Genomic DNA, 71,482 nt, shown 5'->3' on the forward strand with positions numbered 1-71,482 from the left:
GGCTAGTCTTGGCTCTCGATGGATACCGACGCGTAAGTTGGAAACGCAAAAGTGCATTTTTTCTTAAAGGGCAGCTGCAGCACTTTTTGGAGAATTTTGCGATATTCAAGGATTCAAATCTATATAGGCTGTAGGTAAAGCATGCCAAGTGTTTTTGCACTAGCATTTAAAATAGTGACTTAATCGAGGATTGAATTTTGCGCTTCTCCTCAATGCACTAAAGTAATGCAGAGAAACTCAGCGTGACGTCACGGAAGGTATGATTTCAAATTACCGCTGTCGTCAGCCACACCCTGCCCTGACTCGTTAGACGTTGCCAAACAACTCTCGGCAGGGTTCGCCTTCAGTGGTGTTGGTTCTTTCCTTAAAAGCAGGCGTTTGCGCGTTGGAAATGTACCAATACCTTCGCTGACGTCATCATGCGCCCCCCACTTGGCGTTGTGCGCTGCAGAGAAGCTTGAAGGGCGTCCGGATTTTAATCGGCGATTACTTCACTATTTCAAGTGCTAGCCCAAAAAGACTTCGCAGGCTTTACCTGCAAGTTTCACACATTTGACCCTCTTAATCTCGTTGATTTCTAAAACCTATGCAGTTTCCCTTTAAAGTGATTCAAAAATGGCCTTATATTATTAAACAACACAACTCAACGGCCCACTGCAAGGTTTTTGCATTTCTCTGATACTATACGCCGGTTATTACCATTAGTATTAAATCAGCGTGATCCTGTCGAGGCGATAAGGAAAAAAAAATTAGCGATTTTTCTTTCCATATTCTTGCTGAGCGATGCAGCGCTAACCCGTAACATTTAGGCCAATTTTACAGGTCTAAATTAACAGCTGGTGCTTTTGCGCTCCTTGAATTCTGCAAGTACTTTGGCCCTGTGACCTCCAGGTCATTTCTGCTAACCAAATGCCAAGAAAAGCAGATTGATTTATGTAGCAAAATCTGGTGGTGTTCATAAAGCTAATTTCCAAAAACCACTGTTAGTTCGTGGGTGACACACAGTGCCGCTGCGTAATATGTGGAGAGGAGGGACGAGGCATAGCCTGCACAGTGTCACTTAGTTTATTAGATGTAACTGTCCAGTGCCAAACGAAACAAACAGCAAAAATGGGAGTCCTCGCATGCTCTACCTGGTGGTAAGGCAACAAACTGTCGAGAAAACAAGCCATCTCATGGTGGTTGTTTTCACACAGCACATTTGAAGAAAATGCAAGAGATACCCTTAGTTTTCAGCCATAGTTTCAGAGGCTGCACGCAACCCTCACTTACTCAGGGTAAAATGAAGAGTTACACATAGGCACACATACCCTACAAGGCTGTAAGCATGGTGCAGGCACTGCAAGGTGTAATACTGACTTCAAGGAGGTCAAAGAAACAGCTGGGACTCCATGGCAGACTTAGAGATAAAATCTCATAGTTGAGGTGCAGTTCATACAGTATGCTGTCCTGAAATGCTTCCATTGACAACTTCACTGAAAGGTGTACCTCCACCAGCTATCTACATATGTTTGGTCGTACCCATGCTTCTAATTTTTTCTTATGTTCACCTCTAACACCCAGTTTCCAATATATCATTCATCCCTCATTATGCAACCATGCCAATGAACCATTAACTTGTGTCGATTCACACCTGCATTTGCCACCATAACCATGGACCTTATTATTATCTCAATTTATCATAGTCACTCCACAGATCTAAGATTCTATCTTTATCAAATTGGTGCATCAAGTAGCCCTCTGTGCCCAACATGTGGTGTGTGCGAGGATCCTCAACACTTGATCTGTTGCTGCCAAGTCTTCAATCCCCATCACAAGGTACTGTTAAGTGCTTTAGGGCTCCGTCAGGACAGCCCGGTGCACCTGGAGCATCACCTTGGACCCTGGAGTGGTGCGGCTTCAGCTGCGAAAGGGATAAAAGCATTCTTAGTTTTTCTTAGGGACATGGGTTCAGTAGACACCCTTTGACAATCATGTATTAGTGAGTGCATGAGTATTGAGTATGCTTGATGTCATCTTTCTTTTTTCCCCTTTTTTCTCTTTTTCACCCTCTTCTTTCATCCTCATCTGGAGTAGCATGCTAGGCTAATAACCAGGCAGACCTCTCCTGTATTCATTAAAGTCTCTCTCTCTCTAACTATTTCCACCTGACATAATATGATCAATACATCATATTCACAGTATATCACGAAACTACAGTTGCACATTGCACCACCCTTGTTCTTTTGAGGAGCTGGACAAATTATGAGCAGGTACTATCGCGCTCAATATGAGTTGCAACGCGTGGTCATCGACCGGGGCTCGTTACGTGGTGTGCCTCCTCCAAACAGACGCTCGGAATTCAGGGAGAAACTGCTGTTCCAGGAAACAACAGCACCCCCGCTCAGGAAAAAGTTTCTCCCAGAATTCCGAGCAACTGTTTAGAGGAGGCACACCACGGAACGAGCCCCAGTCAATGACTGCATGTTGCAACTCATATTGAGCGCGATAGTACAGTGAAATAGCAATTCATTTTGAAAAAAACATTTGTAGCCAAATAGGAAAAACTAAAAATATTGAAATTTTCAACCCTTGTCATACAACAAAGTAACTGCAAACACAAAGCATAGTATAAAAATGTGCGTTTACATGAAGGAGCACCAACATAAAGTTGGCAATTCATGCCACATAAAAAATTTCACTTCCATAAACACAAGCTCTAAAATTTGTACACTGTCCTCACAAGGCACACATTTCGGTTTACCTCCAACTATAACTATCTTAAAGCATGTCAAGAAATTTAAAGTTTGAATAAGCTGACAAAGGCCCGGAACATTTGCTTGATTTATTTATGTAACACCCGCAGCATTTTGCACGTTTTGAAAACAAGCAAACACAGAAGTACTGCGGCTGTCAATTTCGGCACATCACACGTGACAGGGAACAAATCATAGCATGAAAATGTGCACATGCATGAAGGAGCAGCAATACAAAGTTGATAATTTACACAAAGTGAGAGGTCCCATTTCCATACACACAGGTTCTAAACATTTCAGTTTACTACCATAAATAACTTTTTAAAGGATGTCGAACCATTGAAGTTTTACTAAGTTTACACAAGTCAGGAACATCTTAACGCACCCAACAATTTTGTGTTTTTTTTAAGCAACTAAGAAAAGGAATACTGCAGTTTGTCCATTTTGGAGACACCTTTTCTGAATGCTATGCCTTAGTAAAACATAATGGTCACCAGAGTGAGTAGGTGTTGCTTCCCTTGGAGCCGTCCAGTTGAAAGACAGAGTTGAGGGGTTAAAGTCTGTGTGATGAGAGTCTACAAGAGCAATCTGCACAGCCTTCAATGAAACATGAAATAGCAACAAAACACGGTGGGAGTCATCAAACGGGCAGTCCCAAGTGGCTTAGCAGTGGCTTTCTAAGCTTTCTGTTTGCCATTTTGTCAGTCATTGCCACTCAAACATTGCGAAGGACAAAAAATTGCGGCCACTAGCACATGCAACCCTGCATGCTGTAGGTCGGTCTTTGCTGTTTATGTAAAGAATCTGTATATATTTTGTCGTGAGCACACCTCCTGCCGTTTGGATGCTATTTCTCCCTGAACTTTTTGCACGTGTTTCTCACATGTATAGTGCCGCAGACTTTACTGTTTGCATGTTTCAGGGGTACAATTTTACCGCTCCAGCATGTCATTCGCACACCTCTATTGGTTTCTTTGACCGTGCTCCGTGAAACACACGATGTTGCACTTCTCACCGCATGCTTCGTGGCAAGCGTGCACTAATTCGAGAACTCGTGCTTAATGGTGCAAAACGGCTTGCAAGTGCAGTTCTGCGTGCTGCAATAATAATAATAATATATACTGTATTTACTCGCGTAATGATCGCACCCCAGAATTTTGTCGGCAAAATTCAATTCTTTTATTCCCTGCGTAATAATCACGCCCCGAACTTGCCGCTGCAATTTGTCGACGATGTCGAGTCTAGCTGACGATTGTACTAGCCATCTGTCTGAGAGATGGCACATGCAGATGACCATCTTGCTCTGTCAGTGTTACAGCGGCAGCTGCCTGTTGGTTGACCTGCGGTCACACGGGCAGTCTAAATGTGGTTATGTTTAATCGCGGATGCCAAACTTAACTGTGGTTACCTCGAATCATGGTTCGCCATTGTCACAAGGCTCGCCACCGTTCTGGGTTGCGCTGCAATGAACGAAGTAACGCGGTGATCCATCTAAACTTTCTTGTTCTCTTTAAATAATAATCCCTGGGATATCGGAACGTCAAAAACGAATCATCCTTGAGGATCATTGGCCTGTACCGAGTTGCTGGTAGGAGTAATAACTGCAATACAAGCTAGTTTTACGTTCGCAGCCGTGTAGCAGCTGCTGCCGTTGCAGCGCGAGTGACCCGATCTGCTTGCACGCCAGCTCCACTGCTAAGGCGTCACAGAAATCGATTGTATACATTTCTTTTAATTTGGAACAATTAGGTTGTCAGTAAGGCAGCACCATAAGTAGAATATTCATTATAGCATTGGTCAATTCAAAAGTGCCGTCTACTGTGGCTTCAATACGACACAAGTTAGGCCTAGCGACGACTAGGGAGCACAGAGCGCCGTCGTCCGCTGCTCGAGGGCGGCACCATCATGGTAAGCACGCGGAATCCAGTGCTCCAAGCATTGCGAACGTGTCACCTAAGTACATCAACAATGTGGCAGGGACTGGACATTTTTCGGCGTAACGGCGGTCAAATGCGTAGCTTGAGTGCCGTGGGACATTGCTGTTGTACGCTGTCGCTGCGCCATCGGATGAGATCGAAGGCTGCATAAAAGCACTGTCGCGCAGCACTATACACACTGCCTAATTTGATGCGCTGCTCTTGAAACATGATTTAGTGAGAAGAAAGTATGTTCTTGAAGTGGGCCAGCTCGTGCGCTTTTCACACTCTACCTTCTCGGTTAACGACGTAAACTGAGATCGCCGAGCTTGGTTCGCGATAACCGCGTTTGGCGGCGTAACCGTGGGTAGCAGGCCCGTGTGACAAGGATTGCCTGCGTGCAACTTGTTTGCGTTTTCGGTGCTCAAAAATTTTTTGTAAAAAATTTACCCCGTGTAATGATCACACCGCTAAAATTGCATCATTTTTTTTAAAAGTGTGATCATTATGCGAGTAAATATGGTATATAACATTTATCATAGTTGTGACTGTGACTACTATCGCACAATGGACACGGCATTGGAGGCAGTGTGCTGCCATGAAATGCCACAAGTAGCAGCCGTATCCCGGAGAGTTCACAGTGCATCACAAGCAGCAACATGTTTGTGCAATGGTGCCTTAACATCTATGTACTCCAACTTGCATACTTTGCACTGCTGGAAGACAGGCCGACCGTTGTCACCGCACCAGAGATCCACAGGTAACTAGATGTTGCATGTTCAATCATATATGCTAGAGGCACTTGCTTAATTGCCATACTTCACTCCTGTATGAGCTTCAATGGTGACATTTATGTCTCGTCTCTGGCAATAAACTCCACATTTGTCATTGATCTTCAAACCTAGTTGAACCGCCATTCGCTTGCACCAATACCAGTTTGAATGCAGCCAGCATAATATGAACTAAGTTTTCAAGATTGAGCACAGTGGTTGGAATTTTGGCAATTCTGACAGCAAAGCTCAAAACAGTGAAAATATAGCTTCCAACACAATATCACTACATACTCTCTTACTGTTGATATATCTAGCCTGGCACCTCAGTTCAGGCACTTGCCACTTACATTGAACAACTAATGGAAAAATCAATTCAAGGTTGTGTGACCCTGTAACAGTGTTTTTTGTGTTTTGCACATCACCATCATGACGCAGTGACTATTTCAACATTATGTACAGCGCGAAAAACTAAGACAGGGGAAGAAACACGCAAACAAACAAGCGCTGACTATCAACTGAAAATTTTATTAGGAAACTCGTGGTTACATAGGCTTCAACCCTGCACGCGCAGGCGCACAAAGCCTGAAACAACAAAACAACAAAAACAGCAAACCAAACCACACGTGTGTATTAGCCTCATTGCACTGCCGCAGTACTATCAATATAATCCAGTTCTACCTGGTGTAACGCCACCGAAGGTTTTGCAACGCATGGAATGCGCGATGTGGCGATCAGATTATATTGATAGTACTGCGGCAGTGCAATGAGGCTAATACACACGTGTGGTTTGGTTTGCTGTTTTTGTTGTTTTGTTGTTTCAGGCTTTGTGCGCCTGCGCGTGCAGGGTTGAAGCCTATGTAACCACGAGTTTCCTAATAAAATTTTCAGTTGATAGTCAGCGCTTGTTTGTTTGCGTGTTTCTTCCCCTGTCTTAGTTTTTCGCGCTGTACATAATGTTGAACCTTCACCAACTCGCCCAGTTTTCTGTTCTACTTAAGTGACTATTTTTTGCAGTTGTTACAGGTACATAGCCTACCGACAGTTTGTAAGATGGATTTCGCATCGCCTTTGGAAAAGGAATCGTAGAGATCTTCCAAGCTGTGTCGTGGCAAACATCAGAAATGCTTTCCCTGCACAGCGATACTGTGGGTTTCACTACCCAGAATAAATCAGTGTTTCATATTAGCAAAACATGCTAAACTGTGCCCACTGAAGGTAACAAGGTGTATAGTCATTCATTTCACATTAAAAAGCAAGGCAGAACATGAACTACATGTTAAAAAAAGTATACATTAGTCTGAACTATAACAAGCGATATTTCAAACAAATGTGTACTTTGTATAGATAAACACATATAGATACTTTGGGCTGGCCTAGCTCTACATATAACATACGCATGAAATGCTACCTTCAACAATACAACTGCCTGAAAATCACACCGCATAACAGGGTTTGTACCTGTGTTAAAATATCAGATTGCTCTGTAATCACTATGAATGAAACAGCTATACCTGCATTAGCTCCCATGCATAAACAGTGACCCTTGCCGGGCCAGTTTCTACCAAGCATATGCTGGTACAGTGACAGACATCACTATACAATGGACTTCCTCAGTTGTATGCACTTTTTGCAAAATCCTGGGAAGTTTGGTTTGGTTTATTGGGGTTTAACGTCTCAAAGCGACTCAGGCCATGAGGAACGCCGCAGTGAAGGGCTGTACTGTGCAGTGACATCGCACAGTTCACGAGCCTCTATAATTCCCCCTCCATCGAAATTCAACCAGATGCCTTCAGTATGTAAAATACTCATAAAAAGCAGGAAGCACCTGACTAGCCATCTGTTGCAAGCCCTTGACACAACCAAAAATTCGCACCACAAAGAGCTCATAAGTGTGCTGCAGTGCAGGTGCTGGGAGCTCTACCACCAAATAAAGTTTAAGGTTGGGAGTAATTGCTGACTGACACCTACCTGAGCACAGCATTACAGCAACAAAGCGGATTGGAATAACAGCGTTCCCAATTCAAATTGATCCACTCGGCCTCGCCCTGCCACCTGCTAGCCGTCCCAATTACACCACCTGGTAGGAGGAGGACAGGAAAGGCAAGGAGGTTAACCAGGCAATGCCCAGTTTGCTACCCTGCACATGGGGATGAGGATAAAGGAAGAGGAAGGGAAGAGCAGAACACTTGTGTCCGTGCAGCCATCAGTTCAACAAAGCACAGATCATCTAAAGTCTTTTGCTCAAGCCTGTCTATTTAGGTATTAAAAGAGTGCCTTAATGTTTTTTTTTCTCTAAGGATGAACTAGACCAAGGACAGTTGAAGCACTCTGGCAGTAAGCTATTCATGTGTAAAGGGCATGACCTTGAATGCTCTGGAGAGTACGCAGAAGCCTGTGTATTTAGGTATGAGAAGAGCGCCTTGATGTTTTTTTTTCTCTAAGGATGAACTAGACAAAGGACTGTTGAAAAACTCAGTGTGAAGGGCTTGTGAAGGGCATGACCTTGACTGCTCTGGAGAGTACGCAAAAGCCTGTCTATTTAGGTGTTAGAAGAGTGCCTTGATGTTTTTTTTTTCTCTAAGGATGAACTAGACCAAGGACAGTTGAAGCACTCTGGCAGTAAGCTATTCATGTGCAAAGGGCATGACCTTGAATGCTCTGGGGAGTACGCAAAAGCCTGTGTATTTAGGTATTAGAAGAGTGCCTTGATGTTTTTTTTTCTCTAAGGATGAACTAGACCAAGGTCAGTTGAAGCACTCTGGCAGTAAGCTATTCATGTGCAAAGGGCATGACCTTGAATGCTCTGGAGAGTACGCAAAAGCCTGTGTATTTAGGTATGAGAAGAGCGCCTTGATGTTTTTTTTTCTCTAAGGATGAACTAGACAAAGGACTGTTGAAAAACTCAGTGTGAAGGGCTTGTGAAGGGCATGACCTTGACTGCTCTGGAGAGTACGCAAAAGCCTGTCTATTTAGGTATTAGAAGAGTGCCTTGATGTTTTTTTTTCTCTAAGGATGAACTAGACCAAGGACAGTTGAAGCACTCTGGCAGTAAGCTATTCATGTGCAAAGGGCATGACCTTGAATGCTCTGGAGAGTACGCAAAAGCCTGTGTATTTAGGTATGAGAAGAGCGCCTTGATGTTTTTTTTTCTCTAAGGATGAACTAGACAAAGGACTGTTGAAAAACTCAGTGTGAAGGGCTTGTGAAGGGCATGACCTTGACTGCTCTGGAGAGTACGCAAAAGCCTGTCTATTTAGGTATTAGAAGAGTGCCTTGATGTTTTTTTTTCTCTAAGGATGAACTAGACCAAGGACAGTTGAAGCACTCTGGCAGTAAGCTATTCATGTGCAAAGGGCATGACCTTGAATGCTCTGAAGAGTACGCAAAAGCCTGTGTATTTAGGTATCAGAAGAGCGCCTTGATGTTGTTTTTTTCTCTAAGCATGAACTGGATAAAGGACTGTTTAAGCACTCAGACAGTGACCTATTCATGTGCGAAGGGCATGACCTTGAATGCTCTAGACGGTACACGTTTGTCTTGCATACGTTTGAAATAGCAGGCACATATACTACAAGAATCCCAAAAAAAAGCACTCTGTATATCTCCAGCACTAGCCTGGTCAACGACCACCATGATTTTCCGCCCATAAATTTTAGTCAATGACAGTGAAAAGCTTCTTTTTCATGAAGGTACAATGGTGCAAACGTTTACATGCGACGGGGAACAGTCTCCTTGGAAGACAATTTTGATGCAACGTGAACTGCCCAGACGATGAATCCCAAGAAATACGATGCCTTCTTTCGCTGCCTTCACGACTACAGGCAAACTTGCGTCCGTAATGCTATGTTGACACAACAAATGACGCCATAAGACTCCTTACTAAGCGGGATGAATGTCTGCACAGCGATGCACTCATGCTCAGTGGTAGTGGTGAGTGACTCCAGCACAGCCGTATCGTAGATGTCTAGTGCTACAGTGCAGTAGTGATTTCGTCAGGCACAAAGGCCTCCAGCTGCACAGAGACAGCTTGGCTATTAAGCTGCCTCATGTTATCCATTGGGTGCACATGGGCAATGAGGATTGTGTGCCTCATTGTTTGGTTTCAAGTCTTTACCACGGACACACTGCCACCCCTTAGTTTGTAGAATGGCTGTCACAGTACAGCGGAGGTTAGGGCTCAATTATTGAACCAGGACATAATTTTATTCAACTGGAAAGCTTCCCAAGAAAGCTTTATAGCTTTCCTATACAGCTGTATGGCTACGCTCTGTAGGATGTCAATAAGCAACTACTTTCTAAGCAAAATTCTCCTCCACCTTGGTGCAGTCCCCTAAATATCACTGTACTAAGAGCGTAGTACTAGAAGTGTTTCACATAGCACAGGCAAGTTAAAACCTTCAGAACCCATTGCTATGTCCTTATTAGCTTAGCTTGTGCCATTCATGGTAAGGCGGTGCAGCTCAGAATATACTGGTCACAACACAGTCAGTATAATATTGAGTACATTTACTTAATCCTATGCAGGATTGTGTGGCATCACTAAAATAAATCCTAACACTGAAAGGATTGAAGGGAAAAGCACCTGATTGTCTCACCACTTCACTACTCATCAGCACCACAGCACAATAATTGCAAGACATCCTCAGGCAGATAGCATAAATAAGTGGCTGACACTAAGCAACTGTAGCATCACATTACAAAAACTCCATGAAATGACCAGCCAACAATGCAGCAACACACAACAGAACAACCTGCATACACCGCTGCCATGTAAACTGCCCTCCCAAAGCAAGTCAAAAGGCAGCATGCACATTTTGAAAGGAAAAGCAAACAAATTCTACCTTGAGGAATGCTACACTAAGGTTTTGTACAAGCAATACAGCCCAACAACTTGAATTCACTTCACACACAGCAAACACGTGCGAGTAATGAAGACTTGAGGGCTGGAAGAGTTGCAGTGGGCTCATTTTTTGAAGGGCAAGGATAGATGACAGTAGAAAGAAGATACTTGTGCTAAGCAAATAAAGGTAATTTGGAAGAAGCAACAAATTACAGCTAAATTAAACTAAGCAGACAGAGGAAGAAAATCAAAAAGGACTGGTTATGGTTGGTAGCATTTAAGAATGATCACGCACAAACTGTTTGTGTGTATCATGGAGCTTTGACTGTGAATGGAACTTCCAAACAAATGCGGGAAAGCCAGGGAGTAGAATCACTAGGAGCTCCAGCGTCTCGCTGTCACGTGAAAAATTTCAGATTTGAGCTTTATATGAGGAATTCTGAGCACGCAGCCATATTTCCTTTCTGTAGGTGTTGCACACCTCAGTGGGCACAGCAGATCGATAGGAATGCTGTTAATTTAGTCTGAACTCTCTTGAAACAATGCCCTGGTAAATAAAAACTTGCACGTAGCCAGATATCTACTCAAGCAAGCTAGCTCATCAAGTGTGGTAGGTCTGGTGGCAACCCATTCATAGTGTTTCATGGTAAGAGGTGAGTTATGAAAAGAATATTCACATAACTTTCCAATAACTACTTTCAAATAATGCTAAGCGACTATTCTGGGGCTTCCTCTTGCAGCAGTACCAGGTCTTCCAGCAATAAAAGTGAGCAGCAGGTCAGTGCCAAACTTTTTCATGGTTGTAACACACTGCAGGCCCACTACAACAGGTGCACGATTATACACTGGGGCATCATCAGAGAGAGATCAATCACTGGCCAGTAATCAGCTGAGAGCAGTTGGGGCCATTATGACAATATGTCAGGTCGAACATGCAACCCATTTTACCCAGTGCCGCATGGGTGTTGTTTAGAGTTTCTGCCACCTGTGCAAGGAGAAATATTTGCCAGACATGAAGGGCACTATGTCAGTGATAATATTTGAAAGAACATTTCGATTTTTTTAAGCTGTTCCTAACTCTCATCAATTTCTCCACTGTTGCCCTATCGATTCCACTCTCATAATGCAAACTGACCATTACACATTCATAGAAGCAACCTTCCAGAACGTAAACAATTCTTTTTTGTTGGAGTTCTTGATCCGTATGCACCCTAAAGGCACAAAGAGGGCATTTAGGGGTAAACTGACCAAATAAATAAAAAGATCTTAGTGTAAGCCGGCCTTGTATGAAGAGGTGAAACAAGTTGGGCTTCGCTAACCCTTTGCAAACAATGTAGCCTACAGTCCCACACCTGGTTTTAGTTGTCCTTTTTTTCACATTCTGTTGCTCTTTTGGCCCTCTGCTTTACTTAATTTCTTTCCACGATTCATTGCTTTTTTAAAAACGTCTCCACCTGAAACTGCTTGTGTCAGAAAAAATAACCTTTGTGACTTCCAGAGGCTTTACTAAGCAAGGGTATGAACAGAGACAAAAGGATGACAAAGAGGTCGGGAATTTTGACTGGACAGCACAATCTGCACAAAGAAAGCAGGCAAAATGTCACTAAGCCTGCGACTGTGGAATGGACTTTACAATGAGAAAGAAAGCAAAAGACAGCATTTATGTAGAGGGCAGCTATCATGCAGCTTAGATAAATTACTGTTTACAAATGCTACTTCATCCTGATGCCAACCCGACTGTGATCCTCTGTTGGAATTACTCGCACCTACTTTTTGATGAGTGCAAGCTTTTTTTCTGTGGCCCTCCTGCTTTTTACTGTTGTGATTTTTCTTGTCTCTTTGGTCTGCTAAAGCTGTTTGATTTTTACAAAATATTTCTGAAGCTTCAGCTGCAAAAATTATTTGCACTGAGTCATTTTCACTCTTGTGTGTACTTGGGCCCTGCATCCACCATGCTGTGCAGGTATTCACACCGCATACTTTGATTGCTGATGCTAAGCAGCTAAAGAATCAAGTTACATTCCTCACTAAGAAGTTTGACTACCTCTATAGAAGGTACAAAAGCATAGCACAAGATTCTGCTGCCTTAAACACAATGAGTAAGAGGGGGTTCTGGCCAAGTTCGATCTACATAGTCTGCAATGCCGAACAACAGTTCAAGCCAAATGCTCAGTCTGCAAGCATCCCTTGTGTTTCGCGGTCGTCGTCTTCTTCACAGCACTGACCCAGCATGGCTGGCTGCTACGCTACTGTAGAAGATGTTGCTTCCACAAGAGCCACAGCCAAACTGATTTCAGCCGCTGCGCATCTCTTCCTTTACTTTTTGCCTCATAGTGCATGACGCTAACACGTCACCACAGGGCCTCCCCCTCAGGAGATGGAGTCGTCCCAGTGAACAGTCTTCCAGCGAGGTGAAAAAGGGCAGCTGACGAAGGAAGCACAGCGTTGTCGACGTGGGGCAGGCCTTAGTTGGTCAAGGGGGACATTGGTGTAGTGACCGTTGATGTGCAGCATATAAGCTTCGTCGCCCTGCAGAAAGACGAGATGGGGTCCAGTATAAGGTGCCTGAAGTGGAAGGCGAGCACAATCCACACGCAAGAAACCTTAGGTGCTGTCTCTCAAATCGCGGTGGACAAAGGTCGGTTTGCACTGGCGAGCGTGTGTCGGAGGGGTGGAGATACGGGACAGGAGAGTGGTTAGATGTTCAACGTAAGGTATGCCAGGAGAAGGACAAACGATGCTTTGGGCAAGTGGGCACACGAAACCAGCCGGTGGACACAATGATGTGCCATAGATGAGATGAGAAGGGGCACATCCGAGGTTTTCGCTGATGACCGTACAAGGGCCTAAAAAGGCGACTGGCAGGGAAGTGGTGGCCCAGTGCTCTGGAAGGTCGTAAGCCATGAGCGACGCCTTCAGCTGATGGTGTAACCTCCTGAGCAAAAGGTGGGTGATGCCGAGAAGCTGGGTCAAACTGGCAGTCAGTGGTGAGTTCCGCTGGCATACCGAAACAGGTGATCCATGTGGAAATGAGTGCAGAGGCAAGTTTCCAAAGTGATGTCTTTTATAGGGGTGGCTCATTTAGCACGTAAAGATCATTTATGGTGAGTATATAACAGTAACCATGCAATGATGGTAGTGGCCCAACCAGGTCGATGTGAATAACTGCAGAATGGGAGTGGTTTGCGGCCCGTGAAGATCCCAAAATTTCGGCCTTCCAAGAAGAAAGAAAGTGTTTCATGGCAATGTACCCCGCAAGCAGCTTCCGACTGAAAGCACTGTACTGCTGCTCTGAAGATGAGACCTTTTTTGAGAAAAAACCAAGCGGAGATCATTCGCCATTAAGAAACTGCACCGGGATGCCACCAACGGTGGAACCTTAAACATTAGTCGTGACGCTCGTGGGTGAATCGTGCGCCGGGTTATCTAGAAGGCTGGCAAAGGCAAGACACTCCTTGACAGCAATGAAAGCAGCATTGGCAGCCTCAGTCCAGGTGAGAGCACATGCCTTTGGGTTGCCCAACAGCAGTAAACTTTCAAGTGGTTGCAGAAGGGCAGCGCATCCAGGAATGGAACACCTGTAGTAGTTGACGAGGCCAAGGAAACGTGCTGACAAAATGAGTCCAGGTGGGAGAAGTCCGTGAATACCTTGACCTTGTCTGGAAGTGGTTGAATACTGTGGGTCGCGACTTGACGTCTGAGGATTGACAAGAATGAGACACCAAATATACATTCGTCGGTGTTAAGAATCAGTCTGTGGTCAGCAAAACGATCGAAGACGAGATGCAGATGACTGAAGTGCTCGGCGGGAGAGGAACTAGTGATGAGAACATCATCGATGTATGTGGTGGGATGGGGAAACCTCGAAGAATGACGTCAGTGAAATGCTGGAAGCTTTGCGCTGCATTTCGCAGGCCAAAAGTCACCCCTGCGAATTCGAAAAGGCCAAAAGGCGTCATGATGGCCGTCTTCTGTACGTTGTCAGGAGCAACCGGAATCTGGTGGTACACTTTTTGAAGGTCAAGTTTCAAAATTATGAGGCAGTCACATAGGTTGTTCGTAAAGTCCTACACACTCGGCAAGGGATAACGATTAGGATGAGTGGTCAATTTGAGGGTGTGGTGATCCCCAAAGGGGCGCCAGTCACCTGATTTCTTAAGGACCATGTTCAGAAGGGCCGACCAACAGCTGGAGGATGGCCGGGAGATGCCAATCTCTGCCATGTGCTCAAACTCCTGGCGGGCAATGTGCATCTTTTCAGGAGAGAAGCGACAAGCTGTGGCATGCGTTGGTTGACCACTGGTAATAATGCGGTGCACGACGTCGTGCCTGACAGAATTTGTACAGTCGGGGTGACTGTGAAGGAGGGAAACTTGCTCAGCAGCTCCTCATAAGGCGAAGCGATGGTAAGGCAGATCCTAGAGGCAAAGGGGTGGAAAAGGGAGGGCCGGCCAGTCACAGAGACTCCGGTACTCGAATCGCAGTTTCTTGAATGCCATGTCAACCAGGAGGAAGAAATGGCAGAGAAAGTCTGCTCACAGGATGGTGTGGCTGACCTCAGCAACCAAGAATAGCCAACGAAATGACCTGTGTAAACCAAGGTTGACCAAGGTTGATGAGAAGTGATCATATTCTGTAAACTGGCATCCGCAAACCGTTCACGGCTTGAAGATGATGCAGCAGTGGAACAGTATGGTCCACAGCGTTGGCAGGAGTACACTGCCCTCAGCATCTGTGTCAACCAGAACCACAGTCTGCTAGTGGAGTCGATAATATAGAAGAGGCGACCTGATTGTCCGGGGAACCAGTAATCACCATTAGTGATTCCTCAGCACGGTTCCCTACTATGCACAGGCTCGTGTGCAACGCTGCACAGCAGTGCTGTTATGTTTTGCCGGGCTAGTAGCGTGTTCCACCAGGCATCGGGTCCAGGAGCACCACCTCTGTGCCGACGGAGGAAGGAATGTGGGCCGGAGACAGGGAGTAGGAGAAGTGGAGGAAAAACTGTATTCACATATTTACAAAGTTATTTACAAGCAATGACAAACTGGGTAAAAGCTGAGAAGTCTCAAGGACATGCTGAGGGAATCGCTCAGGGAATAGCTCCTTGAAGAACGTGTCGAGCGCTTTTAAATAGACCCTCCCGAGATCTTCCTGCCTTTTCCGACCAATCGAAGGGACTTCGTCCGGGTGCTCCTTAAGGTCGTTCCCTGCTTCGTCGTCTTCCTCGGCTGAGGCACTTGGATACCCGGAAGTGTCCTTTCGGGCCAGGTGGATCCCATATCTTGTTTCAAGGAAATGTCCAAAGGCGTACACCTGCAGCAGCGTCACCCCGCTTCATCGTCTTCCTCGGCTGAGGCACTTGGATACTCGGAAGTGTCCCGTCCGGCCAGGTGGATCCCATATCTTGTTTCAAGGAAACGCCCAAAGGCGAACACCTGCAGCGGCGTCACCCGCACAGTTGACAAAAGAGCCAGGCGCGGTTAAATGGCAGACGCTCGTCTCCGCACGTGGCAGCAGGCGTTGAGTCATGTCACCCTGACGGTTGTACACACAAGGTCGCAGGGTCAATACTGCTGAGATGGGTGCCGTTTAAGGGGAACTCGGGAAAAAACACGTCATGGCAGTTAGGCAGAAGTGGAGGTACATGGAATCCAGGAGTCGTATTCGTCCCTCGAGTTCGGTTCCACCTTTCTTTTCAGGAGGTCATATGGGAGCGCATGCACGGAGAAGGACCACATTAGCAGAACCACGCACTGCCTCTGGGAATGGCCTATGTGGATACAGATGTGACGGGAACACACAAAGAGAGTTAGGGGGGGGGGTAGAGTCACAACAGTGCCAAAACATCAGTGATACCAGCAGTGCGGCACGCTATGACTTTCCTCAGTGCGACGAAAGATGGGTGGTGAGGAGGAACAGGAGCAGCTGTTGCAAAACAGCGTGGATAACGCCGCTGAGGATGGGAGCGGACACTAGGAACGCCTTGCTAAAAACGAAATGAGGTCTTGTAGATGACACATGTCATTGCACAGCTCGGCAAGTTCTTGAAGAAATGCCGTGGATAATGCTGATATTGGTGACAGTGGATCGTGCAGAGCTGGGGAATGAGCACATGCCACAGAGGGTGGCTCCTGATGAAGCATGGTGACATCCATCATCTTGTCCGTGTGGTCGGGTAAAGTAGCAAGTGGCGTGTTGGTGACAGTCGCCAGTAACACCTGCACCCAAGGCAGAAGGCATTTAAGGAAGAGCACCTGAAGGAGCTGGGTGTCAAAAGTTACTGTGTGGTCGCCAAGCAGGCCCTGCATGTGCCACAGAAGTTGCGATGGACACCAGTTGCCAAGATCTGATGTAGAAAGGAGCTGCTACAGCCACTTGCAGTCGGATGGCAAAGTGCATATTGGAATGGTTGCCTTCAAGTGGCCATACGAATCCACAGTTGGGGGACTTGCCAGGATGTCGCAGACCTCAAGCGTGACCTTGGCAGGCAGCGAGGTTTGAAGGTGGCCTAATCATAATTGGTGGGAGGTAACATTCGTCAAGCGAAAAAGGGCTTCAGCTTGTAAGAACCATACATATGGATTGTGCTCCCAGAATGGCAGAGGACGGACAGCTTAGGCGCCAACAGAGGGCACGTGGGACGTCAGAGCCTGGGAAATGTCATGGGGTGCAGCGTTGCTGTGTATGTTCCAGGTCACCAGTGTAGATGATATTGCATCTACAACAGCCACAGGCAAACTGGTTTATTCCAGCCGCCGCATGCCTCTTAACTTCTTCACCTCATAGCAAGCGGTGCTAACATCCCACCACACTACAGTTACCTCCCTATGAAAAAGGAGGCATCCTGCTGACTCTGGGGATATGCACAAGTTGGAGGTGATCGACGTACACTGTTTCACACCAGCGACAATGTATATCCTGTTGTGGCACAAGTGGTTATAATGTATTTTGCAGTAGAGGTCTGGCGGATAACGCAAAGCCACCCTGAGTAAGTTTGGGGTATAGGATGGAGTAGAACTGGTGGGGTCCTGAAGGTGCTTCTAGCGATAGTCGTCCCGAGTTGTAAAAGTTCAGGAAAGCTGACGGCATTCTTCAGCATATGTGGCTGCTGGAGAAAGGGTCATGGACTCAAGAGACCTCAGGGCAATAAGGGAGCTTGGTATCCATGGTACCATTATCATCGTGCAGGTGGGCTCGCGTCTGTAAAGAGCAAGAAATGCGGCGAAGACTGTTGTGGTGTTGGCGGTGCTGTAGGCGTATGTTACAACAGAAGAACCCCCTTGAATTTCAGTGATCAGAGGCGAAATACCCAAAAATAACCGGAATTTCTCTCCTGACCTGAGAAGCTTCTCTTGGACGAGGCAAGCCAGGTGACTTCCTTGACTTGACTGTTGTTAACCTTAAGGATCATACCCACAGCACGATGACTCATCGCCTCAGATGATTTTGTTCGGATAGTCTTCGAATACATTGACTGCTTCAGCACTGTTCTTCGCTATGAGACCATCCGTTTTGGTGATGTCCTCAGTTCGTGCACTTGAAGGAGGACCGGAACAGGGCTGATCTTCAAAAGCAATTTTCTCCTTTTAAACTTAACAAACCATTTGTACTCATGCACTCTACTGAAAGCATGTTCTTTGTAGGCTCTTTGTATCGTCACAGCAGTTTCTGCGGCATTCTTGCCAAGTAACAAACAAAACCTCACAACTGCAGGTTCTTTGTGACAATATGCCATTTCTTCACGTCACAAGTACACTACAGACACATACAGAACTGCCAGAGAAACCACATGCCGTCGTTGTTGGTTGATGGCACTTGGCATAACACTCAGGAGAGGTCCTCCCACAGCGCTCTAGCGGTGCTATCTCATACTACGAGTACACAATGTGCAGAAATACGATTCCAGTTATTTTCGGGTCCCCCTCGTACATGGCCAGCATATCACTCAATGTGCGGCCGAACCATTCAATTATACCATTGGTTTGAGGGTGGTAGGCCATTCTAGAGCAGTTAACAATGTGGCATTGCTGAAAGTGAAATTATATGGTGTCCTAGAGGAAGATGTGACTCCAGTAGATCAGAAGTTTGTTTAGGTAAACCATGGCGCAGAACAAGATTGCAGGGAATGAAAGACGCAATCTCTTGCGCAGACACAGATGGCAAGGAGGAGGCTTCTACATAGCAGGTGAGGTGGTCTACTACCACTAAGACCCAGTAGTTTCCAGCCAAAGTGATGGGAAGTGACCCGTAGATATGGATGCCAACGTAGCCAAATGGTAGCATGGGGCAGGGCAAGGGCTGCAGCTGAACGGTGGAATGGCAGGGAGGGATTTTGTGTTGCAGGCATTCCAGGTAGGAGTAAACATATTGACGGGCAAAGCGGAACATGCCTTACCAGTAGAAGCAGAGTCAAAGGCGTGTGTAAGTCTTCAACATCCTGGCATGGGCACACTGAGGGTCGGCAAGGAAGGCAGTGCCCTGGAATGACAATCAGCCTGTTGCACCCGCTGTGAAGACAATTTCAGCCACAAAAGACACCATGTTAGTGTTCAACATGTCTCATAGTAATTTGCTTGTTACTTATGCTTCGTGCGGTTCTGACGATGAATTAATATCCACAATACTACATTCTTTTCACCCCTCCTGCTAGGGCCCACTTAGGGCCTGCAGTATTTGTTAAATAAATAAATTCTGTGTGGCAAAGTGGTGGGGTTGAGAGCGGAGAGTCTGGGACACAGAAGCAATGTAATGGGAGACGCGGCCTTGTCAGGCTAAAGTGAACTGCCCTTTGTCCCGCCCCATCAGACTAAGCTTGCCTGAATAAAAGACTTCAATCAATCCATCAATCAATACACACTGTAGACAGTAGAGCGAGGAAATGATCCAAGGGTCCTGGCATTGTTCAGACGGCACCTTGGCTACGTCGAGGGAACAGGAATCGCTGCGGCAAGAGATGTGAAGTCGAAGTCATATTGCAGTAGAGAGATGGAGAGGGTGTCAGCATCAGAATGCTTATGGACAGACCGATAGATGACTTGAATGTCAAATTCCTGTAAATGTAACATCCAACAAGCAAGATGGAGCACATCTGCAACTACCTACTCCTATAAACCAACTTTTTTGTTACGCAAGAACAGCTCCGAAGCCTCCCCCAACTGGCATCAGCGTGCATTTCAGTGAGTTCCTTGCCGTCAAAATGCTGGAGGATTGGAGGTGACACTAGAAGGCACCGAAGTGTGGAGAAGGCCACATTACAGGTGGGTGTCCAGTATGAGAGTTTGGGTTTGCTGGCAAGGAGCTCAGCCAGGGAGATAAATACAAGTGAAATCGCGGACGAAACAGCGGAAATAAGAGCCAAACACCATAAAGCTTGCAGCACCTTCAGCGAAGTTGGTAAAGGGAACTTGGCGACCGCATGCAGTTTGGTAGGATCGGGAAGGATGCCATCTTTGGAGACAATGTGGCCCAAGATGGCAAGCCAAAGAAGCAATTCTTCAAGTTCAACTGCAGGACTCGCTTGTGGTGACCCAGGCAGGATGCAAAGCCTCTAGAAAAGATGACGACATCATCCAGGTAAAAAAAAAATGTGCGAGTTAAGTCTGCTGTGAATAGTGTCCGTCAGCACTTGTTTTGTCTCCTTTCTCGTCCCTCTTTCGCGCTGGTACTCACCATGACACCATGCCAACCTAGTTTCTACCCTTCTGTCCTTCATCATGAGTGGACGAGCCTAAACGGTGTCATCTGGGTGGTCTCCTGCACAGCAGTATTGTAAACAAGAGTAAGGGAGGATAGCATCCCAGGTCGTCTCTGGCTTCCATATACGCAACGAGAATGTCAGCAATGGTTTTGTTCAGGCACTTTGCAAGTACGTTGATGTGCGCGAGGCATGCAGCAGTTTAGGAATGGCTTGTGTGGCTGTAGTTCAGAACGGATTGGGTAAGCTTGGCCGTAATTGTTGTTCCCCTATCCATGATGAAAACTTCTGGTGCACCGTGGTGCAAAAGGATCTGCTCAACAAAAAATTGGCTGAGGCTTTTGCGAAAGCAATTTGCGAAAAATTGCGAAAGCAATTTCCCCTGGCTGCGCCTAGGTTGGCTTGTGGTCTGTCTTGGTGGTGCTCTTAGTAAGGGTTATGTTATCAAAGTTAGTTAATGACACTTAAGGTTCGCCTTTAGGAGCGGAATGCGACAGCGTGTTGTAGCGCTGCCAGGCAGTACACGGAACACCACCACCCGTTCGGCGCGATGCCTTGCCCTTTGAACGCGGCGCTTTTTGAGGAAAGGAAATTACGCAGTAATTCTCTGTCATCTCGGTGGACACCCGCACCGTACAGGAAGGGAGGATTGCCACCACCCGTTCAGCGCGATGCCTTCGCGGTAGGCGGCATTGCAACGTCTGGCCGCCGGCATGCTGCGTGCCCGGTTTTGCGGCAGATGGCATGACGTCAGACCGCTAAGCACGCCGCCCGCGGCAGGAGCGGGAGTTAGGCCGCGCTTGGTAGCTGTGGCCTCGCTACGCGAAGGCGCGAGTTGGGCCCCTGGTTTTTGCGGCAGATGGCATGACGTCACAGCAGGGGATCATGCTAAAGGTCATTGGTAGCTACCGGCCTCGCTACGTGACGGGCTGAAAGTGCAACTAGTATTGCTTTCGCAATAAAAATTTCGCAATTTCCGCCACAGTACCACTCGGCAGAGATTTTCCTTCAGCACAGCGTGAGATCAAGTAGTTGGTCACCATGATGATCCACTTGTCGCCTGATTATGACATTGGGAAAGGGCCAAGAAGATCCATTTCAATCTGCTGAAAGAGCTTGCTCAGTGGTGGTATGGGTTTCTCTAGTTCAGTTCGCCTGATCAGTGGCATCTTCCGTCGTTGACACTCATAGCATGTTTTGACGTAACGCTCAACGTCGGCAGACAGTCATGGCCAGTAGTAATTATCTTGAATGCATTCTAGGGTGCGGGTAAAGCCGAGGTGCCCAGCTGTTGGTTCGTCATTCGAAGCCTGCAGAATTCTCGTTAGCTGTTTCGAACAACGAGGAGGTATGCAGCCTTATTGGGGGCAAAGTTCTTCACAAGGATGCCATTTGGCAGACAGGAAAAACCATGCTTGAACGATGCTGAGGGTGAAGAAACATTGCCTTCCAGATACTGGACGAGATGCTAGGTCGAAATCCAAGCGTTGGTGTTGCACAAATTCAGTAGTGCTTAACGGCCCCAAAAGGCACCCTCATTATCTTCTTCCAGCCGCTTGTAGACAGGGGCTCGAGGGAGGAAGTTCGCATCAGTGTGCTTGCATCCAGCGAGGAGGAATACCTCCAAGACATGGTCCGCATATGGCGCGGCGCAAGAAGACTAAGGCCTCCAGGGACGCCAACACGGACACCGGCCAGCAACAGGTGGCGGGACGCTCTGCACATGTGCAGGGCGAGAACGCGCAACATGCAGCTGTGCAACAAACAAAACAGCCCCGGTGGCGGCCGCAACACATGCCCCGCATCGGGAAAGACGAAATCATTACGGTGCTTAAGCCACGAGAAACCATCGACCTGAAGGCCACCTTAGGTCCTGGACAAGCCGGCGCTACCGTTCGCAGCATCCTCGGGGATGCCGCAAGTGTGGGGCTTGCAGTGTGGCCCGTGTGGGAGCAAAATGTTCTCGTGTGCACACTGCAATCAGTGGAAGCTGCAGAGAAGCTGCTCTGGGACATCATGCTGCCGGTCGGAGGCCGCAAGCTGCTATTCTGGGGCCACCCTAAGCTCTCCGGCGAATTCTGCAACAGCGTCATCACCGTCTCCCCAGACGAGACGTCTGAGACTGTCAAGAAAAAACTCAGTGAGGACCCCAACGTAGTATCCGTGCGCAAATTGGGCAAAACGCAGGTTGCTGTGGTCACCTTTACAGGGACAAGGGTGCCGCGGTCCGTACTTTATAGTTGCGAGCGTCTCCCCGTCCACTTTTATAAGAAAACGATCCCTGCCTGCCCTCGCTGTGGCACGGTGGGGCATCGGGCCGACGCATGCCCGCGGCCGCAACCTGGACGCTGTGAACGCTGTGGGGCTCAGGTTGCTGCTGCTCCTGACGGTGGCCCAGCTGAACATCAATGCTCCCCGTGCTGCCCTCATCTGCGGAGGCAGCCATCCCACCGGAGCGCCTGGCTGCGCGGGCAAGTACCGCAAGGTCATCAAGCCGGGACCCCCACCCACCCCAAAGCAGAAGCAGACGCCAGGACCCAAAAAGGCCCAGACGCCCAAGGCCAGACCCAAGCAGGCTCCGGGGCCCAAGCCCGAACCCGAGAAGGCCCAGTCCAGGCCGCCAAAATTTGTGAAGTCCGGGAACCCGACGAGGCCACCGGTCCTGAAAGCCGAGGATTTCCCACCTCTGGTACCGCGCCAAAATCAGGTGAGCAGTTGGAGTGGGTTAGCCTGGTACCGCGCCAAAATCAGGTGAGCAGTTGGAGTGGGTTAGTCTCTGGGCCCACCCCCCCTCCCTCCCCTACCAAATCCGCCCTACAGCGGCAGGTAGAGGAGCTCAGGCGCCAAAATCAAATTCTCGCCCGTAAAATTCAAGAATTAGAAGCTAAGCAGGCCGGGCAGTCCGAGCCCATGCAGAACACTGAGCCCAAGGACAGCGATGATGGATCCTCAGTATCATCTTGCCTAACTAGCGTCTCGCTGCTAACCACGGACACGGTGGTCGATTCGGCCCCCGCGGATGCCGGCCGCTTCGAGGCCCTGGAGCGTAAAGCCGAGCATTTGGAGGAGCGGGTGGCAGCGCTCCCGAACCAAATTATGATTGCGGTCCGCGAGTCCTTTCAGGACATGTTCAGGTCCGCATTTGCTGCAATGCTTCCCGACATTGCAGCCCAGGTGACTGACTCTGTCCTTAAGGCGGTGCAGCCCTGGGTCAGCTCCCAAATGAAAAATTCTCTCCTGCGACTCCCCGCAGCTAAAACGTAAAATAGCTCCTCGACAGGCAGCGGAAGATAGCGGTTCGGGCCCGATAGCCGTGGCGTTGATGCAGCCCTTACCTGGGGCTGTGCCGGCCCCCGAACCGAGTGGCTACCCAGCACCGTAAAATAAAAACATCAATATGGCTGGCAAACCTTCTCAGAAAGCTAAAAAATTAGACCAATTTGAAATCATTCAATGGAACTGCAGGGGTTTTAGAGCCTACAAAAAACGGTCACATCTCCAGCTCTACCTGCAGTCCCTTGGTGACATGCCGGCGCTTCTTGCTTTGCAAGAGCCTGGCAATGATGCTAAATTCTCTGGGTATAGCTCGTTTCAGGGGGGCCCCTCGACCTGCATCCTGGTGCATAAAGCATACACCGCGATTCAGGTCTATCTTGATCTGGAGACTGAGCAGGAATACACCATGGTGAGGGTTCTGCCTCTCAGGAGCCGCGACCCGTCAATACATGTACTTAATGTGTATTGCCCCCCGCATAAGCCGCGTGTTACTTTCAGTGAAATTTTCTATCGTGCTCTAAAATCGGCTAACAATGAACCCCTGGTGATCATTGGGGATTTCAACGCACCCAGTCTACACTGGGGCTATCATTTCGAGAAAGCCAGGGGACGCAAGCTGGCGGAGCTCATCTCCACCCTTCGTCTTACGTTGCTCACGGATCCGTCTTGCCCCACATGTGTGGGCAACTCGGTCACCCGTGACACGTGTCTTGACTTATCTCTGGTTAGGAACACTACAAACACCACATGGGAGAACCTGGGGGATACCCTGGGCAGCGACCACTGCCTTCTCCGCATCACGCTTTTGGCGAAGGCAGCCTGTAAAAAATGGGGACAGGCGAAAATAACCAATTGGCAGCAAATTCGAACTCAGGACGTCCGTCCCGTACTATTCTCCGACGGCTATGCGGAGTGGGCAACACAGGTCACCAACATACAGAAACAACACACGCAAACACTTCACACCACCTACGAGATCCCCGCAGTGGACAATCACCTCCTGCATCTGTGGGAGGCGCGCCAGAGCTTAACAAAACGATGGAAGAAACACAAGACGAATCGCAAGCTTAGAGCTCGCATTGCACAACTTACGGAGCAGGCTGGGGCATATGCCGCCCAGCTCACAGACACCAATTGGATAGAACGCTGCAACTCGGCAGCGCGTCAGATGAGCTCAAAGGAGACTTGGCGTCTCTTACGCAGCCTCATCGACCCTTCTCAAACGAAAGGGGAGACGCAAAAACAGCTCCGGCGGGCTCTGCACGGGTACCAAGGTACGACGGCGCAACTTGCAGACACTTTGTGCGACAGGTATCTCTGCCGCACAAATGACCCGGTTGGGCCCGAGTACACGTACTCCGGCGAGCCAAATCAGGATTTAGACGCCTCTTTTGAGTTGCATGACCTTAAGGCGGCCCTGGCTAAAATGCGCCAAGGTGGGGCACCGGGTCGGGATCGCATAACAGTGAAACTGTTGGCGAACCTCTCCGACTCTGCATACCTCCATTTGCTACAATACATAAATCAGATCTGCGATGGGTGTCCACTCCCACTCGAATGGAAAGCATCGCTTGTAACGTTCATCCCCAAAGCAGGTAAAGCCGTGACTACGGACAACTTGAGACCCATCTCATTAATCTCATGTGTGGGAAAGCTCATGGAGACGATGGTTCGGGATCGCCTCTCTCCATACATGGAGGGTAAGGGCCCCTTTGCAGACACTATTTTCGGGTTCCGCCCGCACATGTCTGCACAGGATGTCCTACTCCAACTACACAGGGACATAATACAACCCACAACCATGCAACAAAATGACAAGGCCATTCTCGCCCTCGATCTTAAGGGGGCATTTGACAATGTCAAATGTCAAATGGCACCATACTCTCTAACTTGAACACCACTTACTGCGGGGCGAAGGTCTTCGCCTATGTCAGAGACTTCCTCTCTGTGCGTCAGGCACTCCTCCGGATCGAGGACGAGGAATACGGCCCGTACTCTATGGGTACACGAGGTACACCTCAGGGGGCGGTGTTATCACCGCTCCTTTTCAACATCGCCATGATGCACCTGCGCAGCCGACTGGCTCAGGTGGAGGGCATAAGACACGCACTCTATGCAGACGACATTACAATCTGGACCACCGAGGGGAGCCTTGGGGAGATGGAGGACCGCCTTCAGCAGGCCGCCTCCATAGTCGAAGCATATGCTGCCGACTGTGGTCTCCAATGTGCTCCTGCCAAATCAGAGCTTCTACACGTCAGGACAAACCACAAGGACAACACGTCTCTACACATATCTCTGTCGGGCGGTCCCATCAGAGAAGTGGCAGAGCTCCGGATCCTGGGTCTGTTCATCAATAACAAACTTAGGTCGGACTCTACTATAGCGAAACTCAAGAGCATAGGTGAACAGGTAGGGCGCATGATCCACCATGTTTCCAACAAGCGGGGTGGTCTGCGAGGCAGGGACGCGCTACGGCTCGCCTATGCCTTCGTGACCAGCCGGATCCTCTACGCCGTGCCGTACCTACGCACCACCAAACAACAAGACGAGCTCATTGACGCCATCATCAGGAAGGCAACAAAGCGAGCACTGGACCTCCCGGTGGCTACCTCCAACGCCAAACTGAAGGCGTTGGGAGTGGTAAACTCCTATCAGGAGTTGCGGGAGGCCCACCTCGTGAACCAATATACGTGGCTATTGCAGACGGTTCCTGGGCGCTGCCTCCTAAACCGCTTACACATCCAACACACATGCATACCAGAGGTGACGGAGAACATCCCGATGCTGTGGCGCCACATGCTCTGGGTCACTCCGCTCCCGCGTAACATGGACATGGCTTCACATGAAGGCAGACGACAAGCGCAGGTTCGCACGCTTGAGAGGCAATATGGATATAAAGAGGGCGTCTACTACGTGGACATCACAGGGCCGTCGCCCGTGGGATTCTTCACGGCTGCCGTAGTCCACCGGGGAATGAATGTCGATGGGCTATCTTTTCGGGCCCCAAATTCAACACGAGCGGAGGAAGTCGCAATAGCTCTCACTGCCGCCGATCCGAAATCGAAAACGGTTATCACAGACTCTCGCCGGGCCTGTGAACATTATCTTGCAGGCGAAATATCACCTCTTGCCTCGCAAATTCTAGGACGCGCTCTCGCCGATCCAACTCGCATAAAAGTGATCTGGGCTCCTGGCCACCAGGGTCTACGAGGCAATGACGCTGCTGATGCGGCCGCCCGAGCACTCACACACTGGGCTCCTCATCCTAGCTCTCCTGGCTCAGAAGCTCATAAACCGCTTTTGCGGTTCCACGAAATCCTAATTCATTATTGCGACAGCCACCGTCTCTACCTGGCACCTGCCAAGGGGCTGAGTAAGGCGGAGGAGCGAACTCTGCGGTGCCTGCAGACAGCAACCCTTCTCTGTCCTGCCATAGCAAAACACTTCGATCCGAACACAGATGGGCGCTGCCCACACTGTGGAGAGATCTGCAATATCTTTCACATGGTGTGGGCATGTACTCAGAATCCTCACCTTCCCCCACCCCCACCCGAGAGGCATGGGAGACTGCCCTCCTCAAATGCTCCACGCTGGAGTCCCAAAGGGCTCTGGTCAAGCGGGCGCGAGACGGGGCCTCGTCGTGCGGTGTCCCGGACTAAGGATACCGACCATGCAGCAGGGTTTTTTAACCCTTAAGCTCTCTTTGAATATTAAAGTTTTTCACCACCATCCAGATTTGTAGACAACGGTGATGAACTCCAGGAGGCGCAAGCTCCATCAAGCAAGGTGGCTGGAGGGGTCCTTCAAACTGGCAAGCTAGCACAGTGCATAGTGATTGCTGACCACGTTGAATGGTCGCCTGTACAGGTAGGGGCAGAATTTTGAGGTAGCCCAGATGATGGCAAGGCACTCCTTTGCAGTCATCAAATAGTTAGCTTCGGCCTTGGAAAGGGAACGGCTAGCGTCTGCGATTACTTTCTCAAGTCCACAGGTTTTCTGAACTAGGACATCACCTAGGCCTATGCTGCTCGGGTTGGTATGAATTTCAGTCTCGGCATTTTCATCGACGTTCCCAAGGACCGGAGTGGGCTGTAATTGACGCTGAAGTTCCGTGAAGGCTTTTGTTTGTGGTGCTTCCAATTTAAATGCCACATCTGCCTTTGTCAGCTGGGCCAGAGGCCCAGCAATGTGTGAAAAGTTGCTGCTGTTATGACTGCTACTGGTTGCTGCTGCTGTGAGCCAGCGGATCAGTGCGAGAGTTATGCGTTCTGTGGTCAGAACTGCAGGGGACTGCTGTTGATTGCTGCTGCTGTGAGCCAGCAGATCAGTGCAAGAGTTATGCATTCTGTGGTCAGAACTGCAGGTGACTGCTGTTGATTGCTGCTGCTGTGAGCCAGCGGATCAGTTGCAAGAGTTATGCGTTCTCTGGTCAGAACTGCAGGGGACTGCTGTTGATTGCGGCTGCTGTGAGCCAGCAGATCAGTTGCAAGAGTTATGCATTCTGTGGTCAGAACTGCAGGTGACTGCTGTTGATTGCTGCTGCTGTGAGCCAGCGGATCAGTTGCAAGAGTTATGCATTCTGTGGTCAGAACTGCAGGTGACTGCTGTTGATTGCGGCTGCTGTGAGCCAGCGGATCAGTTGCAAGAGTTATGCGTTCTCTGGTCAGAACTGCAGGTGACTGCTGTTGATTGCTGCTGCTGTGAGCCAGCGGATCAGTACGAGAGTTATGCCTTCTGTGGTCAGAACTGCAGTAACTGCTGTTCTTTGCTGCTGCTGTGAGCCAGCAGATCAGTGCGAGTTATGCGTTCTGTGGTAAGAACTACAGGTGACGGTGTGTATACACTGTGGCGCTGAGGAAGTTTTCCTAGCGGAAGGGCTTGCTTTCTCCTCACGCATGAGTGAAAGGCTGTTGCGCTAGGACTCGCGCGCGCCCAGTGCCAGCGTTAGGGCTTTTCTCAAGTCCGAACCGCATTGGCCGAAGGGTACCACCATTAGTAGGCTGCGAGGTCGTTTGAAACTGGGCTTGGCCCGCAAGGGGCGCAGCGGGGTTTATGGAGCTTCTCCAAAACGTATACCAGCAAAAAAAAAAAAAAACACATCTATAAAAATTAAAAATCTAAAAAACAAAAATTCCATACAAAAGTAAAATTAGCAATAACTAATGACGTGGTCAAATGGCAAAGTATGACGTAACCGGAAATGTACTCTGCATACGCGTGACGTCATCACCAGTCTATATAGCAGCGCCGACCGCCGCTTCGACTACACCTTGGCAGCTGCCGGCGCATGTGCTTGACGTCACCTATGATGTCATCACCACAGTAACAGGGGCAGCAACAGAGGCAGAAGTGGCTTTCGCCTCATCGTACTTTAGTAAGAGCGCCAGCCGGAATTTTTTTTTCCACCCCAATGCACCAGTGGCAGTTCTACTTTGGGCTCGGTTGGCATTTTCATTACCATGCAGTGCTGCCAGCGCTGACCTGCACAGACAAATGCAGATCCACAGAGGTTCATATCTCTATTTAACCTACAACATACTGACAACAGGCACTTGGAGAAGTGTTTAGGGCCAACACACACCGATCAAGCATCCCATAGTATGAAAAGCTGTAGCTTTTCAGTGCAAACCTGCTGATGACAGAGGGAAGTGATTAGACGTTGTCTGGTAGTTTGGCGATATCTGCCTCAGGTCATCCAGGAGCTGCTTGTTGCTCACAGCAACATAGATCTTGTCATAGGCGGCAGTGCCTGGTCACAACATGCAGCAACAAATACCAGTATGTAAGGATTACATCACTTGGTATTGTTCAACAAGTGCATTACAAGTATCAACTTCAGCATCAGTCACATATTCGCACCAGTTGCCAAGTCACCTAACCATTATCACCTTCATGTATAATTACCAATGCCATCAATACCATATATTGAAGATGACTGTATCCCTCTCAGACATACTTTATGTTCTGCTATCGAAAAAATCTGAAAATCTGTGCGTGCATATGAACCCCCTATTTCACAAAAACAACATGACTGGGTAGCAAATGTTAGGAATTCACGCATGCCACACACTTTCACACTCGTGGATTTGCAGCCTCATTCTCCCATACAACACAAAAATGACAAATTATTAATTTTCCTCATCATCCGAAACTGTTTCCACAATCAAAACTCAGCTACGGTGTCCCTTGATAAAACATTCCGCCGCGTTAGAGAAGAAAAGTAAGAGCACCAGACAGCAATTCCCAGGCGCACCGCAGAACTTAGCATTGTCTTGCTCTCATTCTTATCCCGAAAACATTTGTTTTTTTTCAAGACACAAAAAGGCTCTGAAGTTCTGCCAAGCAGAAAATGTAGAGAGCACAACCGACTTCGTGAGAACAGCACCACAGGCTTCGAGAATAAAAAAATTGAAAGCTCGCGTGCACAGAAGAAGTCACCTAGCAGCAAAGCACTGAAAGGATATCATAGCAGCCCAATTATAGTTTCCTGTGAAAGCAGGTGTTAAAGGGACACTGAGGAGAAATTGAACTTGGCTTGTATCGACAGAATACCAGCTCCTGATTACAGAAACGCCACTCATACTGACAACAAAGCTCTTGTAACGTAGAAAAGAGCAAGAACCAAAATACAGGTATCGCCACCACAGGCCAAACACGCAAGTACAAGCGTGATGACGTCATAGGACAAAACAGTGTTGCTAGAACCAATGGTTCTAGCAACACTAGGACACGGGAAGCCATGAATCACTGAAGTGCAGCCAATGCATGCGCAAATCTCCTTGACGTCGCCAGATGGCGCCACATACCTGGCAGCTACGCGCGCCTGCAGCATCGGGACCAATCAGCGCCTGCTCACCGGCGGTAGGCAGGCCCCCGGTATTCTGCTAACGGTAACAAGGTACACTGTATGCTAAAGGTGTCTATTTGCGAGAACTTCGTTGACGACTTCGAGAGCGGGATCCATCGTAACGCTGGCAAAACACCGGTGCAAACGTAAACGAAGCGCCGGTAGCAACGGCCGCAATAGCCGACAGATGCCTTCAACATGCGGCCGGCGGTAGTGTTCTTTTCGGCTGCTGCTGGGCCGCACTGCTGGCCGCCAGAAATCACGGAGTCTGCGTTACATATGTGCACGTCATGTTTCACGTCACTTAGTCCTGTGTCGTCATAAGAGAATCCCAAGTTTGAATCAGAGCAGTGGGAAAAACTTTTTCAACTTCGAATCCAAATTTCTTAGAAATAAATGCATCTTTCACTGCCGGCCAAGTGGCAACAAAGCGATGAAATGCCGAACTATCAGATTTTGCTCTTAAAAAAATATTAACAGAGCTCTCCTCACTGTCCTTTCAATCTAGTTTCAAGATTTTGTTTCGGTGCAGTACAAGTACCTGGATAAATCCACTTCCTCGGCAACAGGTCGCCATGCTCGCAGTCAGGATACCCATCACAGTAGTCTGTGCACTTATCTTGAACACGGTTCAAGGTCTTCCAAATGGCCGCAGTTAGGTCACGATTGCTGGAGTCAACTCTCACAGCAAAGTACATGTGGGTCACAATTGATGAAATCCACACCTGGACAACTGTGCAACCCTTGTTTTGGAGGCTGGAAGCAATTTCTTGCACAGCCCTGCAGATTGCCGTGAATGAAAACATGAGAAAATGAAGAAACATGAAGGTCTGTCTATACTCGGGGACAGCTTGCTGTGGCTGTGGAGAGGAAGCTACGAGCGTGCACTGGCCTGCTTACACGCCTGTGTTTCTGGTTCGTGAGCGTGCTTGTGGAAGCCGGCACCTCACGCTCATACCTTCCGCTGCACAAGCACAGAAAGTTGTCCCCAAATATAGACCAAATGTATGCAGCCTGGTTATTCGTGAGCTGTTTGTAACCCGGGATTATGAACATTACTTTCATATGAAACTTCAAAGCAACAGTGACACAACAATTATTTCTTAACTGTACTTTTTAAACGTAACTTCATTTCTTCCTCACTTTACAAATCTAAAATCACATTAGTTTCTTTCCATTTCTGTTTTAGTTCACTCTCACAATAAGTGTTTCCAACATACCATGCAATAACCGAAAAAAAAAAACGGCTGTGTACATTATTCTAGAATTTTAGCTCCATTAGCTAACCAAGTTCCCTTGGTCTTATAACAAGCTTCTGTACAAATTAGCCTTATTTTTACCAAAAACAAGCGTGATATGTTTAATCCAAAACCTGTATAATAAGCTATCTGATCTTATTTTTGAAAATTAATGCATTGGCATTATGCTTTTGTAATATGAACAAGCCAGCTTTCCTCTCACGCTCTGCAGCCTTCTGTGATACACAGTGGCATCAAGACTGCCCTTTACAGGTCTAGGAAGGCTCTTATAAACACCTTATACTGCCTTACAAACACTTTACACCAGTGATTACACTATTATTTCCAATTAACCAACATCACAAGTGAAAAAAAAAACATTCCTCTATGCTTCCCTTGGTTTAAATCACTGTTGGCTTCCTTTCTATGAATGTCATCGAGCCCTTCACTATGCTACCCTAGCAGTCCTGATGCCATAAGGAGCATAAGAGGGTTCTTGTACAACTGCCTCCTTTACATTCGATCACGCTCTACCTGGCACTCCTAAGTCTGCCACCATCGTCAAAGGTAGCGATGGTGAACAATCTCAATGTTACACAGAACACAAACACCCCCAAAAGCAGAGGACTGGTCAGCCGTTGCCATTGCTCAGTTGATAGAGTACCATATGCGGAATACAGAGGTCGTGGTTTTGGATCCCATTGGTGACATGGTTGATTTTCTTCTAATTTATTACCAAATTTTAGCCACAAAGCAAATGCGCCACTAAATTCCCATTAATCAACACAAGTGAAAAAGTAAATTTAGAAATTCCCCAATGCTTCTCTTGGTTTTGATCACTCTTGGCTTCCTGTATCTTTACAGCGCTCAAGTCCTTTGCTTCAACTTCTTTTAAAATGTCTCCTTTGGCTGTAGAGCAGAATGGCCCAATCAACTACAAAACAATTCTCGCAATTAGGCAGTGATGTAGGTGCCACGCTGTAGAGGTGCTAACCTTCACCAATGTGCCAAGCATCAATATGCTGGGGGATAACTACCCTCACATCTCTCATAGAGGCATGTGCCTGGGCATGTCGGTCAGTGACGAGCTCGAGGACTTTAACATTGTTGGCAGCAAGGCAATCAAGTCCTCTTTTCAGGCCCTCGGGCTCTATCGAGCCACTGCAGCTGACTTCACTGGACTGCAGAGAAATGTGAAATTAATGATATTAGAAATTACTGAAATCAGTGAACTGTGCACATGAGAAGTAGACAAAACTGTGTTACCTGGACAAGCTGCATATCAAACACCCAGTTGATAGAGGTGTCCAGCAGGAAACAGGTGCCATATTTCACACTATAGCCAGGAGAGTCAGCCTGGCTCTCTCTCCAGCCAGCTTTGCGCCAGTGGTGCTCAGGTGGCTGAGTGATACTGACTTGTCATGTTCACAAAGCTAGGATGAGAATAACACACACATGAGTGCACGCGCACGTGCACACACACACACACACACACCCACACGCACACACACACCCCCCACACACACACACCCCCCCCACACACCCCCCCCACACACATCCCCCCCACACACACACCCACACAAACACACACACCCACGCACACACACACACGCACGCACGCACGCATATACACACACACATACACACACGCACCCACACACACACACACACATGTACAGTTATGGCTACAATACAGAGCCATACTTTGGTCTTGTAACTATACTCTTGACTTACAGCAACCTGTTAGAAAAATTCCTTGCATTTATGAGTGAATGTACAAACACTGCTTGCCAGCATGTGTATTAAGTGCCATAAAATTTTTAAGTAGTAAACGGAGTTTCATCATCAAAGCATGTTGCGGATATGACTACACATAACACTACTCAAGCTAAAACACCAAGTCCAGAACAAAAAGATTGGCACAGTGGTATAAATAATACATTCACAGCACCAAGAAAATTAGTAAAATCTAAAAGATGTCATACACAGACAAGACTAAGTTTTCAGCACACAGTGCTTGAAAACATGCTCGAAGAAAGAATATATAATGTCCTCATTTACAATAGCAGCAATCCGGGCATTTATAAATAAAACATCCAAACCTTGTACGAAGCTGAGAAAAAGATGGCCTTTTGGATTCTGTCGTATGTCCGCTTTGAAAAGCAGCAGATGCCGGTATTCTCCAGGAGTAGCAGGGACTGTGTTGGGCTGCTTCCTATGAATAGAATGGCAGTGGCCAGAAGCACGTTGCCATGTCCAATGTGCCTCTGCGTTGGCTGGCTATACCACTTTGTGCTGTGTGTATTTGGGCATGTCGCTGTCACCACAACAAGAGAGCCAATGACCTGGAAAAACACACACAGCATGATTAAACCATTAATGAAGGTAGGAAGATATAAAACAGCACATTCAGGTATTCTGATCAACTCAGAAAAGATTACTGCAGCTGCTGCAATGTATGAGTGAGACTCAGTTACACACCTTCAGGGAAGATTGTGTTCGGTGTGATGGAACTTCCTGCAGAGACTGGTGAGTTGCAGCAAGTGGTCCTCATAAACAATGAACTTCAGAGGTGGTGATGGTTCACAAGGAAGACCTGCAGGCAGTTTAGTATTGTCATGTACTACCAGGGACAAAAGTGGTATACTCTATGCAGCGGGAGCCAGAGCAACGGAAAACTGCGCTGAAACGCCATCTACAGGAGGCATCTGGGATTGAGACAGCCGATGCATCACCTTTATTATGAGCAGGCATGTCACTAGGCTCGTTTCAATGTTTCATGCTTTAGCTCGCCAAAATGCCTCAGTTTTCCTTTCCTCCAGCTCCGGCCACGTGGAGTATACCACTTTTGTCCCTGATAGTACATAATGAAACAATATGCTCAATGTACAACTACCAAAGAGCTTAAAGAATGACCACCTTCAGGTGCTACTACGAAAATATTTGCCTGTTGATGTTATGCACAGCTTCTACTGAAGCAAATGAGGCCATTAACAAAGATTCCTACATGCTGCTGAGCGATTGTGTGTATGCTTAGGCCTGACTTATTAATCCACTTGCACTGCTGAGGTGTCCAAACTTCGCTAGTAAGTGCTGTCATGAGGATTGTCATTGAATGTTGCAGGCAAATTATCCCAGTTTGGCAACGAACACCTCGGAGCTCTGTCCTCTTGCAGCAAAATATCGGCAACTGTGAAGTCGGTCTAAGGAGAGAATTAAGAGCAATGTTCAGTTGCAAACATTGTGAAAGTAATTGGCCAGAAAGGTAGAGTTGTACCACAGATGAGCAGTGTGTGTGTGTCTAGAATCAGAGATGCACTATACTGGCATACCTCCACTGTTCAGTGCAAAGAAACCAGCTTACTGTATGTATACTTGCAGGTTTACACCACAGATGCATATGATTTCTCTTTCCTCAGACACAGTACAATTGTTTCCAACTGCTGGGCAAAACACTGATCATTCACTGCTGAGGCTGCTCCCTGGTAAATCACCTGAATAACTAGCTCGCTTACAGCTACCTTAAAAAAACTTATGTCTGGCTTGTCTGCAGTAAACCACCTGGATGCGTCTCTCAGAGTAGAGTGTGGGTCAACAAGCAGTCGACATGGACTATTAAAGGACTCCAAAAGAAAACCTCACGCTAGTGTACTTGGCTTCGTTTATTGGGTTTAACGTCCCAAAACAACTCAGACTATGAGGGACTCCACAGTGGAGGGCTCTAGAAAACTTCGACCAGGTGGGGTTATTTAACGTACACTGCCATCGGACAGTACATGGGCCTCTAGAATTTCGATCTATGGAAAGGCGACTGTTGTAGCTCGGATCGAACCCGCATCTTTCCAGCCGAGCACCATAACCAATGAGCCACCACGGTGGCTTCTAGTGTGCTAGCAATGACTATATCATTAGTACGCTTTCCAAGAACACAAAGAATGTCGTGTTAGAAAATCACATGTAGTGGCACAATAATGTATAATTAGGGCTGCTGTTACAGGGATTAACAGCATCAACAACTCACAAAATCGTAATGCATGCATTATAACATGCTTCTTTCATATTTTTTAAAAAGGAGACAAGTACTCCTTTGCACACATACCCTGCATGCCCTGTTTGCACACCAACACTTTTCGTTTTAGGCATGAATGCTGCCTGCGTACGTTTCCATGCCACTGGGGCTGTGCACTTGAGATGTGCATCAGACTTGGTAGGTGCAGGTTTTTCTGGCCCTCTGAGAAGTGGTGTTGCTTGGCCATGGATAAGTGCTAAAATCAAAAGAAAATGTAACAAAATTGTGCAAGGAAACTAATAGCAAGGCTTCCAAGTATACAAACAGGCATTTATACAGATAGGCCATGACAAACATATGCTGGACAGTCATACAGGCTGTTTGTCAAGTGCATCACAAGATTTGTTATGCACAAGGAAACAGTGGATGAATCAGTGGTTTCTGAGGGCTCTCACTAAAACAGGGTGGTGGTGGATGCCATCATGCTTAGTATTTTTTTTTAAATTCTAAGCCAATCAATCTGTGCAACTTTTGTTTCATGTAAAATCTCACTATTTTTAAAATATCTCAAATCTGAATCCTGATCTTGTATCGTTAGGTCACTACACTGGTTTTAAGACAACAATCTTGCAACTGTCTCTGGATAGTGCTGACGATGGATGTTTCACATTACAGTACTGATTGTGCAATTATCTACTTCTAAAGATGGCTCTGTCTGCCATTACATCAGCCATTGCGACTGTGACATTGCGAAGGTCAAAAACTAGGCCACTAGCACATGCGACCCCACATATATTGTAGCTCGGTCTTTGCTGTTTGCACCAACAATGTGCATATTTTCCCGAGCGCATACACCATGCTGTTTGGATGCCATTTCTCCTCACACTGTTTGCACAAGTTGTCATATTCAGTGCCAAAGACTTTGCTGTTGGTGTGAATGACAGGTATGATTTTGGTGATTTAAAAGAGTGCATTGTTGGGCGAGTCGGTCACACATATCTTCAAAGTATATTGCGCGCACAAAAACGAGGACGTGAAGGGACACACAACAAGCGCAGAAACCGCTTGTTGTGTGTATTTTCACGTTCGTTTTTGTGTGCGGCGCACTATACTTTGAAGATGATTATGGTGCTCTTGAAGGTCATTCGCTCATTTATGTTCATTTCTTCGATCATGCTCTTTCTCTTTAAAAAAGATGTCGCATTTCTCATGAGTGTGTACTTCCGAAAACGTGCCCCGTGCACACCGAAAGTGTTTTTTCTGAAATTAGCTTCGGCTATAGACACACAAGCACACAACAACTTGCGTTTTGCATCCTGAAATAATAACAATAATAATACAAAAACATTCGCCCTACTTGTCACTGCGGCCACTGCCGTGCCATGATACTTAGCCAGAATCTGTGAGCTGCCAAGAGATGCCCTAGGCAGATGACCAGACATTCGAGAGTGTGCAGTAAATTACAAACAGTGGCATGTTTGTGCAAAAATGCCTGCATATCTACAAGTTGCGACTTGCCTACTTCGGCCTTTTGGAAGACGGACCTACCATCGTTAATGTACCAGACTCACAGGTAAATGGACGTTGCATGCTCAATCGCATGCTATGCATACAAACTCCCTAGGCCCTTGCGATAATGTCATGCTCCACTCCTGGTTTAAGTATCAATATTTGTTTCTCTTGCAATAAACTCTGCATTGTGTTTTGTGCAGGCTGTGAACAAACTGCTTTTAAAAACAGCAATCTTTTCTAGCATTTTCTATACCAGAAATGAGGACATAAGTTGAACAGCAATTTATGTGGGTGATATGTACAACTGGCACATATCATCCACACACATAGCTGCTGAAAATTTTTAGTCTCTTTTTTGACAAACTGCTTCAGAGAATCCTAAACATAACAAACATATCATAAATTTTCTAATGCAAAAGCAGCCATGTTGGCACACATTATAATCGGTTACCATCAATTTACTGTCACTCAAATTCCGGGTTTACCAAAAATTTCGGTCATTTATAGCCCAAAAGCAGCTCGCAAGAGTAACCAATCACAGAAGGATTAGCGGATTTGCGAAGGAAGTTTCTTTAGGGCATGGTTTCAGCCAGTTAGCTGCCGTGCTTGCTTCATCCGAGCTACAGCCTGGTGAAACAGTTAAGTGAAAGCTTGGTGGGCATAATGAAGCAAAGAAGGCCATTTTGGCTGCCTATTATTAACTGTTATGGTTGTGGGAGACTAAAGTCACTACTTGCATATTATTTCAACACTCACAGCACCTCTGAGAAATATAATATATTAACAGAAGATTTTTCATTAGTACAGTTGGCATACTTCATGCTGCTTAGTCTTAAAAACGGGGAGCTGGTATAATTACACTTCCCCGATGCCGTGAGATGACTGAACGACAAGGTGATGCTTCAAGAGCATGCCAGTGATAGGCGATGGTGTCGTGAACACGGTGTACAAATATTTTAGGTGTTGACACTGACTGCCCGCCGCGGTGCAGAATGTGCACAGATCATGTTCGCCCTCTAGTACATGCGGAAGAAATGGGCTTGGGCAGGGCATGTAATGCGAAGGCAAGATAACTGCTGGTCCTCAAGAATATTGAAGTGGACTCCAAGAGCAGCAAGCGTAGCAGGGGACGGCAGAAAGTTAGGTGGGCGGATGAGATTAAGAAGTTTGCTGAGATAGGGTGGCCACAACTGGCAAAGGACAGAGTTATTTGGAGAGACATGGGAGAGGCCTTTGCTCTGCAGTGGGCAGAGTCAGGCTGATGATGATGATGATGACATGTGCCGACCGCAGCAGCGTGGGGGCACTGAGGAGTAGTGGCCATTCGCAAGGTTGCCGTTGGTGGCTAATTTGTGCCAAATTGGCTACTTTTGAAACCTATCTGGTGACGAAAATTTCACATTTTCTCCCTGGCTACTTTGAACTTTTATTTTGCCCAACCTATTAGCCATTTTTGAACTCGCAGCATCCTCGCCAGCAGGGTCAGCTCGCATCGAGGCACCCTTACGCACGGCTAGGGTAGCTATGTAGCTTACATGCGTGCGTGGCACCATGCTAAAGAAGGTGACATCTCCAGCGAAAAGATTTCGCCAGGCCAAGGAGCTGTGATAGAGCGCTGCGTCCAGTTCTTGAGCCAAATAGCGGTGTAATTCCTGTAGTGGCTTCCAAATTCCCTGCACGTAAGAGACTGCATGCCATCAATCCTGATCACAAAGAAAGCGCAAAGAGCTGTGAAGGGATACTGAAGCTGCTGCTGAATTTTTTATAGATGTTCCTCCATCGAGCTGGAGTCAGAAATGTGACAAATGCGAAAAATAAGCGTGAAATTGATTACACATTATGTTTGAGTGTCTGGCATGCAGTGGCCGGATCGTTCAGACACAGCGAATGGCCTTTTTCACACCTGGCGCAATAAGGCAGAAAATTATGTGCCTTTTGAAATTCCAACTATGACGCTGAGCATGTGTTCACCTGTGATAGCTTCGTAAAAAATGTGCAACAAAATGAAGATTCACTGTCTTATGATGATAACACGAATCAAGTTAGATCTACGGCTTCAAGTCTAAAACAGCTGCTATGTCCTACTGGGTGGGTTGTTGGCTAGAACGTGACAAAATTACTCTCGTAAGATTGCACTATCTACACGCACAGAGCATTTAATATTTCATCTATCCGCAACATACCAATGCCTTGGAGACCAAAAAAAAGGCTAAAATTTTGTGCCCTTTATTCTGTTTCTTGCGCTGATTTAAAATGCCAACAGTTATAGTTCTTTGATAAGAGACATATTCCTAATATCACTTCTGTTCTATTTTGCTACAAATCTGATGCTAAGATTGAATGACATGGCTACTTTTGGCTACTTTCAGCTCAAGTTTTGGCTTCCTTTAAAATGCTCCCAACAGCAACCCTGGCCATTCATTTGTGGAGCAGTGGACGTGGCTGAGCAGTTTGCACAGCTTACCGGTAACATAACAAATATGCAGCTGCATAATATGCCAGACCCTAGAAGGCTCGATGGAGAATTTCGTCGCCCAACATTATTAAGGACAGCCAGTCACTTTACCATGCCGACTACAGTTATTCTCAACTGACATTCACCAATCCCCGTTTAGAGTCGTGCAAGTATTTTACCTCTGCACTTGCACACCAGTCTTTCCTTGAGGGAGACAACAGCTCAGCATCCTCGGTGTCGGCGTAAAAGATGAGCTTGTGAGGAGAATTTTCACTAACCATTTTCGCGTCGCGTAGCTAAAAGTGCACTGCAATAGCCATTAAAATGGCACAAATGCACACTTGGTTTCCTTTCAGTCCCTGTGCTTGTTCATATGAGGCATTCCGCAAAGCAGCACAAGAGCGCGGGTTCTATCCTGGTTGCAGAGGCAATATTTCTGATGCAGGTGAAATGTGGAAAAGCCCTCGAGGTTTCTCTGCACATTAAAGAACCCCAGTTGGCCAAAAATAACCATGTTCTCTACACAGAGGGCATCATCTCAGAGTATTAGCGCATTACACTGCTAAGCAATGTTGGAATGTACGTGTAGGTTCTTTGGTCCAAATGTGGGAGCATGCGTGTTGCGGCCGACCTTTTATATTTAAGAGTCTGTATAGTTAACTATGCTCTCAGCATTCATGCAGATGAATGAAAAAAGCTTTGCAGTCAACGCATTTCAATAATGAGCTCGGAAGGATCACAGGGCAGTGTCCTCGCTGCTGTTCCACCTATTCATGCCGTCTCAGCAAGTAAAACCCGAAGTCGTCCAAAACCATTCAGTGTCGACAGCAGTTTCAATCCTTCTGTGCATTGCTGCACTTAACAAAGTGCATGCACTATATGCCGAGGCACCGAATGATCGCACAATGCCTGCATTATGACCGCCGCAGCTCAGCGACTAGACAAGCCCCTATGGTATGGCGCCATCTGTCCACGTTCGAGAGAAGCGCAAGGAGCAGTGAACAAGATCTGGTCACGCCGCCGGGCGCTGCATCAGCACGTAAATATACTCTTACACCATGGTCGCGGGATACATCATCTCATGCAATTACTGCTTAAGAGTTTGACAAGTGTGTATGGTATACTGCAACTCCTCCAGTGCAGAAAGCAACAATTCGAATGCTTGCAAGAGCACAGCTGCCATGTTATGAAAGGCTCAGAGCATAAGCCAGCCACCTACAAATTGGCCTTGAAGGATAGCTGCATTGCAGTATCTGTGGATGCACACCTCAATTCGCATACTCTCTCTGAAAAACAAAGGTCAACTGACGCAGGAAAGTTTGAGCTCTGAGAATAGCAAGGGCACTGTGTCACTGTCTGCTCACCTTCACTTTTATCAAAACAGTTCGCAAATTCACGGTTACATGGAGGCGCTAAACTTTTTCTCCATGACTGCTTGCTTCCCCTTACACAAAAATTGCTGTAAAGCACCACTATATTTGTCTCATCTTCCTTGTACAGTCATCAGCATGCCTGTTTAAAGCACTAGAACGCCACCCTATGACATCAAGACAATGAAAGTTTTGAACCTCTACTCGGTTGTCAATATTATGCTGGCACTAGACCGAAGGCTTGTTGGCATACTATGTGTCCTGTCAACTGCACTGTACCAGTTACAGAACAGCTGAGCCAATATTTCACTTTTATTGTTCCTTGGCACACCGCTCAAGCGCTCGGCAGGGTTGCTGACTGCACTTGCCTTTCTGTGAATGGCGCACAACAGTTAAGGCAAGCATGAATCGCTATTCACGTCTGTGCTCAAGATGCCTACACACGGCATCCGCTTAAGTGCAGCCGTCAACTTGTCATTAAGTGAGCGACGGCTCGCCTCGATGTCCGTTGTGGCAACACTGCAGCAAGACTTTCACCACAAGCACGATACGTGCCACGTCACACAGCGAGAGCAGGACAAGGGCCTGTGATGCAAAATAATGAGAATTCCGTACTAAAATTGACAGAAATTGAATGCGTTGAGCAATTACGTACTTTGATGTTGCCACATATCGCTTGCAGACTGGCACCACACCTCGTAAGGTCGTTCCCTCCAACGTACACGACTACAAAATCTGCACACCGCACAGCGCTTGCGAAGTGCAGGGCGTCGTAGCACCAGAAGCTGAATGTGCAGGTCTAGACCAATGGGCATAAATGTCCTGCACAATCGCTTCAGTTGGCTGTCGCTGACTAGAACGTCTCACAGAACTGGAGATACTTGGTTGGAAGTGGACGCTAGGAGGGGAGGGGAAGAATAAAGTGTGGGAGTTGTGCAACCCTATAACAGTCTCCTATAAAAAGGGACCACCACAGCGGCGCTACTTAGGCGAAATGGAGAGAGGAAGAGAGGAGGAGAGTAAGGAGTGGAGAGGGGCAAGGGAAATGGAAAAGATGGCAAGAAGAAGGGGCGCGGCTGATGAGTTCCATGTGTTGGAGGCGGATTTTGAAAGCACGCAGAGAGACAGGCAAGGCGTTGGTCTCGGCATAGGTGGGGCCAATCTGCGAGTATCGTGGGAGGCCGTAGTAAGAGTGAACAGCCGCGCAGTGGTCAGCATCGATTCTATGCCACTGAGAAGGGCTCAGGGAGATGAAAGGTAGGGCATGCAAAGCCTTGTATATGCCCATGGCCTCGTAAAGCCGCAGAGAGATGGCAGGCGAGGAACCCCCCTCTCGAATAAGAAAGCGACGGGTATAGCGCTGAACTGCCTTAGTCTGCTAGAGGAGAGCATCGACAGCAGGCGACCAAGTGAGATGGTAGTCAATGGTGAGCCCCAAATAGATCACTTACTTGCACCTAGGTTTGTCCAGGACTGCGTAGCAGAGGCAAGGAAAGCATCTTTGACCGCTGTGCCCTTGAGGATGGAAGTGCCTCGGTCTTCTTCACAGAGATGCTTAGGCCAACACATTGGGGAAGGGAGCATTTGAGTAGAGAGCACTCTGCAGGACACGAAAAGAATGCACAATGTGATAGGTGGGTGACAATGCAAGAAGAGCAATGTCATCTGAAAAAGCCACAACACGCATGAATTGCGCACTGGGGGAGTTAGGCACTTGGCAACACCAGCCATAACGAGGTTGAATAGAAAGGGACTAATAACCCCTCCTCGTGGCACACCAGAAGGAACTGAACATGGTGAGCTAAGCGTGCCTCCAACACAAATGCGTATAGTTCAGCAGAGAGAAATGATCTCAGATACGCAAGAAGCTCGCCCATTACACCAGTATTGATGAGCGCCTGGATTAACGCTCAGTGCAGTAAGTTATCGTACGCACTTTTGTCATCAATAAGGAGCAGGAAACCAGCGTGACTGTTCAGCTTGGCCTGTTCCAAGGAGGTGACTGAGCGCAGCTTGCGAAAGCCATTTTGATGGGGCACAATGGAATCACATGCATTTCCAATCCATTCAAGCTTGCATAGCGCCATGGCCGACTGCACCAAGCCAACCAAGACACAAAACTACACGCATTCAACATGCTGATCAGGCCTGCGATAGAATACGCGTCGGTGATCTGGAACCCTCATCACGTCTATCTCATCAACATGTTGGAATCTATTCAAAACAAAGCTGCTCGTTTCATCCTTTCCCGTTACTCTCGGTATCAAAGTGTAACAGCACTGAAACTATCGCTCCATCTCTCGCCTCTGGTCATGCGCAGAAAATTCAGCCGTTTATCCTTTTTCCATACTATCTACCACAGCAACACACCATTTTCAAGCTCTCATCTTCTCCCGGCACCGCACACATCGGCTCGTGTAGATCACAAGCAGAAGATTAAACCTATTTTCGCTCGGACAGAACGATACAAATACTCACCATTAGTCTTGTCTATCGAAGAGTGGAATTCGCTTCCTTCTAGCATTGCGACTATCGCTGAAACATCCTCATTTCAAACAGCTCTTTGGTCCTATTTAGAAAATTCTAACATATGTTGATGTGCGTTCTTTTTTTTTGTTTCTTGTTTTTTTTTCTTGGTTGCTCTAGTGTGTGTGTGTGCTGGCCGTAACGTTCCGCAAAATGTTAGATGCTGTGTTTAGTAACTTTCGAAGCCGGGATTTTTCTTGATTTTTTGCGCGGTTTGCTACATGTGAATTTTTTTCAAATACCTCATATTAGCTTTTTTTTTTTTGTTCCTCTTATTAACTTGTACCTGCCTTCTTAACTTGTTTACTTCTGTTTTCAGCCGTTTGTATTCTGTGTTTTATATCTGTTGTTTTCTTTGATGAATCCCCCCCTATGTAATGCCCGCATTGGGCCTTTAGGGTATTGAAATAAAATAAATAAAAAATAAATAAATAAAATAAATGGCTTCCATGAGCTTGCCCGCTGATGAAGTAAGAGATACAGGCCGATATGAAGAGATAATACACCGTTTTTTAACCCTTTTGATAATGGGGACAACGACAGCCTTTCGCCAAGCAGAAGAAACAACACCTGAACACCAGACTAGGCTGAAGGCAGCAAGCAGGTGGCTGCTTTGCTGTGGGTCGAAGCTCTGAAGCATCTGATAGGTTATACCATCTGCTCCAGGGGTGCTGCGAGGTTTGCGATTGGCCAGGGCTGAGCGCAACTCGTGAGCAGTGAAGTCCGCACTGCAGAGAGCACTGATCTGGGTGCTGTGGCGTTGATGAAGCGAGGGGATGCCGAGAGAGACGTAGGCGGGTGGACGACAGCAGGTACAGCAGCCATGACGGGAGCAAAGTGGTCCACCAGGAGCTCAGCCAGCTCGGCACTGGTGATTGCCAGGGAGATGGCAACAGCCAAAACAGAACACCTCAAGCCACCCAGCTCAAGAAAAGAGCGCATGATGCGCCAGGCACACTGTTGGAGATGCTGCATATCGAGGGTGCAGCAGAAATTCGCCCAGCTTCGCTTCCGCAGTCGTTTGGCATGCGACGATAAGCTGCGTCAAGCCGATTGTAAACAGTCCACCATTCCGGGTGGTTAAACCGCAGTGCGCGGTGGTGAGCCAACCAGAGAGCCGTCCGAAGGTTGAGGAGCTTAATGTCAGGCACTGGCATCCCCAAAGGCATGGTACACACAGTAGAAGCAAGTTCAAACTGTTGAGAAAGTTCAAACTGTCGAAGCCCGCACAGAGTTTACGGACCTTTGGCCACTGAACAACAGTGCAAGTGCATGTGAGTGGGAGCATAGATTGCAGCGTAAGATTTATGGGGAAATGGTCCAATCCCTGAGTGTCTGGCGAGGTTTTCCATGTGCAATCGCGGGCACGAAGGGACGACGCGAAGGAGAGACACTGATGGCCGAACGCACACAGCACGAAACATAAGTGTGATGACCTGTATTCAGGCACAAAAGAGCGGTGGCGAGACCAGTGTCAAATAGGTCTTTTCTGCTACGACAGATCACAGGACAGCCCCAGGTTGTATGGTGAGAATTAAAATCCCCAATAAGGAGGCTGTCACGAGATAGGCGCAGCATAATGCGCACCAAGACGCCTGGGGACCAGTGTCAGTTTGGGTGCACATAGAATGGAGTGTCTAGCGTTCTGTCCAGATGGAAACATTTGCTGCTACTGCCGTTCCGTCCAGACGGAATATTTACTGCAGCTAGTGTTCTGTCCATACAATGTGCGTACTATCCATACTATACGCCTAGTGCATACCGTCCTAAAGTCTACAAACATTTATTGCTGCACTCTTTTATTGCTTTTATTTTGGTTCAGTTGAGGATAGAAGCGCTCAGACGCATGCCTTTGCGATGATGATGATCATGACAGTGCGATGCTCCTTGCCAAACTGAGTAGCCACCTAATGTAACAAGCGATAGCAAATTATTTATAATTATATAGCTAAAATAAAATGGGGAAGAAATGAGGCACATACAACTTGAAGGCCTTAAAATCAGCGTGCACATAGAGCTAGTGCTAACCTGCGCTGTGCCTGTAGGTAGCGCTACAGCAACTCCCACCAAATTATCATCATCATCAAACCTCAGCAGTCAGTGGTGGTGGTGAGAAGCAGCAGTAGCACATGGTAGCAGTCTCAGCAAACCACATGGCTGATGCAACCACACCAGCTAGATCGTCAGCCACATGCTTGCATCAGTTGCGCCATGAAGGTTGGCAAAAAGTTTTCGACGTTTGAGGAATTCCAGGAAGCCGTGAAAGTGTACAGCAATGAAAACTATGTACAGTATTACAAGCAGGAGTCATCGGTCGTAGCAACAGCAAAGCGGAAGGGAATCAAGCAGTACATCAATGAGAACGTACTTGTTTATCAAGTTCATTACCACTGCATAAAGGGCGACCGAACCTCCGAACCGTGAATACAACCATACAACCACCAATACAACCATCCCGTATCTCAGGTACGCATCCAAACAAACTGATAAATTTTGCAGCTTTCATGCTGTCTGTATTACATTGGGGCTAAGTTGCGGACAGCAGTGCGAATTCGCAATTCATTGGAAACCTTGAAACAGTGAAAAGAATCTCCTTATGCTCTGTAGTGTTCATATTATAATGCATTAAAATGGTACCTTTATTCTTTAGGCCATATATGCACAACTTCCTAAGCAACGAGTGCTATCGGAAGGCGTAAAGGGTCAGGACCACCAGCTGCTGCAGCTGAAGGCAAATAAAGAGCTTCTCAAGCAGAAAATTGAGCACGACACAGGAAAAGTCGTCTTGCTGAAAGTACCTAAGCAACCTGGCCAGCTCTTTGAAGCCGACAATGAGAAATGACCTTGAGCAGACTGTGCACCTCCTTCAAAAGGATTATGGAATGTTTCATGTGCATTGCACACCATCAGTTGTAACCCAGTACATTTGTTGAACTGCATAGAGAATATATGGGAAGTTAGAGAATATCTTCACTTTTACATTCGTTTCATTCCTTATTTTAACTGCATGCACATTCTGACTGCCATATCCTGGTGGATGACAATAACTTCTAAGGTCTCCTTATTTCCACCCCTTCAGTGCAGAATACAATGGCTGCATATCCAGAGATTTTAGGCATTGATGCCACATACAAGTTTTTAGATGTCAGGAAGCCAGTGTACATCATTCACAATGAAGATTCCAGTGGTGCTACAGAAGTAGTCTGTGTGGCCATTCTTGTGAGGGAAGATGAATGCAGCCTGGAGTGGCTCCTTGACAAGTTCCAGGATCTCAATCCCTCTTGGACAAAGACAAGATGCATCATGGGAGATAAGAATCTGCTAAAGTGAGATTTGCTCAAGAAGTGCTTTTCCTAGGCACAAGTTTTAATTTGTGTGTTTCACACACTGAAGACATGAAATCACCTGTACAAAGATGACTATGTCAGCAGAACATGACCATGCCCTCAAGCTTCTTCAGAGGATGGTGCATACAAGGTCTGATGAGTTTACGAAGCTTGAAGATCAATTGGGCCCTACAGCACCAGCATCTGTACTGGAGTACTATAACAAAAACTGGCGCAGTAGTAAGGATGAATGGCCCAAAGGACTAGTCTTTAGCTGGGAGCTTTAATAACACAACAAACAACCGCCTTGAGAGCATTAATGCAAAACTAAAGAGTGTTGTCCCTCTGTACTACTCTCTTGAGCAGTTTGTTCCAGCCCTCTTCAGTATTCTAACCACAAAGCAGCAAGAGAGGGACCACATGGCTGCAGATTCAGTCTATAATAAACATCCCACACGTTTGGAAGCGGAAGAGCACCTCCAGCAATATCAGCTGACTCAGACGCCGCATGCTTTTCTGTTCGTTAAGCAGCAAGGTGAGCAGTCAAAGAATGTTACTGTTAGAGCTGACTGCCAAGATCAGTGGCGATGCCAGTCAATCTCTGGTGAGACTGCAACTACATTGTGCAGCTGCACTTGCTCATTTAGGTTTTCAATAATGCTGCCCTGTCATCACATCCTTGCCGTAAGAAGAGCTGAAGGCCTTAGTCTTTATGAAGGAAAGCTATGTAGTGAAAGATGGAGCAAAAAATATTACCACTGCACTGCAAACAACGATTATTCACAAAAGAGGCATGAAACACTCCAGCCATATCTGTCACACCAGTTGCAAAAAAGCCAAGGCCAATGACACAGCAGCAAAGGTACAAAGCTGTGTTTCCACTCTGCAAGTACTTGGCTGAGCTAGCATCAGCGGAATGCAACGACCAGTATTTGAAGCGTGTACAAGTTTTAAAGCTATTGATAAAGGAGTGGGAAGGGGAGCAGTCTAATGAACAAAACTACCATCAGCAGTACAACTGCGCTGAAGCAGACTCAGCATCAGATTGTTTTTTTAGGTCTTCTTCATGTCCATAAGAACATGAAGTGAAGAAAGCACTGGTCACTCTCTCAGAGCACACTGATCCAGTCTCAGTCCCATTGTTGAAGATGAACCAGCCCCAAGCCCAGTGAAAACTGCTAGTCAGCTACTGCTGGAAATGGTACTTGGCCATGTGCCGCCGTTCAATGAAGCTGAGAAAGCGGCAGGAGTAATGTCTCCAAGCCTTGCGCTTACAGTTACGTCAGCTGATAGTACCAAGGCAGCGAATGCTGCAGAGCTTAGTACAATCTAACTGCCAAAAAAGATTAAACCTCGCAGTCGGCCAGCGGGATGTGCAGTCACTGTAATTGTACTGCCTAAAAGGAAAGTTCCAAAATCCTGCTCTGATCTCAGTAAAGTTGAAAAACAAAAGAAAATTCTTGGTTCGCTGGTTGGAGACAGAAATGCCAGACTTGCCTTGGAAAAAGAAGTTTGCCTGGGTGAGTGAATTTAAATGTCCTATTCCAATCTTTCCAGCTCTTTTGTGGAAAGGGGCTATAGCTAATGTATAGTAATGTATAGTAATGTATGTAACGTGTGTAATGTATGCAATGCTAATGTATAGTAATGTATGTAAGTAATGTATAGCATAGCTACACATTACTTACAAGCCCATTTTGTAGCAATATTGCCTATCGGACACTAGGTGATTTAAATTTTGAGGCAATTGTTTTAGCTAAACAGGATGGGTGTTTTTTGAAAGTGGCCTTTCAACATATGTACAGTGAACTCTGCACCTCCTGAGGCACTAAGGATAGAAAAGTGCGTTCGGAGGCTTCATTACAGTGTGCTCATAGTCGCATGAATTTTGTCTTGCACGGGAAGACAAAGTGGAAACCATCCCTTCAAGGCTCCCAGAGTCCATCTCGGACAGCCAGCTCAACGCTGCTGCCGTGAAAAACTTTTTCACTGCCGATGGCTTGTGTGCTGTGCAATACGTGCTTAAAGTCAAGCGCAAGAACATGAAGTGGAAGTGTAATGCTTGCAAGGACCTGTTGAGTGAAGCACCATCAATTGTTTGTGAAGCGTGTCTTTGCTGGTACCATATGTGTTGCCAGAATGATAAAGAAAGCGCTTTAGCAAAAGCCAAAGCATGGTTCTGTAAAAACTGTATATAAAACGCGAGATCACCTAATGTGATGCCTTTTTGAAAATAAAGTAGTGCTGGCAAAAGAAATTTGCTTTTAATACACTTCTACCTTCAGCACATTCACTGAACTTGGGTGTTCATGGTTGCACCAATTTGAGCAAAAGGGCCATAATGAATTCTAATTGGGTCATTTCCCTATAGTAGAATGGATAGTTGGGCTAGCTGGTATGCAATCATTCTGGGTGGAAAGCAGCGCGAGCAGACGAAGAGGAAGCACGCAGATGAGCGCTTGTCTGTGTTTTCTTGGTCTCTGTCCTTCATCTGTTCGGGCTGTTTTCCCCCCAAAATGGGTAATTTCTACCCACATAAAGCATTTGTTTGCCTCTGGAATAACCAGTTGACAAAGCTGTATACAGATGTTCTCTGTACGCATGTTCAAAGCATCAAAATATCTGTCCGCGTACTGCGTTTAGTTGCATCCTCGAAGGTATAACTTCCGTGCATGCATGCAGAATTGGGAAAACAACACTGTTAGAAGCAGAGTGCAGAAACTCTTTGAGGAGTGATGTGAAGCCCTGTCGCTGTTTGTGCTGCAAGATGATGTAGCCCGAAAAAGACTAGGACGTACACAAACGGTGAACAAGCGTTATGCAAACAGACCAACAAACCCAAGCCAAAACTCGTTCTATGCAATTTCTCACTGACTGCTCGGAAAATAAAATGATAGAGCAGAATATCCTCTTACATATTAAGCGGAACAGGATTGCCATTCTTCTCAACGGACATGCAACAGTCTGCAAGCAAACTGGGTTCCCAACCCCTAATGCCAGCTTTAATTCCGTCTGGACATAACTCTTGTGGCAGATAATGCTGGACGGAACTGTATAGTGTCAGATACAGTTCCGTCTCGACGGAATCCCATCGCTACATGCAGTTCCGTCTGGACAGAACTTTAGCGCAAATTGTAGTTCCGTCCGGACGGAACTCTAGCGCAAATTGTAGTTCCGTCCGGACGGAACTCTAGCGCAAATTGTAGTTCCGTCTGGACGGAACTCTAGCCATGACAGCCCACACAGAAACTAGCTGCAAAAGTATCGCTACCAGAGACGCGCACTGTCACTGCACAGCACTCCACCGCACCACTGACGATATCAGAAACATGGACGTGCACCTGAGAGAGGCTGGCGCGGGTGTACACAGAAATCCGAGGTTGACCAAGCTGATGAGGCACACTTAACCACCGCACATCGTTGCATGGAGTGGAACACTCGGTCGCAGTGCTACGTCTCTTGGAGAGCCACGACGTGGTAGGAGTAGCGAAGGAGATGACTGGCCAGTTCAGAGCCATTGATAAACTGGCACAGTACGACAATACCACGATACTTCTTGGCACAACTTAAAACAAACGCATTGTTGCCCCTCAAACGCTGCGGCGCGCTGCCACCAGCGAGCAGTGGGGGTAGCATCAAGTGAGGAAACCTGTCCTCATTGCGAGCTAGCCATAGCGCAAGCGATCGCAGCGCCAGAGCCTAGGTGGCAATCGCGCAGGCCCACTACGTTCCAAGCGCACCGACCCTTTTTGAAAACGAAAGACCTCAGCACTCCGAAATTATTCTCTGCTGCAGTTTTTAAACGTACACGAGGATGTGCGAGTTTCATTCTATATTGAACTAGAAGTTGGAGTAAGCCAGAACTATCGACTGCCGACAGGGGTAGTGGCCTAGAGTAAGCGGCGCTGGTGTGCTACTAGCAGCTGACTAGCACACTGAGCAGACGACGCTGTTTTAGTTGCGACGCTGCCTCCGTCACAACCAGGTCTGCTGCAGAGATTCGCAATTTTAAAAGGCGATTCCTCGTTTGCGGCTTGCTAAAGGTAAGGTAAGTCGCCTTCTGGTGCAAGATATTCTCAATGCGCGAACGTCGACTGCTACGTTCGGTCTTTAATGAAGGCGCTGTTGTCTTCAGTGAACTATTTCGCCTAGGTGAATCGGCAGTAATTTGAGAATTGGACATTGCGCGTCCCGCTAATCGGCGGTACCACTCGACCACCATTGACTATGGTACCTCTATGCAACTGGTTTATCATTAACCCTGTTCCGGCCCCTACGGTAGTCAACACATCTGGCTTCTGGCCACAGCTCCCGCTTTTATCACTGCCCTTGCTTCTAGCTCACTGCACTTCACGACATGGCGAACGTTCGAAAACTTCGTCTGCCATTCCTGCCAACACATGCATGATCGATGCAAAAACCATACCGTATTGTGCGTTTTTATCGTAAAGACTTTCAAAATTTTTCTTACCTCAACCGCTGGCTCGTTTGCGGTGAAACTGCACACAGAGCTTGCGTATTACGGTAACTTTTGTATCGTAGCAAGTTTTACAACGGTACTTACTTAGTTGAGCCGTGCATGATGCAAAAGCGTAATCGTCTGCTTCGAGATCAGCGAACCGAAACCCAAAACACCAAGTTTTTGCTGAAGGGCGGCAGTAGCGCCATCTGTCTTCTGCAGTGGAAAGCGTCACAAGGCGCCAAAGCAAGCGTTGCAAGGTGCGCGGGCCCTTTGAATACGCCGTTCCGGCCTTTTCGTCTGCTTCAACTGAAGCGCTTCGAACATTTTCGGCCAACTGAGCAGAAAAAATGCCGGAAACAACTATTTTAACGAGGCTGTGCCGTTAAAAGAATATTGTTTGACGTCTTTTTTTCGTCCAATGATATCGTCTGCTTTCGTGGCTCTTCTAAAGCGTCGGAGGACGACGTCGCGAAGTCCTGACCTGTGTTTTTTTTCTTTGATTTAGTTCTGTGGTGCAAACTTTTTATTCTTCGCTGCTGTCCTGACATCCTTGTGTCACTGTGCTGTGGTGTGTTGAGGTGCGGTATGGCAACTTACAGTGCAAAAGAGAAAGCGGCGGCAGTGGTGTGGGTAATTGAAACAAACTCAGTTCGCTATGTCCGCAAACAATTCACGATGAGGTTTCGGCGGCGGCAATTCTCACGCAGCCGTTTTTAAATTGCGACAGAAGTTTGAAGACACCGGCTACGTGACAAGGCAAGTGCGAGAAGATAAATCGAAGACACACCGCGGAATCGGTGATGCGCTTTAGGGCGTGTTTGAAACCAACCCTCGCATGACCTGCATCCGTGCTGGGCTTATGTTCGGCGTAGCCCCATCAACGGTGAGCCGAGCAGTCAAAAGCAGAGAGTGGCGTCCGTACAGGGCGCGGGTTCACCAGAATTGAAGCCCCGCAGACAAAGCCCAGCGGGTTTCATTCTGCCGCTCAGAGCAGCAGAGGGTGGCAGCAGACCCTGGACACCTCGATTTTCTGCTCTTCAGTGACGTGACTGTTTTTCATCTAGACGGTCAAGTGAACCGACAATGCACGCGTTTCTGGGCGCAAAGCAACCCGCATTTCATTCACACCAGGGCAGTGAACTCGCCACGCACAGTTGTCTGGTGCGCAATATGGCGAGAGGGAGTGGTCGGCCCGTTCTTCTTTGAGGACACCGTGACAGCCGACTCCTATCTGCACCTACTGAAGGAAAAATTTCTGCCGGAGCTGGTGCAGTACCATATTCAGCAGCAGGTAGGCATCTTCCAGCAAGATGGTGCCCCTGCACACTATGCAGCCAAAGAAGGAAATGGTTAAATGAGCAATTTCCGGGACGGTGGATGGGGCGTGGGTCGGCCAATATGCCTTGGCCATCGCGATCGCCAGATATGACACCATATGCTATTTTTTCGTATGGGGATATGTCAAATCGCGCGTCTACAGGAGTAGAAGCCTTCGCACTCTTGAACATCTTCAGGAGCGGATCAAAGAAGAGTTCAACACCATAAGCGACGACATGAGAGCTGCAGTCTTCAAGGAATATACGCACAGGCTGCAGCGATGCATAGACGCTGGAGGCGGCCACTTTGAGGATTGATTGTTGTTGTTGCTGTCCTCAAAATGTCTCAAAATGTAAATGCGTTTGCCTTGGTATTAAATGCCTTTGGTTGTTGGTTTTGGTTTTGACACTGCTTTGCTACGACTTCTTTTAATGTCACCTTTCCTCATTTTTAACCTCATGATTCTTCTTTCCTTCTTGATAGCAGTGCTGGGGGTTGTTGGAACTTTCGATGTAATCAGGCTGCACCTGTGGTGGCGTGGTGGCGGTATGGTTTGGTTTATTGGGGTTTAACGTCTCAAAGCAACTCAGGCTATGAGGGAGGCCCTAGTGAAGGGCTCCGGAAGTTTCCACCGCTTGCGGTTCTTTAACGTGCACTGACATCGCAGAGTACACGGGCCTCTAGAATTTCGCCTTCATCGAAATTCGGCCGCCGCGGCCGGGATCGAACCCGCGTCTTTCGGGTCAGCAGCCGAGCGCCGTAACCACTGAGCCACCACGGCGGGGCTGTGGTGGCAGTATACTGATGTGAAATGCGCATACGACGATTTTTATCGCTGTGTTTGACCTCTAGGGTATAAATGTGCAGCTGTCTATGAAATAAACTAGTTGGAAGTCGCGCATTGTACATGTCGTTTGTGTTTCCTCGTTCTCGTCCCGTCTTTTGCGCAAGCACGTACCCCTTTCTATCAAAATGTATGTAATGTCTGAAATAGGCGATGCAGGTAATGAATAAATAAATGAATAAATAAAATGTTCAGGGCAGGCTTGCAAGGGCAGTCTTTCAGTTGCTTTGTTATCAGCAAATGTAGAAGCGCGAGCGAGTTGGTGGCAGATAATTCTTAAAACAGCATCAAACAGACACGGACACAAGGAAGGGGCGTACACAAGAGAGGAAGTCGTGTAGTGCCAATAAATTACTACTGTTTCTTTCAACAACTCCGACAGCGGGACATCCAGCGAGGGGAACAGCTGTTCTTCGGGTGTAGTGTGTGTATGTCGCTTTCATTGGGTAAATGATGACACATAAGCCTGTAATTGGTTTTACTGTACTATACTTGAAAAGTACTAAAGACAATTGATTGTAAAACATTTTATTCGCCGGAAAGAGCTTGGTAAGAGGTCGCGTTGAGTGGTCGAGAGTACGCAGCCCTCGACGACTCTGTCAGTCACTCCACCGCCAAAACTTGCGTTCTGGGGTTAGAGCTAGTCAGCACGGTCTCCCACCGCTCGAGAGAAGGAGCGGTAACTAGATCACCCGGAGGTGGCTCTATTTTGCAGTCCCACAGGATGTGATCATAGGTGGCTGGTTGGCCACAGTGTTTACGTTTGGGAGCGCGGCCCCTTTGAATACGCCGTTCCGGCATATGCGTTGTCTTTAGTAAAGCACATTTATCCAGACCTTTACTAAAGACAACGCATATGACGGAACGGCATATTCAAAGGGCCCGCGTTTCTGGTAACGCACGCCTTGGCGCCATGTGACGCTTTCCACTGCAGAAGACAGATGGCGCCACTGCGGCCCTTCAGCAAAAACTCGATGTTTTTGGTTTCGGTTCGCCGATCTCGACGCAGACGATTGCGCTTTTGCGTCATGCACGGCTCAACTAAGTAAGTACCGTTGTAAAACTTGCTACGATACAAAAGTTATCATAATACGCAAGCTCTGTGTGCAATTTCACCGCAAACGAGCGAGCGGTTGAGTTTAGAAGAACTTTTTGTTGGGCTAGATGGTGCATGTTGTAAGAAAAGAACAGAAAAAGAACAGTTAGCGCTAGTCCTGTGTGGTCCTCTCATGTGTTCGTTTTGGTTGCACTACTGTTCTTTTCTTACACCGGTAGAGGTAAGAAAAATTTTTAAAGTCTTTACGATAAAAACGCACAATACTGTACAAAAGAATTATTACGTATGAAACCTTTTTATTTATTTAATGTAGGAAAAATACCTCACTATTGCGTCTCGTGGTTCTTGCTAAGCCTGTGTAAAAGGCAAGGAAAATATTATTGCTGTGTGCGCAGCCGTCATGTAACGGGAGCAATTCATACTTGGTGGCATTGCAGACGGCAAGTACAGCTCTGCTATCTGAAGCAATATTCTTAGACAGTTTCAGTTTCGCAGCTCCTGTCGGGAGGTGGCTAAAGTGGCGGGCGCAGGAACTAGTGGCGCTGCGGTAGAGCTTTTCTACATCGTCTGCTGCCGCGGGAGTTTCGCTCCATGCAGTTACGATAGGATAGTCAAATTTCCAAATTGGTTTTTCGTGTAATGGTGCTGTTAATGTTGTGAAAACGTGTTTGCGTAGAAATATGTGCACTTGTTTGTGGTGAAATATGTTTGCGGTGAAATACAGGGTATTTCACCTAAGACTTTCTGCAATTTTTAAAAATAAGCTATTTGAATTAGATGCGCGCTTTTTCTGGAAGAGCATTGTCAGTGATGTAGTACATCATAATGCAGCTAAGACGTGCTAACTAGCAGGCTTGTTAACCAATATTTAATAGTTAACTTTTAAACTATTACCGTTCGGATCCTTGATTATTGAGAGGCATGTAGCCCACCGTAAGTAATGTCCATATCCGTTTTTAGAGTTTCGAGAACGCGATTATCCTCGGCGCTGTGGCCCAACAAATTTCGCCTACATCGCGCCAAAATACATGCGGTTTGAGAAGCTTGCAGACAAAGCAACCTCTCCAGTGAACCTAACTCGTCGAGATAGCCAACATTTGTTGGGCCACAGCGCCAAGGATAATCGCGCTCTCGAAATTCTCAAAACGGATATGGACATTACTTACGGTGGGCTACATGCCTCTCAATAATTAAGGAGCCCAACGGTGATAGTTTAAAAGTTAAATATTGGTTAACAAGCCTGCTAGTTAGCACGTTTTAGCTGTATTATGATGTACTACACCACTGACAATGCTATGCCAGAAAAAGCGCGCATCTAATTCAAATAGCTTTTTTTTTAAATTACAGAAAGTCTTAGGTGAAACACCCTGTATATTTGTGGTGAAATATGTTTGTGGTGAGATATGTTTGTGGTGAAATATGTTTGTGGTGAAATATGTTTGTGGTGAAATATGCTTGTGGTGAAATATGTTTGTGCCGCGTCTGTGACGACCTTGAGCTGCTCCATTTCTTCTTCGAATTGACCGATGTAATAACGCCAGCGCGACACATCGCATTGCGGAAGAACAGTATTCAGGGATGCATTTCCATTTGGCAGTCGCGGACGAAACCGTATAACCACGGTAAGCATCGGCAAACACAGTGCTCATGCTTCCTATGTCTTATTCTCTTGCCTGCCAGTAGTGGTGTCTAGAACTCAACAAGACGAGCCGGAGCAAGAAGGCGTTCTAGGCATTAATAATGACTTCACCACCAAAGTGCACATGGCGGCAGGATGCCCGTAGTGAAGCTGCCTCTGGGCCAGCTTGACTCGGCCATGGACACCCAGGCGCAAACTTTGGCAGCAAAATAGTGGGTAAAAAAAAGAAAAGGAAAAATAAAAAAGCAGGCCTCACCGAGATTCGAACTCGGATTGCTGGATTCAAAGTCCAGAGTGCTAGCCATTACACCATGAGACCACACTTCCCGGCGCCGGGAATCGAACCCGGCCCTCCTGGGTGAAAGCCAGGTGGTGTACGCACTAGACCACGCCGGAACACGATAGGTACAGGGCATTCTAGGCATTATATACTTGCAAATACCCTTTGTAACAGACTTTTAGTAGAGCGATAGCGGACCTGTTGGAAATTACGCTAGCGTGCTGCAAGCAACTTATCCCCACAGATAGTTCTGGTATAGCGTTCTGAAAACGTTAAATGCAATCTGCTGGACATGGAGGTGAAAGGTCCTTCTAAAACAGTCGCCGATGCCACGAAATTGCCAAAATAAAATATTTCAGAGTCTTTTGAGCCAATTATTGCACCAACACTTATTTTCGCCAGCAAAAGTGCCGAAAAAATTAGAATAAAGCGAAACGAAAAACGTACTACAGTGGCACCATCTAGTAAAAACAATGTCAACTATAGTAGGATGCAACTTAAAAAAACAGCAGTTGTTAACACTGGGCACAAAGTCCGTGTGCGTTGTGTTGCTCCGCCCGCCAATCACAGAAAGGAAAAAAATCGACGTCATGCGACCTTTTCAAAATGGCGTCGTACTTGATACCACACTTCTCGTTCACTGTACTGTAACTGTACTCCGCATCGTCTGCTGTTGTTGTAGTGTGTTTTCATCAGTGGAAACGGTGCCGTGTACAGCAGACATGAACAAAGTGTGAAGTGTTTCAACACTTCACTGTTGAAAAGGCCGCGGTAGAGCTCATTTCATCGCTGGCGCTTCGTAGTCGCTGCTTGCTGAGCTCGTTTTACGTCGAGTTAAGCGAGCTTCGCTTTTTTTTCCCCGGTCGCAGTTTTCGATCACGCGGGTGATACTTAAAATCTAATAGCTGAAGCGAAGAAAGCCAGTATTTTCGACATCGTTGCAGTTCCTCACTTCCCACCCGCATAGACTGTGCAGCGTAAGCACGGCACAAATTAACTGCATAGACAACTCGTAATGAAGTCTTTCCATGTCAAGTGCACGCATACACTGCTGTAGTGCTCCTTGTTTCGCTGTTTAAACCGAAGCTTCGAGCGTATTGTATCAGCTGTTCAGCGCTGTCCGAACTGGTCGCTGAGCAAAGGTGAGTGCCGTCTTTGCGGGCGTTCTGTTGACTCGGTTGCTGAGCCCGATGACGAGTTCAATCCTAGCCGCGGCGGCCGCGTTTCAATGGAGGCGAAACACGAGACGGCCGCGTACTCGACGGCGGAGTCGTAAGCTGCGTTTGACGATTCGTAGATGCCGTGCAATTTTGTATGCTTCAATAAACTGTTCTACAGCTTTGAGCAGAGCCATCTTAACTGCACAAGGTGAAATGGGTGATGCTCTCTTGCAGTACAGAGCAAATGAGCCATTGCTTTCTGAAATCAGGAACATTAAAGGGTGAATTCGTTTCAAATGTTCTGGGAGCACATATGCTACATGCACTAGTCAAGCATTGCCTTATATTAAAGTGCCACATGACGTTTCTGTCACATAGCCCATGTGCAGCTTCGGGATGTTATACCATACCATACTGTACATAACAGAACGTACAGATGTTCATAGCAGCACCCGATGTCAAAGGCATAGTATGCTTGATTAGTAAAGACCATAAAGGGAGTACCGGGAAAAATTTCTTACGTTTATACTGCTGCATATAAAACATTAAGCTGCATATGATTAGAAATTTGGAAAGCTCTTGGGCCCAATTTATTTGCTTGGTTAGGTGCGCTAAGCAGCTGGGTGGTATGAACAGGTAATGTTTAATAATCAGCAACTGCGACAAAACTGGTTTATGCTGAACACCAATATATAGGAGTCCACAACACAATATTGCTGGATCAACTTTTCACTGCTGTTTGTAATAACTCAGTGTTTTGAGTTGCAGCAAAACATCTATGAGACATGGGCAGCAGAAAGACCTCATGCTTACTGCTGAATTTAATAAACAATATTGTTGTGTTGTGCAGGATGATTCGAGGGAAGAGAGCAGAGACTGAGTGACTTCAGGGAGATGAAAGAGCCTGTATAAGAATGGGATGACATTCACACATATAGAGATACACATACACTGCATTTACACTTCAACATTACATTCACACAGTGACTGCCCACTGTTAATGCGTACTGTTCAAAGAGAGAGTTCAAAGGGGAGATGATCGCAATGGACCAGCGCCACCAAGCAACACAGAACATTGAACATCACTTAAAAGAGGCATGCCGTGCTCTTCTACAGTTGCATCTCTCACGGCACTGAGAGCGATCGAAGGGGCACCGCTGACATCAGAGAGTTCATCTTATATGGAAACGATGAGGCTTCCAGGACAACACTGCAAAGTGAGCTTGTGCTTCAGGAGCCTCGTGGTTGGTGATGCAGAGGTAGGCTCAAGAGGTGGCATAATTGGGTACCCACCAGTGATACAATGGGTAAAATTTATTTCGTGGCTTGCTGACACAAAAGAGGCAGGTTCGATCCCGGCCACGGTGGTTGAATTTCGATGGAGGAGAAATTCTAGAGGCCCGTGTAATGTGCGATGTCAGTGCACGTTAAAGATCCCCAGGTGGTCGAAATATCCGGAGCCCTCCACTACGGCGTCCCTCATAGCCTGAGTCGCTTTGAGACGTTAAACCCTCTACACCTATCAGATGGCAGAACTAGGGGCATTGAAGCAAGATCGTACATTATGGTGATAAAAGCATATGACTCGCTGTTTGTGACAATGCTGAGATCACCACAACGGCTCGATACCAGAAAGCTCGGTTTCGGAAGTGCTGTCATCACTTCCCAAGCTGATGATGATTGGCTCCAGCTTGTTGCTAAACCCACGCTTCTCCCGGAACAGCATTTCGATGTCCTTCACATGCCGCACAGCATTGGCCCAGTTTTCTGCCGTGACCTTCTGCACTTCGGCAAGCAGAAGAGCCTGCACAGCCCTCGTCTTGAATGTGGTGTTCAGCGCTGCCACTCCATTCTTAATTTGTGCCCAAATAAGTTCTATAGGATTAAACTCACAGTGGTAGGGAGGCAATCTAAGGACAGCCCACCCAGCACTTTCAGCAGCTGTATCAACCTTGTACTTTACAAACTGAGCCTTGACGGTGGCTACAAGGTCAAGCAGCTGCTTCTTCGTCATGGTGGCGGGGCACGGTATCGCCTTCGAGGCCACCCAGCCTTGAATGTCTGCCTTCCGCCACGAGAGTGTCGGGACATTCTCCACGCGTCTGGAATGGTAGGACGCATTGTCCATGACAATAACACTTCGAGCTGGCAGCTTATCGAGGACGGATCTAAACCACGTCTCAAAACGGTCGCCGTCCATCTCTTCGTGGTAGTCGCCTGTTTTTTCCCCAAGAACACATCCAAGCAGCCATCAACAAATCCATCCTCACTACCGATGTGAGTCACAATCAGCCGCTGGCCTTTTCCTGACGGCTGCTTGAGCCCCGTTGTCAAGCCGCGCAAGTACGCGTCGCGTGACGACTCGATTGTCTTGTCGGACCACACCTTACTCACTGTGTGGCCAGCGGTTACCCACGTTTCATCGAGATAAAATATTTTGCGGCCTTCTTCCCTGTAGCGGGCGATCTCGTACAGGTACTTATGTTCCCACCGCAACAAGTCCTCGCGCTCGATGAGCAAGGAGTTCCGCCCACGTTTCTCGTTTTTGAAGCCGATGTCCAGGAGGAGGCGGCGGATGGTCCATGGCTGAAGTGTAGGCAGCTCCTCTGAGGCGTCCGCGGATGCAAATTCTGCAGCAATCTTCTGCACTGTTGGAACCTCGTTGCGCCGGAAAAAGCTGTGCACGCAGTTCCTTAATGCGGTCAATACGAAGCTGTCATACGTGTGAATGCGCCTCTTGCAGCCGTCACGTTTAGGCCGCTTCCGTGGAGGCGTCCGTAGCTCCCCGTCTATTGTTTTCGCAGCGCTCTTGATATCGAAAACCTTGCGTAAGCTCACACCGGTTAGGTGGCTCACCCTCTCGCAGATCTCCGTGATCAATGCTTTCGGTTCCTCTTCTCGCAGCCTCATGTAAACATTCAGCACGATTTGCTGAGCGGCACTGCAGAGGGCATTTCCACTTCTGTTCTTTTTGAATAACCCCTTCGGTGTCGTCGCGCTGTCCTGGAGCTCCTGAGGCGTACCTGATAACTGCGCAGTCGATGAAGGCGAACTCGACGAATCATTTGGAGGAACGGCAGAAGCATAATTATGCTCAGCCAAAAACGCGTCCTCAGGAATGACATCCATGTTGGAAACAGAAGTACCGTCCCAGCAAACCAAAAACCTCTCAGAGACGTCTAGCTAGACGTCTCTGAGAGGTTTTTGGTGTGTTGGGGTACTGTGCGTTTTTATCGTAAAGACTTGCAAAAATTTTCCCGCCTCAACCGCTCGATCGTTTGCGGTGAAACTGCACACAGAGCTTGCGCAATACGGTAACTTTTGTATCGTAGCAAGTTTTACAACGTTACTTACTTAGTTGAGCCGTGCATGAAACGAAATCGTAGTGGTCTGCGTAGAGATCGTGAAACCAAAACCCGCAGACGCCGTTTTTTCGCTGAAACGCGGCAGTGGCGCCATCTGTTTTCAGCAGTGAAAAGCGTCATTAGCACCTCTAGCACAAACAATTTTTTTTTATACCGCCGTAAACAGTAATGAGAGTCATTATATATTAATTTTTATTGAAGAAAGTTACAGTATTTCCATTGTCGCACAAAATGTTTCAAATTATGGTTTTTGCCTCTTGCGATGTTGCGTGGCGCGCGCCGGGTTTTTGCGTTGCAAACGCTTTATTTGAGCTCAATCAAGAAATAAGCTTTCAATGCGCCACTCTAATAATCGAGTCAAAATGTTAAAATCTATGCCTGTATAATCTTTTTTTTGTGATTAGATCTTTATTTAGGTTACAAGGAAAGCTTGAACAACGGACTATTTTGCAACCTCGCGGAGGAACAGTGGCTGGCGGTAATGAGGGTGTGGGCGGAGCTTCACTGCAGACTTAAGTTGTATCCGACTATAGAAACCGTTATAGGAAGAATATTTTCCGTCACGTGGCGTCTAATGTTCAAAACACTTTTGTTAATTTAATATCAATGGTTGTGCTACATGATTTAACTATATAAAACACCGCGACAAGCGCCTCTAAATACATTTTTGCTTAGTTCCGGACGTTTGTGTCACGTTCTGGGCAATTGCAGACGGTTACACCTGAGGTCCCATTAGGCTGGAGTGCTAAGAATCGCGAGCGGATCTCTAAAACTAGGCTGTATTGCAGCTTAAACTTTATTGTCGAAGCAAGGTAAGTCATCGCGAAAAGCAACACCAGTAGTTGGCTGTAAACATGCCCACCGGAATCTCAAGGCCATCTGAATCGGCTGAAGCGGGCGGCTTTCGCGGGCGGCGCATGCGCAATTTGGACTCGCTATTCCGCTATGCACGCATTTTCGTAAATCCCCCAATACTAAAACTCTCGCCCAGGGCTCGTGTGACTGTAGCGAATGTCTTCGTGCAGCCTTCTGCTCCGCAGCTGAATTTGCGGCACTGTGAACAAATACGGCATTCTTTCGTAGGCAGAGCGGCCACCTTCCGTGAACGATAACAAGGGCGTTAGCTGCTCTGAATGCGCAACTGATGCGGCAACGTCTTCGCAATAAACCCGTCTTTCATGGTGATCACGACTGACCTGGACGAAGTCTGTGCGACATAGAACTTGCTTGCAAGCCAAGATTCCCTGGACAGTCTCAGCTTTCCGAAGGGCTCCAGTACTTTACGCATGACATCGTCACTATAGTATGACTTGGTATCCAGTGCAGCATTTTTTTTTACCTTTTCACCATTTGTTTAGCAGCCATTGAATGCGTCGTTACAGCACAGATGTGATTAATCTGGTAGGCGCCTATCGACGCTGCGTCTGTGACGACTTTGAGCCGCTCCATTTCTTCTTCGAATTGGCCGATGTGATCAGGCTGGCGGGACACATCGCATTGGATAAGAACGGTATTCACGGATGCATTTCAATTTGGCAGTTCGGGACGAAACCGTATAAACACGGTATGCATCGTGTCGTGTCCGGTCGCTGTGTTGAATGCAGCGAAAGACGCACACGGTACTTTAAGACTTCGTTTATTTAAAGCCGAAGAGGGTGCGACCAGCGTCGACCGAGGCAGGAGCCGAACTGGCCGCCCGAAGAAAGGAGGGTCGCTGAGAAGCGTCCACGGAAGGGAGTGGCTTCCCAGAACAGGAGGAGGGTGCGGGGGCGCACCGTGGGGGGGCATCCGGCGACAGCGTGCGACGAGGGGCAAGCGGTCGTTAGGAGGGGATGCGAACTGTCGTTAGGAGGGGAATGCGAGTGGTCGTTAGGAGGGGGCGCACACACACAAAAGCAATAAGGGGACACAACACTTCCTTCCCCCTTAGAAAGTTGCCTGGTATCGTGCAGGGGGTCGGCGCTCACGCGTGGAGGCGCGCTGGCTTTGTGCGCTCGGGGGAGAAACACTTGTAGGCTGGCTATTGTTCGCTGTGTCTCCTAGGTCTGTCCTGGGCGAAGTCTCTTCTTCCGGGAAGAGGTGCCAGGCTATGTGGGAAGATAGTGCACGTGTTCTCTCCGCTGGCGGACAGCTCTCAGACGGCGTCGTAAATCTACGCAGCTGGTTGAGATGTCGGCGTGCTACTGTGCCATGTATGTTGACGAGCCAAGAGCGCAGGCCTATGCGTCTGACAATTGTAGCTTCCTCCCAGCGTGGCTTTTTCAGAAACTGTCGGGCGAGGACGCGCTGCCCCTCATTAAGCGTGCCGCAGCGCGGAATTGCTTTTTCTTCCCGGAACGTCTCTGCCTTTGGCTCGGGGAGGATGGCTGTGAGCTGGGTTCGCATTTCACGCTCGAACATCATTTTCGAGGGGGTCTCGCCTGTTGTGCTCTGAACCGTCGTGTGCTGCTTGAAGAGAAAGCGCGCAAGGCGGCGCTGCAGCGAGCCTGTCTGATCTCTTTCAAGGGCGCGTTTTAGCTCGGCTACGTAGCGCTCGGCTTGTCCGTTTGTCGCTGGGTGGTAGGGGGCCGATGTAACTGATGAGATCCCGTTGTCGCGATAAAACTTGAGGATCTCCGCAGACACAAACGGTGTTCCGTTGTCCGACACTACCTTGCGCGGCAGGCCGAACGTTGCAAATAGTGATCGGAGGTTGTCAATGACTGCTGCCGAAGTCGTCTGTCCCATTTGCCTTATCTCAAGCCACTTTGTGTAGGCATCTACGACCACAAGGAAAGTGCAGCCCTCAATTGGTCCTGCAAAATCAATGTGCAGTGTGTGCCATGGTGTGTCTGGCTTTTCCCATTCTGGGACAGGAGCTTTCGGCGGGGCGCTCCGGCTGCTCTGGCAAGGCTTGCATTCTCGCACCACTGTTTCGATGTCGTTGTCAATGCCAGGCCACCACATGTAGCTTCTGGCACACTTTTTCATTGCAACGATGCCCCGATGTCCGGCGTGGATGAGAGACATAGCTTGTGCGCGTAGTTCTCTCGGCATCACAACTCGGGACCCAAATATGATGCAGCCGCGATGGGTGCTCAACTCTGTAGCTCGCCTGCGGTAAGCGTCGAAGTTGTCCCCTTTGAGTTTATGCACGTTGCCTTGTTGAACAGCTGTGTAAACTAGCCGGAGAGCTGCGCACTTCTGCGTAGATGCGGCAACTGTGTCTGCTGTAAGCGGAGGTTCTGGCAGTGCTTCGAACATCAGAACGTCTCCTGGTGGAAATGGTTCGTCAACAGTTGCGTCTAGTGGCAGACGGCTTAGCGCATCGGCGTTTTGATGTTTACCAACCATGTTCTGGCTCGGCGTCTGGTGTATGCCGCATATCATCACGCCTAGTGGAGAAAACCAGTTTCTCCCTAGAAGGCTTGATCCTGTGCCCTTCACAACAAGCAGAGGTAGCGTATGGGTCTGGCCGTTGTAGTTAACCTGCACGTTGGCAGAGCCCAATAGTGTTAGATTCTGTCCTGACCACGTTCGCAGGTGCGTGTCGTCTTGTTGCAGGGCGGGTGCGTCAGATGGCCATGAAGTTCGGAACGTGTCCTCACTGATCAGAGTACAGGCTGCGCCGGAGTCCATCTCGAACTTAATCAGCTGGTGATGTACGCTTACTTCTGTAAAAATCTTCGGTCGCGTGCCGAGATTCATGGTGTTCAGGTCGTACAACACAGATGGTGTTGCTGATGTTGTTCCATGGAGATCAGATAGCGGCGTATTCTCTGAGGCGTTGACGCTGTGATTAGGCTGGGAAGGTGACTTTATCTTGGCAAGTCTCCGTTTCGTAATGCATGCTCTTTCGATATGCCCTCGCTTGTGGCAAAAATTACACGTGGCTGACTGGAATCGACATCCCTGGGGGTTGTGTTGGTCGTCACACCGCCAGCAGCGTTGTGCCTTTTTGACCGATTTTACAACAACAGAAGGCTTGCGCACCTGGTTGCTTGTCTGGTGTACCGGCTCGGTGTTCCGGCGAATCCCTCTCTGCTGGTGACCGGCGCTCTCCGCTCGAACGGCGATGTCGTAAGCTTTGCTGAATGTGAGGTCCTTCTCAGCGAACAGGCGCTGCTGCAGTGACTCGTCACTCAGTCCGCACACAAATCTGTCGCGTAACATCACGTCCAAGGGAAGCATGGTGGTGTTAGCAGAAGAAGCTGCGTCTCCCTCCTGCCCGGTAGCTGTTGTCGACAGCGTTCCAAAATTGCAGTCGGCAGCGAGCTTCTTGAGCGCGGCTACGTAGGCGCTCGCAGTTTCTCCTCCCAGTTGATCTCGTCGTTGGAAGCGAGCCCGGCTGTAGACCTCGGATGGCCTTGGGTCGTAGTGCTTTTGCAGCGCTTTTACGATGTCGTCGTAAGACACTGCCGCTGGTGTGCTTGGCTGAATAAGGGCGCAGACAGTATCGTAGGTCTGCTCCCCGCACAGCGTCAGCAGGTTGGCCCTCTTCAAGGCTGGGTCTGTGATGTTGTTAGCTTCAAAGTAGAACTGAAGGCGTCCAACCCACGATGACCACGATGAGCCGTTGAACTCTGGTATCTGATTGGGAAACCCTCGCGTAGCCATGGCTTGTCAATAGCGTTGCGTAGCGCGGGTCGAATCCACTTTCTCGTCGCCACTGTCGTGTCCGGTCGCTGTGTTGAATGCAGCGAAAGACGCACACGGTACTTTAAGACTTCGTTTATTTAAAGCCGAAGAGGGTGCGACCAGCGTTGACCGAGGCAGGAGCCGAACTGGCCGCCCGAAGAAAGGAGGGTCGCTGAGAAGCGTCCACGGAAGGGAGTGGCTTCCCAGAACAGGAGGAGGGTGCGGGGGCGCACCGTGGGGGGGCATCCGGCGACAGCGTGCGACGAGGGGCAAGCGGTCGTTAGGAGGGGATGCGAACTGTCGTTAGGAGGGGAATGCGAGTGGTCGTTAGGAGGGGGCGCACACACACAAAAGCAATAAGGGGACACAACACATCGGCAAACACAGTGCTCATGCTTCCTATGTCTTCGCCTCTTGCCTGCCAGTAGTGGTGTCTAGATTGTCCTTCACAATGCAGAACATTAAAAACAAGCATTTTTTAATTGTTTCTCATGAAGGGCCTAATCAAGAATGATGCAACCACGATTTATTATAACTCCACCGATCTCAACAGCTTCCTTATAATTCAACTAGCCCACTTACCAGGTAATGAGATGTTGAGAACTTATTAAGCTCGATGTCGCACGTAAAGGCTGACATGTCCAAAGCATGCGAGAAATTTGTTTATTTATTCATTTTATTTATACAAAATACCCCTAATTGCCCTCAGTTCGAGGATATTACATAAGGGGGGTACAAGCATGTAATTAAAAGTAAACAAACAAACAAAAATTCAAGAAACTAGAACAAAACAGATAAAAGCATACGAGTCATTGCAAGAAAAATACAAAACGCAAAATTAAACATTGAAGCGTAAACGGGAAAAACGAAAACATGAACAGAGCAGCAGACAGTAACTTTAATACAAGTTATGCAATGTCTCACCTGTTTCTCATTTGCATCCAGAGTAAACAAGTTTCTAAAAAGTTGTATTTTACACCAATGTTTAAGCATCCTGTCTGGTCTAGTCGAGACAGTGGTAATTACGTGCATGAGATCTACGGATATCTGAAAACAAAAATATGGTCGTCTCCATTTACTGCACACATAAAACGTAAAGTACGTAATTTATTTACGCAACAGTGTACAGTATTATAGAACAAATCAAATGTTACATAAAGGCGACAAACTAGAATTATTCATACTTCACGCTGCTGGCAGCGGCGCAACTTAAGGAGATTTTGTCGCTGCGTTTGACCTCCTCTCTTTGACCTTCTCAAAACAAAAAATCTGAACCTTAACAAGACATAAAATTTGACCACTTCGGACAAATTTTCTTTCTCATGGCTAGAGCAGCCAAGCTGCGGCAGTGGGAATGAACGCAAGCACTTGGCGAAATCTAGCAAACTCTCTTCATGCTGAATATTTTTGCTGAAGAAGGCAGTGAATTCGTCCTCGATTAGCTTGACTGCAGTGGACAGGGCGGAAGTAGGGTAAACAAGCCCACCGTTGTCGAAATGAGCCGTGAAGTGAGAGCTCTCATCCATGTTTGCGTCATTTGCTGTCACACAAAGGCAAGATGCACACTGAGGGCATGCGTTTTTTGCGATGGTCTTTATCGCCACATAGCCAGCAGCATAGTAGATCAAGGCAGCGTTACTTTTCCTTTCTACGTACCCGGCATGGTAATTTCTGAACAGAGCACTATCAGTTGCCTTCTCGACTTCACGAACCTTGCCATGGTCAAATAAATGATCAATAATTTTCAAAAGTGGCACTGCCTTGGTGCTAGACTGTGATACAGGTGCTTCACTCAAGAGCGCTTTGATAACGTCTGGTGAGCAGTTCACTCCTCTCGGTGGTTTTGCCAGGTTATAAAACGACATTAAGTTAACAGTCACCAGAAACTGTGACACGCTAGGGTGGTCGTTACAACCGGATGACTGCCTTATAATGCCGAAAACGTTTTCCAATTTATCCTGACTCATACACGATGTGAAGAAGTATCCTACAGTGGCGCTAAGATAAGAAAGCAAGTCTAATGTACTTCTTATCGTAACCCTTCCACAAGCCGTGTTTTCAGTAAGGAGTCCACCCCCAGCTGGCATTCTTTCGATGAATAGTTTCGAGAAGTCACCAGCTTTGGTCTCGCAACAGGCATAAGTTAAAGCGCCATTTGACGCAGCAGGCAACCTCATCCGTGTCACTGGAATCAGAATTCCATCGAACGGGTGCCGAACATCACTTGGGCACGGACGCTGCAGTATCGCTTCGCTATCACACATCGGTCCTGTAGCAATGTCTGTCTGCTCGGAATCGGAACGCTTCTGGAGTTCCTCTGATGCGCCTCTACGAGCGACGCAATGAGAGTCAACCCGCATATCATCACCGTCGGCAACAAAGCACAACTCAGGATCCACCAGCTCGACATTTCGCTTCCGTTGTTTAGGTGCCGGTCCTTGGTAGCGAATGTTTCGCACTTTCCTTTTATCTGTCTTTTTAGGCACAAGATGAGCTGGATAATTTTCAAATACTGTAGGGATAGCATCGGGCTTCAGGCGTGGCTTCACTCGGGCGAGTTCGTTCGCGACGCCGTTCACCGTAATTATAAAAGATCTTTCGATGCTTTCGTTCTCGAAATGCTTTTCGCATACGACAGCCTTCTGTCTGCCCTCTTGATCTTAATTTCCCTTTCAGCAAGCCGTGCTGGGTCCGCCGGTGCAGTGAACAAAGACACCTTTTCTTCGTTAGACCGGTAACCGCTTCGACACAACGGAACAATACACGTCCTCTCTTTGCATTGCCGCATAGCCTTTAACATTTCAGGATGTTTTTGCTCACGTTTAGCGTCTTCCAGCTTCACAATCCAAGAGAAGATGCCTGCCAAACATTTATTTCACACGAGCAATCGCGCGAGGCTGCGGTATCGGCGCGACAGCAGACGACAGGAGTTCGGCGGCTTTCGCGCACCGACTCGACCTGCAGCGCCCCTTGCGGCCTCTCCGCGCAGTCATCGCGGCGCGGGCCTCGAACTCCCCGTGCGAAACGCGCGCTGCGCACGCCGGAGCAGATCGCAAAGCAGACGACGCGGCAATTGCGTTGGCCCGCTCCGCTGCCCAGCGCGCCGACGCTTTTTGCAAACGAAAGTCCTCTGCACTCCAAAATTATTGCCTACTGCAGTTTTTAAACGTACACGGTGAAGTGCGAGCTTCACTTTATAATGAACTGGAACTTGGGCTAAGCCAGAAGTGTCGTCTGCCAACAGGGGCAGCGACTCTTGTGCTGACGGCAGACGACAATGTTCTAGTTGCGACGTTGCTTCTGTTGGAGCTAGGTCTGCTGCAGAGATTGCCCATTTTTACGGAAAATTCTTCGTTTGCCGGCTGGCTAAAGGCAAGGTAAGTCGCCTTCTGGAGAAAGATATTCTCAATGCGCGAACGTCGACTGCTACATTCGGTCTTTAATGAAGGCGCTGTTGTCTTCAGTGAACTTTTTAGCATAGGCGAATCGGCAGTAATTTGACAATTAGACATTGCGCGTCCCGATAATCAGAGGTAGCACTCGAGCACCATTTAACTAAGGTGCCTCTATGCAACTGGTTTACTATTGACTCTGTTCCAGTGCTCGTGCGCTGTTGAACACGTCTGGCTTCAGGCCGCAGCTCCCGCTTTTCTCACTGCCCTTGCTTCTAGCTAACTGTACTTCACGACATGGCGAACGTTCGAAAACTTCGTCTGCCATTCGTGTGAACACATGAATGATCGATGCCAAAACCATATAAAGAATTATTACGTATGAGACCTTTTTATTTATTTACTGCATAAAAAATACCCCACTATGGCGTCTCGTGGTTTCTGCTAAGCCTGTGTAAGATCAAGGAAAATATTATTGCCGTCTGCTCAGCCGTCATGTAACGCGAGCAACTCATGCTTGGTGGCATTGCAGACGGCAAGTGTTTGCTATCAGAAGGCCGTCACGGCGTTTTGCTGTTTCATTACGGAAGTGTGCGTCAATCACTACTGTAGCGAGTGAGTTCACACCACAGGTTTCCCCCTCCATTTATTTTCCTCTTGGAGAAAAATGTGAAACAATGCGCTGTGTCTACAAGCTAGGTGCCTGTTATCAATCGTCGGCAATCGGTGGGCTTCTGCAGCGACCGCCCACCGGCAATGTAAAATCATACGCGTTTACGCAACTTACTTTTATTTTTAAATACATGTAAGGTATTCAAATGCGCAAAAAATGTATCTGAAATGTTGTTGGTATGCATTTAGGACCTTGGATTGCCTTTTTTTGTGGGGCTTCTAAAACGCAACTAAGCATCTGGCTGACCCATCCTTCGGTCGTGTCGTTTATCAGCAAAGGGCAAAAATTAGGAGATTGCGCTTAATTCTGCTTAAGAGCGGAAATGCGAAGACTTTTTCTTGTCAGCGCACGTTAAAGAACCCCAGGTGGTCGAAATTTCCGTAGCCCTTCACTGCGGCGTCTCTCATAGCCTGAGTCGCTTTGGGACGTTAAACACTATAAAAAAATCAAACCTTTCCCTCTCCTCTCTTTATCCCCCCATTTCACTTTTTTGTTTTGTTCACTGTTCGTGTTTTTTTCTTGTGTTTTTCACATCTTGTTCTTGCTTTCATTTTTGTTATTTCTTATTTTGTTTTTGTATTTGTTTTTTCTTTTATTTTCATTTCTTTTTGCTTTATTTCACTCATACTATATATATATATATTCTTTAAGTTCGCTATTTTTGTTTAGTTTTTATTCTATTGTTTTGGATTGCGGACCAATTAGTGATGGTTAATTAGTGGCTAATTAGTGTTTGTTAGTGGTGTGGACACTTTTTTTGTTCACGCAACCTGCGGACACCCACTCATAAGCCAAGAAATGCCTTCGCATTAAAAGTGCCACACGGCCTTTCGCCGCGGCAACTGCAACACGATCACTCCTGCTGGGGCACACATTCGCGACATTTTCCTCCAGCGTTCCGGCCAGTCGGTCGTCGCCAAAAGAGACGCTTTTGAAAGGGACGCAGCTTGGAACACGGGCAAAGGACGAATTTGGGTTCAGCTACGCAGTCCCTGCGGAAGCTGCTTACTCTTCCTTTTTAGCCGTAAGGCTACGCTTGGCTGAATGCTGATCAGTGCTTGTCCGTTATGTGAATACGCTACGACACCTGGGGGATTCCCTTTCACACAGGGAACCATGTTATACGATACCTCAAGATATTGTACTATACCATTCATACGCCACCATATATTCACCACACCATTATGTACTATATAGTATAGCATACTATACAGCAATCGGTGCAATCCTATGCCGTATCATACTATACTGTACCGTACCACTCCACACCATACCGTACGATTCAACATCATAAAATACCAAACGCAATATGCCATCCTATAGTCTGCCTTACCATGCTATACTGTGCCATACCACACCATATATTATGAATTCACAGCATACCATACCATGCCAAACGTAATATACCACATCATTCCACACCATAATACAGCATACCACTGCTTAAAATATCGTAACTTAGCGCTCCGTACCATTACGCTCCATAACATTCACACCACACTATACTATAGCCGACTATAATATACGAAACCATAACCACTCGATTCCGTAGCGCATCATAACGCAATGCTATATCCCTTTGCGTCCCGAATTTTTTTGTGAGCGAGAAAAAAATTTGCTCGTGGTTTTTTGCGGTTAAGAAGCTATTAAAGAGCGTGTGAAAAATTATGAAGACAGTAAGTACAGTGGTTTTCAACGGAGAACCATGTCCAGTATACTGGACACTGGGATTTATTTGTTGCACATCATCTGGTTTGCTCGTTGATTGAGCAATGCTGTACGTCATCTCAAGAGCTTAGCTGTTCTTAGAATCACAAGTACAGTACTGCCAGACTTAAGAAAAAGAAGTAACTTGCACTAGGAGCGACATGTTCTTGGAGTATCGTCTTTGTGCTTGATGAAACATCCAAACTTAAAGTCAACTCTGGCGCTTACTTGCTGTGGAAATCGCGAAAACAGTTTTTGCATGCCTTCAAGCAAAGAAAGACTTTGCATTTTGTGCACTGAACTTATGACTTTGCCTTGCATTCGGAGAGTGGACACCTGGAGGAATTTGCCATCACTTGAGGATCTGGCCAATGGCCTTCTTGATCAAAACGCACGTCAGGGCCTGGTATTTGCACGGCAGCCCTGTGGTGGTGTTCATGTTGAAC

The 71,482-nt window shown here is 47.4% G+C and overlaps 1 protein-coding gene, 1 long non-coding RNA gene, 1 other non-coding gene and 2 pseudogenes across 9 annotated transcripts; 1 reads left to right on the top strand and 4 right to left on the bottom strand.

Moving 5' to 3' along the window:
- Positions 1 to 1,069: 1,069 nt before the first annotated feature.
- LOC149354743 (uncharacterized) lies at positions 1,070 to 33,447 on the bottom strand. 6 transcript variants are annotated; one of them, XR_016291383.1, is made up of 7 exons: positions 33,428 to 33,447; positions 32,592 to 32,758; positions 30,629 to 32,506; positions 18,663 to 18,745; positions 7,393 to 7,501; positions 3,230 to 3,332; positions 1,070 to 1,903 (listed from the first exon to the last, which is right to left on the bottom strand). XR_016291383.1 is itself a non-coding variant. In XM_089583502.1 (6 exons), the coding sequence occupies exons 4-6, from the start codon at positions 30,909 to 30,911 to the stop codon at positions 12,635 to 12,637; spliced, it is 525 nt and encodes a 174-aa protein (XP_089439628.1). In that variant the 5' UTR covers positions 30,912 to 32,259; positions 32,320 to 32,506; positions 32,592 to 32,758; positions 33,428 to 33,447; the 3' UTR covers positions 8,870 to 12,634. The 6 variants fall into 6 exon arrangements, 4 of the variants coding, with proteins under 4 accessions (XP_089439629.1, XP_089439630.1, XP_089439628.1 ...); XR_016291382.1 differs by lacking the exon at positions 3,230 to 3,332; XM_089583502.1 differs by lacking the exons at positions 1,070 to 1,903; positions 3,230 to 3,332; positions 7,393 to 7,501 and adding an exon at positions 8,870 to 12,793 and having other exon boundaries at positions 30,629 to 32,259; positions 32,320 to 32,506.
- Positions 33,448 to 33,490: 43 nt separating this feature from the next.
- On the bottom strand, positions 33,491 to 42,690 carry LOC149354744 (uncharacterized). 2 transcript variants are annotated; one of them, XR_016291385.1, is made up of 4 exons: positions 42,123 to 42,690; positions 35,425 to 35,590; positions 33,807 to 33,921; positions 33,491 to 33,670 (listed from the first exon to the last, which is right to left on the bottom strand). It is a non-coding gene; the product is annotated as an uncharacterized LOC149354744 (long non-coding RNA). The 2 variants fall into 2 exon arrangements; XR_016291384.1 differs by having other exon boundaries at positions 41,327 to 42,690.
- Positions 42,691 to 46,612: 3,922 nt separating this feature from the next.
- Positions 46,613 to 48,051, top strand: LOC149354745 (uncharacterized; annotated as a pseudogene).
- Positions 48,052 to 56,089: 8,038 nt separating this feature from the next.
- TRNAQ-UUG (transfer RNA glutamine (anticodon UUG)) lies at positions 56,090 to 56,161 on the bottom strand. Its single transcript has one exon. It is a non-coding gene; the product is annotated as a tRNA-Gln (tRNA).
- A 2,730-nt stretch (positions 56,162 to 58,891) lies between these two features.
- LOC149354747 (uncharacterized) lies at positions 58,892 to 60,411 on the bottom strand (annotated as a pseudogene).
- Positions 60,412 to 71,482: the final 11,071 nt, after the last annotated feature.

The sequence above is a fragment of the Amblyomma mixtum genome, chromosome 3 (assembly GCF_055824585.1).
Source record: "Amblyomma mixtum isolate Tamu chromosome 3, ASM5582458v1, whole genome shotgun sequence".
NCBI lineage: Eukaryota > Metazoa > Arthropoda > Arachnida > Ixodida > Ixodidae > Amblyomma > Amblyomma mixtum.

Excerpts from the sequence above, each read along its gene's own strand:
- LOC149354743 (XM_089583502.1), bottom strand. The coding sequence starts at position 30,911 with ATGTTTCTTCATTTTCTCATGTTTTCATTCACGGCAATCTGCAGGGCT. Across the intron at positions 18,746-30,628 it reads GAGGAAGTGGATTTATCCAG|GGCACTGCCTTCCTTGCCGA; the intron begins GTACTTGTACTG and ends TTGTCATTCCAG. Across the intron at positions 12,794-18,662 it reads CTTTGACTCTGCTTCTACTG|GGCGACGAAGCTTATATGCT; the intron begins GTAAGGCATGTT and ends GTCTTTCTGCAG.